The 72089-nt window shown below is 33.0% G+C and overlaps 3 protein-coding genes across 3 annotated transcripts; all 3 read right to left on the reverse strand.

Moving 5' to 3' along the window:
* Positions 1-19845: 19845 nt before the first annotated feature.
* Positions 19846-21479, reverse strand: LOC147404565 (protein FAR1-RELATED SEQUENCE 5-like). The gene is made up of 2 exons (XM_086437860.1): positions 20538-21479; positions 19846-19929 (listed from the first exon to the last, which is right to left on the reverse strand). The coding sequence occupies exons 1-2, from the start codon at positions 21477-21479 to the stop codon at positions 19846-19848; spliced, it is 1026 nt and encodes a 341-aa protein (XP_086293986.1).
* A 3807-nt stretch (positions 21480-25286) lies between these two features.
* HSD5 (hydroxysteroid dehydrogenase 5) lies at positions 25287-32585 on the reverse strand. The gene is made up of 6 exons (XM_086440582.1): positions 32300-32585; positions 28942-29134; positions 28509-28594; positions 27767-27898; positions 27145-27312; positions 25287-25796 (listed from the first exon to the last, which is right to left on the reverse strand). The coding sequence occupies exons 1-6, from the start codon at positions 32480-32482 to the stop codon at positions 25482-25484; spliced, it is 1077 nt and encodes a 358-aa protein (XP_086296708.1). The 5' UTR covers positions 32483-32585; the 3' UTR covers positions 25287-25481.
* A 1103-nt stretch (positions 32586-33688) lies between these two features.
* Positions 33689-47371, reverse strand: LOC147404567 (uncharacterized). Its single transcript, XM_086440583.1, has 3 exons — positions 46970-47371; positions 35914-36071; positions 33689-34552 (listed from the first exon to the last, which is right to left on the reverse strand). The coding sequence occupies exons 1-3, from the start codon at positions 47214-47216 to the stop codon at positions 33872-33874; spliced, it is 1086 nt and encodes a 361-aa protein (XP_086296709.1). The 5' UTR covers positions 47217-47371; the 3' UTR covers positions 33689-33871.
* Between the last annotated feature and the right edge of the window lie 24718 nt (positions 47372-72089).

Here is a 72089-nt window from a genome sequence, read left to right on the forward strand (position 1 = left end):
ATCGAATTACATTAGATTTACTAAACGAATCTTATGGCAAACATAACTACATGGATTCTCGAATTTTGCATGATGGAACCCCATGATTTAGTAAGGTTTACGTGGCACCAAAAATTAATGGATTAATTCAATCACATTTTGAGGAGTATGAAATCAATTTTCAATGTCATGTACACAAAATTAGTGAATTGGCTCATTGTCAACATTTTAAAGAAATTCGATTTTGAATTGTTACGTATATTAAATTAGTGAGTTAACCCATACATTTCTAATCAAAGAAATTCTTTTTTTTTTTTTTTGGAATTGCCACTTGTATTACAATCAGTGAGTCGACTCGTTGATTTTTATTTAGAAAATCAATTTAAAATTTTTCGTGTACAAAAAATCAGTGAGTTGACTCACATGCCTATTTCATAGAAAACTTCGATTTTAAATTTCTAATGTACCCAAAATCAGTGAGTTGACTCACAATTTTGATCAAGAAAATTTTTATTTTTCAAAATCGTCACGTGTTCCAAAATCATTGATTTAACTCACATATATCCATTTTATAGAAAATAAATCGATTCAAATTTCTTATGTACCTAAAATCAGTGAGTAAACTCAATAATTTTGAATAAGAAAATTTTGACTTTCCAAAATCGTCACAAGCACCAAAATCATTGATTTAACTCACATATCCATTTTTTTTAAAATCGATTTAAATTTCTAATATACCCAAAATTAGTGAGTCGACTCACAATTTTGATTTTCTAAAATCGTCACGTGCGTCAAAATCATTGATTTAACTTACATATCCATTTTATAGAAAATAAAAATCGATTCAAATTTTTAATGTACCCAAAATCAATGAGTAGACTCAATAATTTTACTCAAGAAAATTTTGATTTTTCGAAATCGCCATGTGCGTCAAAATCATTGAATTAACTCACATATCCATTTTATAAAAAATAAATCAATTCAAATTTTTAATGTACCAAAAATCAATGAGTCGACTCAATAATTTTGATCAAGAAAATTTTGATTTTTCAAAATCGCCACGTGCGCCAAAATTATTGAATTAACTCACATATTCATTTTATAAAAAAAAATCAATTCAAATTTCTAATGTACCCAAAATTAGTGAGTCGACTCACAATTTTAATCAAGGAAATTTTGATTTTTCAAAATCGTCACGTGCGCCAAAATCATTGATTTAACTCACATATCCATTTTATAGAAAATAAAAATCGATTCAAATTTCTAATGTACCCAAAATCAGTGTGTAGACTCAATAATTTTGATCAAGAAAATTTTGATTTTTTAAAATCGTCACGTGCGCCAAAATCATTGAGTTAGCCCATACATTTCGCAAAATCAATGAATTGATCCATTAATATTATAAAATGAGGAAATTAATCTAATAATATTAATAATCAATTGGTTGATCCATCAATATTTCAGAAACTTTAAAAAATTGCCATTAGTGCCACGTACACTTCAAAAATCAACAAATCCATTCGGGTACATAAAAAATTATGAAATCAAGAATAAATAAATAAAATAAAATAAAAAGAAAAATTACCTTTGTCGAATGATTTTAGATGCTTAGATTCCTTCAATAAAAACTCGAAATAGCTTATGAGTTGTGCCGTGATCTTACGAGTTTGATGTGTGAATCTTTCTCTAAAATCGATTTTTTTTTTTTTATTGTTTGAATGGTTGAAAAAAAGGATGTAATGAAGAGGAAGAAAAATAGAGAGAGTGAAAGAAAGAAGATGATTGGGGGGGTATCTTCTATTCTTGATTTTTTTTTTATTTGAAGTAAGAAAAAATGTTAACAGAAGAAGATGATTGTTGCAGTTTTTTTTTTCTCTTTTAAAATGGGGAAGAAGAAGGAATGGGGTTGTCGTCCAACGTGGGAGAGAGGAGTTGAGGACGTTAATGGAGAAGAAGGTGTGATTTTTTTTAAGAAGGAAGAAGAAGGTTGTAAGTTTAATGGTGAAAAAAAATTACTGTCTTTTTTTAAATGTAGCCTCAAAAATATTTTTTCTCCTCTTTAATGATTTTTTTTATCCTCTTTTATAGTGATTCTACCATCAAACATGAGAGAGGGAGAGATAGTGACGGACATGGGTAGTTATGAGAAGTTGGAGAAAGGGAGATGGAGGACATGAGAAGAGAGAGTTGGAGAAGAAAATGTGTGTTCACGTTTTTTTCTTTCTCTCTTTTTTTATTTTTTATTTTTTTATTTTTAAAGAATGGGGGGTGGTGATCCCACGCTACTCGTCTAAATGATTTCTCATAGACCATTAAATTGATTGGTCGATCGGAACTCGATTTTAATTCAATCAGATTTTGATTTCAATTTGATCGAGTGAATTTTATTTTTTAGTTGATTGATTTAATTTTGAATTTGGTTAATCAATTTTAATTAGTCGATTGGATTTTAATTTCAATGTTAATCGATGGATTGGATTTTGATTTAAAAGTTTGATGGATTTTAATTTTCACTTTGCTTAATCGATTGGATTTTAATTTGACTTTTGTTTGATTATGATTTGATTTTGAATTTCAATTTGATTTGGTTGATTCAATTTTAATTTGATTTTAATTTTATTTTGATTGGTTGATCGATTTGATTGATTCTAATGATTTTCAACTTGATTTTCAATTTAATTTTGAATTGAATTTAGATTGATTTTTGTCGATATTTTAATTTGATATTTAAATTTGATGTTTAAATTTTGATTTTGATTTTGTATTTTAATTGATTTCTTGATTAAATTTTAGTTTAATTTTTATTTTGTATTTTAATTAAATTTTAATTTGATCTTGGTTAAATTTTAATTTAATTTTCAATTTGAATTTTATTTTGATTTTTAGTTAAAATTTGATTTGAATTTTAAATTGGTTCTTATGGTTTAATTTTAGATTAATTTTCGATTTGAATTTTATTTTCCTAGAAATTAAGGTCTCTATGTTACAGTTGGATATTGAGGGGCATTTTGATCATTTTTATGATTTTTTGATGATTTTTCTTGAATTTTTCTTTTTTCATTAATTTGGGTCCCGTTAGACCCGCAATCACATTCTGAGTACAATGGAGGTACTTTCGAGATTTTTCGGATGTCCAAAATTTATGAAGGGTATTTTTATCATTTTGGTAATTTTTTACAGATTTTCTTTGACTTTTTCTGTTTTTATCGATTTGGGTCCCATTAGACTCGAAATCAATGGAGGTATTTCCAAGATTTTTTGGGGGTCCGAAATTTATGAGGGGCATTTTCGTTATTTTGATGATTTTTTTACAGATTTTTACGAATTTATCTATTTTCATCAATTTGAGTCCCGTTAGACTCGAAATTACATTCTGAGTGCAATGGAGGTACTTCTGAGATTTTTCGAGGGTCCAAAATTTATGAGGGGTATTTTCATAATTTTGATGATTTTTTACAGAATTTTACGAATTTCAACGTGAGGTTTATTTCAGTCCCTGTGTGGTTATTTCTAAGTTTCAAAATTGTAGTTTCTTAGCGTAGCATGGTCTCTAAGTTATCGCTCTGTGTAGCGAACCTATGCGTACGTGCTTGCTAAGTCGGGCGTAAGATGTAGCGATCCTAAGCGTGCGTAACTTTATATATTGAATCATGACGAGTAGGGAGAATGAAAAGACTAGAAACAAAAGGAATAAAGTAGTACTCATGAGCCTTCGAGTTCTTTTATGCTCATCATTAGGAATCCACAACAACCAGGTGAAGAAGTGTCGAATTAGGCAGATGCAAAAATAGGGTGTCTATAGCAATGTGTGCACTTCCACATCAGCAATGTGAGAATTGATGTCAATTTCAATGTTACTCTAGGACGACTCATAAAAATATGAGAAGTTACTCATTTCTTTCACTTAGTTCCTTCAAGTACTTTTAGCTCTAGCACCAAGTTAGAAGTGTTTCGCAAGCTTTTGGATATGAATTGGAAGCTTGTTTGTACAAAGTAAAGTATCTTCTCCGACTTTAGCTTCATTGTGAAGCTAGTCTTGCTAAAGTAAAAGCTTGAAGTTATTCCAAATAGGCCCTATACTAGCAAAGTACATTTTCTCTCAATTAATGAAATTATGTCACACCAAATAAGAGTATTGACACACATTGAATACTAGTCCATTAAAATGCTAATTACAATGTCCAGCATTTGACGTTTCGTCTATGAATGAAACCAAGTTGTCTCGGATAAGTTTTTCGATACGTTCGAGTTATCTCATTCAACAATGAGACAAATGAACCATGATTTTAAATCTCATCTGATACGTTTGACTTGTATATGTCTCGTTGGTAAACGATACCAAGACATATTAGATGAATCGTCTCGGTCTTGGACGAGATTTAAAATCATGGTCTTCGCACCGATTCCCCCATCTTCATTTAAGCAATATTATTACCTTATTTAATATTAAGTAGAAGAGTAATTGAATGAGAAGTCAATACCCTAATTGGTCAGTCGCAATTGAATATTTATCCACTAAGGGATTATTCTATTGGTCCAACTAAGTTTTATTAAGAAAATAAACCAAATATAGAATTGAATGAGAAGGTAAGTCAAATCCCAATGAAATGTTAGGAAAAATTAATTAATAAATAAATAACTTATCAATTTGGAGAAATAGATTGAGATTAAGGTTTCATGTTGAACGTGGTGTCCTTAAGACAGATTTTGTCCATGTTCCGGTGTCAATAGTTCATAGATGTCTGTCTCTCAGGATACAATAATCTTTAACAGAGAGGGTAGCACTCCAATCTATGTTTATGGTGAACTCAAAATCTGTAAAGATGCAAATAGTGATTAAACAATAATCGATTGAATGAATTTTTAATTGAAAAATCTCACAATAATTTACTTGAGGAGGAATTAAAAAAGATTGATTAATTGTGAACCTTTTGGATCATCTCTAATTTATAAATAATGAAGGGTTTCTAAAAATTTCAAGAGTTGTGAAAAAATGTGGTGCCGAAAGCCTAAAAAGGTGTTTCAATGGAAACTAAACCAGTGCCTTTGGCGTTGGTTTGAAAAATGCAACTCTCATATTGAATAAACATATTGGTTAGAGTTTAAGATACTTAAAAGTTATAACTACTTAGGGTATTATCCCATGAGTGGTTAGTCACCTATTAAGTGTAGACACCCCATTATTGTATCTGCCTAATTCGACAATTTCTCACCCGATTTTGGTGGATTCCTAATGATGAATATAAAAGAACTCGAAGGCTTGTGAGTACTGCTTGATTCGTTCCGTTTCTAGTCTTTTCATTCCCCTACTCGTCACTACTCGACCTAGAAATTTACGCACGCTTAGGATCGCTACACCTTACACCTGACTTAGCAAGCACGTACGCATAGGTTCATTACACAATTCGATAAAGAAAAATTGTCAAAATGGGGAAGGAAAAGAAAACTATTTTAAAGGAATGCCACATAAGGGGCATTTGGGTTCTCGAACCTCAAATCTCCTTTCTTTCTTAGCCTATTCCTAAGCCCACCTATGGAAGTCCTCCTAAGTACCGCATGAAAAGGTCGAGGAAAATAGCAAGCGTGATCAGACAGTAACTCCAAAAAAAAAAAAAAAAAAAGATAGCCTACTAGGTTGAAAACCCGAAAGGGCGGTTTAGGCAAAATTTAAGGTAAGCTTGCAAGGTTGAAAATTTGAAAGGACGACCTTGGCAACAATCAGAGCAAAGGAAAAGAAAATTATAAGCTCGCTAGATCGAAAACCCGAAAAGGCGGTCTAGGCAAAAGTTAGAGCATGCTCGCTAGATTGAAAACCTGAACAGGCAATCTATGCAAAAGATAGAGCAATCAAAAGAAAATCTCTGTCGAATCGAAAATCTGAAAAGACGAGTCGAGTCAGAGCATCAGAAATCTGAAATGACTAAGCTTCAATACCCAGTTTAAGACAGGCAAAGACTTAGAAGACACATGTATCTCGTCTACCACTGATCTGGAAAAGTACTTTCCTAAGTGAACCAAAGGGGAAATAACGTGATCTCCAAGATGAATCTCAAAAGTGAATATTTGTTCCCAACAGATGAGCCTGACTCATGATCTTCAATAAAGTTCAAATTAAAAGTGAATCCTTAAAAGTTCATATTAAGGGGTACTTCTTCTTTTGTTCGGAAGCATATTTATTTTTTCTCCTACATTAGGGGCATGTCTCTTCAAAATATGTTCAATTATCCCTAGTGTAATGTCCTATCAAACTAGGGGCATTTTTGTTCTTAAGCCTGATCAATTTCAGCCCTAAAGGATAAGGAAAATCTGAAATTAAAGTTTACCCTTTTGATAGCATTTTTTGAAAACCCCTGAGTTTCAAATGTTGACTTGACCATCTAAAAGAAAAAAAAAATGATTCCTGTGGAGTGAGATTTTTACTCCAGTATTTTACTCAGACCTACTCAGATTTTGCTTAGACCTGCCGAGATTCTTTCTCGGATTTTGCTCAGACACCGCCGAGGGTTTTCTCGGATTTTACTCAAATTTTGCTCAGACCCGCCGAGATTCGTCTCGGATTTGCTCAGATACCGCCGAGGGTCATCTCGGAATTTACTTAGACTTACTCAGATTTTGCTCAGACCTGCCGAGATTCTTTCTCGGATTTGCTCAGATACCGCCGAGGGTCATCTCGGATTTTACTCAGATCTACTTAGATTTTACTCAGACCTGCTCAGTTTATTCTTAGATTTTACTCAGTTTTATCTGATTTTCTGCAAAGACATGTTGCACGGATTTTATGTTGACCTTACACAGTTTGCTATCCGCTCAGCATGAATGTGCAGAATGGAGATGCGCATTTTCAAAATCATCACTACACAATGGCACACACGTGCACCCACATTTCATTTACATTAGTCAAGGAGAACTTTTTTTCAAAATTCAAGGATCTGACATTTTTCCAAGGAGAGGTTATTCTCAAGGATCTGGACACTTTGTAATTGCCGAATTAGGCTGCAAAATGGACTGTCACTAGCTTTGGCATTCGGATGTCGCATTATCTACCACAATAGATTGGGCATCTAGTTTGCTTCCACCCTCTGCCAAAGAGGGGCATCTGTAGACACCCCATTATTGCATCTGTCTAACTCGACAATTTGTCACCCGATTTTAGTGGATTCTTAATAATGAATATAAAAGAACTTGAAGACTTGTGAGTACTGCTTGATTCGTTCCGTTTCTAGTCTTTTCATTCCCCTACTCGTCACTACTCGACCTAGAAATTTACGCATGCTTAGGATCGCTACACCTTACACCTGACTTAGCAAGCACGTACGCATAGGTTCATTACACAATTCGATAACTTAGAGACCTCGTTACGCTAGAAAAATATAACTTTAGAACTTAGAAATACACACACAGGGACTGAAAGAAATCTCACGCTGAAATTCCTAAAAATCTGTAAAAATCACAAAAATGATGAAAATACCCTTCATAAATTTTTGATGTCCGAAAAGTCTCAAAAGTACCCCCATTGCACTCAGAACGTGATTTCGAGTCTAACGGGACCCAAATCGATGAAAACAGAGAAATTTAAGAAAAATCATCAAAAATCGTAAAAATGACCAAAACGCCCCTTAACATCTAATTCTAACATAGAGACCTTGATCCCTAAGAAAATAAAACTCAAATAAAAAAATTAAACCAAAATAAAATTTAAATTGAAAATTAAACTAAAATCCAAAATTTAAAATTAATTTAAAATCGTAAAATCAAATTAAATTTCAATACAAAATAAAAATTACATTTTCAAGACACCGATTAAAATACAAAATCAAAATCAAAATCAAATTGAAAATCAAGTTAAAAATCACTCAACCAATTAAAATGCAAAATTGAATTAAAATTTTAAATCAATCAACCGAATCGACCAACCAAAAATGTAATTAACAAATTAAAATCCGTTCGATCACATTTAAATCGAAATCCAATCTACCGACCAATTAAAAATTGAAATCAATTTAAATTTCAAATTAAAATGCAAATTAATTAACCCATTCAAAATTTAAATTAAAAATTAAATTCAAATTAAACAATTAAAACTCAAATTAAAATCGAATCACCCAACCAATTAAAATGTAAAAATAAAATTGAACGATTAATCAATCAAAAATCGAAATCAAATCAACCAACAACCAAATTTAATATTAAAATTCAAATTAAATTCTAATCGAAATTCAAAATTTAAAATAAAATACAAATTCAAATGTAATTTAAAACATCAAATTAAATTTCAAATCAAAACATCGACTATGATAAAAAAAAAATTCGAAATCAACCAATCAGAAGGAAAATTAAATCGACCAATTACGATTCATAGGCGAAGAGTTACCATAGTACGAGTAGCGTAGGATCCCCCTCTTTCATTCTTTTAAAAAATAAAAGAAAAAAAATAAAAATTTCAAAAATAAAAAGAAAGAAGAAGAAACCACGTTTCTTCTTCTTCCCCACGTGCTCGCATGGTTTTCTTCTCCAACTCCTCCTTCTCTATTTTCTCCAACAACCCACGTTTTGGACCACCCACACAGCAGTCACGTTCTTCACCTCCTCTTCACTCTCTCCCTTGATCTCTCCCATCAACCCACGTCCTCCACCATTCTTCTTCTTCACAACAAAAACCAGCAACATTCTCTCACGTTTTTTGTTGTATAACCACCCATACAACTACCCACATCTCCACCCTCTCTCCCCTCTTTCTCTCACGTTTTATGGGAGAGAATGACTATAAAAAAACAGCAAGAGGAACCAAGAAGGGGGAGTTTTTGGCTGCCATTTTTCAAAAAAAGAAGAGAAAAAAAAAACGTTTTTCTTTTGGCTGCCATTAAAAACCAGCAACTTCAGCTCACTCATCTCTTTGATCTCTCCATCTTCTTCTCTCTCATGTTTTGAACAGCCCTTCTCCCCCACGTTGGAGCAAAACCAGTAGCTATTGCAACCCTCCATTCATATCTGAAATCGTCCAAAAACAGAGTCCAATCAATACCCTTTTCTCCCCCACGTTTTGGAGTAAAAACAACCGCCAATGCGGCCTCTCTCCGTCTCTATAAACTTCCAAAAACAGTAGCTATCAGGCCCTCCTTCCATCTTCACCTTGCTGCCCTCTTTTAGTTCTCCATTAAAAATCTGCAACTATCTCTTAGCCTGCAACCTTCTTCCCCAAAAAACCTGCAACATACCTTCACCTACTTCCTCATTTTTTATAGCAGCCATAAACCAGCCTGTAACACTCCTCATCCTCACAGTTTTACAACCTAACTCAGCCCTCACTTAATTTAATTTTTGCAACCAACTCAGCCCTCTATTCATCCTTATTATTAGCAACCCATGGAGCATCTCTATCCTCACAGTTAGTATCCCCAAAAGCCATTGGTTCAATCTTTTTTTTTTTTACCTTATAACTCTCTCAATTTCGGCCTTTAAGCAAGCTCATAGCCATTAAGCAAGCCTAGACCAACTCGATTTTGGGAACATGCTTCTTAAAAGCACGCAAGATCACAACAATTACTCACACACATTATTTTGAGTTCTTTTTTAAGGAATTTACACATCCAAAATTATTCGACAAAGGTAAATTTTTATTTTATTTTATTTTTATTTTTATTTTTCTTTGTTTTGTTTTTTTATTGTTTCTTGATTTCGTATGCATCTAAATTAATTCATGGATTTTTGGGGTATACGTGGCACTAATAACAATGTTCGAGTTTCTGAAATATTAGTGTATCAATTCATTCATACTTTTTTTGATTAATTGATCGATTGAATCAATTCACATATACCAAGTTGATGGTCCGGCTCATTGGATGTTAATATTTATCAGGTTGATACGTCACTTTTTGATGTTGTTGGGTCAACTCATTAATGTTGATTTTAATCGACTCGATAAAAATTAATGGTGTACACTAAACATAAAAAATCGATTTTCACAATAAAAATTTCGAGTCAACTCACTGATTTTAGGGATATTGGAAGTTTGAATTGATTTTTTTTAGCATGTGGGTTAACTTACCGATTTAATATATGTGGTACTTCAAAAATCGAGTTTCTTTGATAAAAAAATTGTGAGTCGACTTGTCGATTTTAATACACGTGACATTTCAAAATTCGAATTTTTAAAAATTAGGCACGTGGGTTAAATCACCGATTTAATACATGTGGCAATTCCAAAAAAATATTATGATTCTTATGATATAAAAATTACGAGTCGACTCGCTGATTTTGGGGTCATTGAGAATGCGAATCGAATTTTAAAAAAATTAGGCACGTGGGTTAAATCACCGATTTAATACACGTGGCGATTCCAAAAAATTAGGATTCTTTGTTTAACAAATTGCGAGTCGACTCGCTAATGTTTGGGACATTGAAAATTTGAATCGATTTTATTTTAAAATTAGGCACGTGGTTAACTCACCAATTTAATATATGTGGCAACTCAAAATTTGTGAAGTTAACCCACTGAATTTAATACACGTAATGGTTCAAAAATCGAATTTATTTGATAAATGTCGTCAATGAGCCAATTCATTAATTTCATGTACATGACATTGATAATCGATTTTCTATTATTCAAAGTATGATCGAATTGATCCATTAATTTTTGGTGCCATGTATGCCTCATTAAATCATGTAATTATTTTAACCGTAAGATTTATTTAGTAAATCTGATGCAATTTGATGATGATTGGACCTTAGTTTGACCTTTAGTCTTTGAATGTTGACCGTAGGATATTTTTGAATCGCAGTAGAGACTGATCATCTTGATCAGGCAGGTTCGGTGCCTAACACCTTCCGAAATTCGTAACCTGACCCTTTACCCATCTCTCTGATCCACGGACCGACCCATATCCATTTGGAGTTAATTTCGGTTTCTAGACCTAAACTAGGTGGCGACTCCCTATTCTTTTACGATCCCCGAGATATGTAGATCGGACCCCTAATCCGCTATTCAGCGGACGACCGCGGAGGTCGAGGTGATTTCATTAAGTTACTCCCAACCAATGAAAAAAATAAACAAAAGATTTTCAAATCCACCTTTATAAAATTCAACAATCTCCCACATGAATGTAGAAAACCAAACAAAGATCAATAAAATTAAATATATATTTATATTGAGAGTGCAAGATGAAAATTTTTCTTATTGGAATATGTGTCTTTTGGACTTGAATCTCCTTAGTGAAGACCAATCCAATTTACTTGACTATTCAGTGAACATGATATCTTTAACTAACTAACCGTTCTTGAAAATCAAGACAATAAGTTTCACACAAAGTCTTTTTATTACAATGGGTTCTTACGGTTGTGTTTATTACGATTCTAAATAACTCTTGGATTCATAAGTGCTTTAAAGAATTTAGCCTTTAAGATATAATTCTCATAGAAATGATCACACTTTTACACTTATATAGGTGACATCTATTAAAAATATCCTAAAATAACCAATATTAACCTTACATAATTGTAGATAATACTTTTACATCATAGAATTGGGGTATAAAGATTTTTCTTTATTTAATGTTCTTTTAGAATTACTCATAACTTACTTGTCATATTGAACCTAGATATTAGGATTTCTAGTCAACTAGATTAGGTTTTCATTAAGGTAATCTATTTAATATAGGCTTTAAACCAATTCTCCTCGATGTATTATAAACTTGCTCTCTAGATAATCCTTTAGTAAAAAGATATGCTAAGTTATCTTGAGGTCTTACAAAATCAATGGAAATGATTTTATTGGAGAGCATTTGTTTCATTGCATTATGTCTTCAGCGTATATGTTGAGACTTTCCATTGTATACATTATTCTGTGCTTTAATTATCGTTGCTTAGCAATCACAATGTACACATATTACATGCATTGCACTTGGTCAAAAATGGATATCCTCCAAACAATGCCTCAGTTATTTGGCTTATTTACTAGTCTTATCTAGTGCGATGAACTCTAATTTCATAGTAGATAAAGTAATACAAGTCTATTTGGAAGATTTTCAAGAGACGGCTGCACCCTCAAGAGTAAATACATACCTATTAGTGAATTTAGACACTTTTGAGTCTGATATCCAGTTAGCATCACTGTGACCTTCAATTATAGCGAGATACCTTGAATAATGCAAATTATAATGAAGAATATATTTTAAATATCTTAGTACTTTAACTAAAACTTTCCAATGATCATGTCCTAGGTTATTTGTGTATTTGCTTAATCTATTAACATAATAAACTATATCAGGGCGAGTATAATTCATAATATACATTAAATTATCAATCATATGAGAATATTCTAATTTAGATATACGATTACCAATATTGTTTTTAAAGATTACAATTGGCATTAAAAGGAGTTCTAACAGGTTCACAATCAAATTGATTAAACTTCTTTAAGTATTTTTTTCAATATAATGAGATTTTGATAAAATAAGACCATCAATAGTTCTTGATATTTTAATTCTTAAAATAAGATTTGCAAAGTCTAAATCTTTTATATCAAAATTCTCTAATAAAACTCTTTTAGTATATTTAATAATATTAAGATTAATACCCATAATTAACATGTCATCTACATATAAACAAACAATAACATATAAATTATTTATACTTTTCACATATATACATTTATCACACTCATTTATTTTAACCATTAGTCAACATTACATTGTCGAATTTTTCATGTCATTGTTTAGGAGTCCATTTTAAAAATACAAAAATTAACTAGCTTATGTTCTTGATCTTTATCCACAAATCCTTCAGGTTGACCCATATATATTTATCTATTTAAGAAAATAGTTTTAACATCTATTTGATGAATTTCTAATTTATATAAAGCCACTATTTCTATTAACATTCTAATTGATATTATTGTAATTACTGGTGAATAAGTGTGAAAGAAATCTAATTTTTCCTTTTGTCTAAATCTTTTAACTACTAGTCTAGTCTTATATTTATTAATAAACTCATCTAATTTTAATTTCTTTTTAAATATTTATTTACATCTTCTTGTTTTACTATAAAGAAGTAAATCCACTAATTCCAAGAATTATTTTACATTATAGATCCAATTTCACTATTAATGATTTATTTCCAATAAGAAATTTCTATATTAGACATAGCTTCTTTAAATGTTTAGAGTTGATTATCAGTTAAATAAGTTAAAAAATCTTGTCCAAATGAAGTTGTTATTTTAGCCCTTTTACTTCTTGTAGGTTCTAAGTCATTTTCTAAGTTATTTTGATTGTTACTTAAATCTATTTCTAATATTCTTTTAGGAGCATGACAAAAATTATTTTTTTTAAAGGAAAAACATCTTCAAAAAATTCAACATCTCTAGATTCAAGAATAGTATTTTCATCAACACTTAACACATTAGATTTGAAAATAAGAAACCTGTAACCACTACTAGTGTTAGCATAACCTATAAACACACAATCAATATTTTTAGGTCAAAGTTTAGTTCTTTTATATAATGGGACTAAGATTTTTACTAAGCACTCCCATACTTTCAAGTATTGAAAAAAATGGAATTTTACCTTTTTCAAAGTTTATAAGGTGTCTTATTAAATTTCTCACAAGGAATTTTATTTAAAAGATAATTTATTGACAAAACTGTTTCACCCTAAAAATTATGATGAAGACCTGAACTATTTAACATTACATTAATCATGTCTTCTAGAATTCTATTCTTTCTTGTTATTTTTTTTAGGGGGAGTAAAAGATGTAGATATTTGATGAATTATTCCATAATTTTCAAAAGATTCATTTACAGAATTAGAGTCATATTATCCACCCCTATCTGATCTAAGAATTTTAATTTTCCTAGAAAATTGATTTTCTACTTCATTTTTATAAATTCAAAATTAATGTAGTACTTCATCTTTATTACTTTGTGGCGCCCTACCAAACTCTAACACCAAGCCCCATGTCAGATCTCGACGCACAAGGTAGCACCTCAAAATTTTGGCATAGTCTCCTTTATTTATGTTAGCATTCCAAAGAATTCAACCTGCACCTAATAAACGACATACAATCCTACATATATATATATACAAAATATAATACTAGCGAAAACCTATACACATCTAATAACGTATGATAGATCAGAGTGTGGAAGAAGAAATTTACATACAGGCTTATACAGAAATTCCTCACTCTAACAAAATTCCTAACACTCAATACAGAATCAAAAATACCTCTAGACGAACTGACACCACTAGGGTATATAGCCTTAGTACTTACCAACTAACGGACTCTGGTCGTCTATCTGACCCACCAGATGGTCCCCACTCACTGGTTCTACGCCCGCCTCGCCAACTGCAAGCTCTGATGCTAAAAAAAATAGGAAGGAACAGGTGAGTAACAATGGTTACCCAGTAAGGAAACAAATAATTTCTGCTAATAACCCCTCCTGACATGAATGAATGAACATACAGAATCATTTTAAAATATACAAAATTTTACAGAAGAAACTACGATTAACTGATACATATAGCAAGGGATGATCAACTAAACATTTTAAAACTAACATTACATCAACCAACAGTACTCACTATAGTATTTTCTTTATATACAAATCTAATCAACCAAATACAAACATTAAACATGCATTTTATTTTATATATCAAAGTAAGACAACAGACACATAATACACTATGGTGAAATATTGGAATTAGAGAGTTGGGATTCACGACTGGATCACTCCCAATCGGGACATGATGTTACAATTCTTCTTTGGCTTTTAGTTCCTGATTTTGTGGTCGGTCACTGCACTTATCACGCTTGGTTAACCATTTATCCGGCTCAGGCTGGCCATTTGACCTGACCATAAGCAATGGGTCTCTTTTCGATGTGTCAGAACGTTCGAATACTATAGATTGTTAGTGATCACTGACTAATCATCTTCGTCTATGCCTATCAGGCGTGTATATGATTCCCAAATATACAAACCATTCGTATACGACCACCTTTAAATTACAAGTTCACTAGTAAAGATAAAGAGGAATAACCCAGATTTTAGTTGTGACTCCACTCTCATACGCATCTCATACCACGTATGAGCTTGGTGGTCCCTACCGTATATCCCAGGATAGTACACCATTCCAGATGATATGACGCACTATTCCTTTAAGCATTCATAGACTTTTTAACAACTTACAAAATAGCTACATATATATTATTTTCATTTGAAAACAAAAGAGAAATTAACAATACAAGGTTGAGAATAGATATCCAGTTTCCTATCATGCAATTTGACTACCCGGCCTAAAATAAATAACTGAACGGAAAAGTAAACAACGCCTCGCGCTAACATAAAGTAAATAAACATGCAACCAGTAACATTATCCCTGGATATCCGTTCACCAACCTACACACAACACAACAATGTAAAATGCAGACATCACCCCTCGGGTGTGACTATGATATTTTACCGTTTCATACCATTTTTTTCTTTTTTCGATTTTTACCTTTTTCAATCTTTCAAACAAAATATCAACTTTCTGATATTCATCAACTTAATTAGAGTTCATTGAATATTAAATCATTTTTTCTAATTATGAAATTTATTTTCATCAATAATATTAAAAAAGTACAATACTTAGATCAAAACGGGGTCCGAACAGTACATAAGACCCAACTGACAGAAATAGCTCGTTGAAATATCCTACCCATGAATAATTTGTTGAAAAATACAATTAATTAAACATATCAAATATGCAAGTTTTGACGAAAATTTGAAATAACCGATTGAATTCTATATTTTTGGAAATTCATAACAAATTTTTAATAAAAACCTAAATACAATTTTCACAATCTACGATTACTAATAGAAATTGAGAGTTCCTTACTATATCTGTGTGAAATAATCGAAGCGCGTGCGCAAAAATCGAGATGAACGGCACAAAAATCGAGACTGACTGAACTTCGAGGTAATTGATTTTTGAATCTAACCCGGTGATTTTGAAGATCTCAAGGCCGTCGTCCTTTCTCCCTTCTACGAGGGAAGACTGTTTGATCCCGAAACGGATGATATCTGAGGTCGAAGTTTCGAAACTCCCGTATATAAATACGATTGATTTTTGACGATACGAGATGAAAGAAGAGATGAAACGAAGAGATGAAACGAAGAGATCTTGGGTGGGTTTTGTAGGTGTCGAGGCTGCAGACCTTTCTCCCTTCTGTGTCGGAAGTCGACGGCGAGCGGTTTACAACGAATCCGAGGTTGAAAATCGATTTTTTTTTTTAAATGGGTTGGCTGATTTTTGGTCATTTAAAACGAAAGTGAATAGTGAAAAAAATTAAAAAATTTTATTTATATATATCTTGGGACGAAATCAGTATTTTACCTATTGTTTTGATCGACGATAACTTGACCGTCCGGACTCCAAAACTGACAAATGGATACTTCATTTTATCTAATTTTTCGTTCTAGATCTAATGATATGGTCAATTTCTATAAATTTTGTCTCTAACAAAAATTTACATTTTTACCATGAGGTGACCCCTAAAATTGACGTCATTTTCGTTTTTAACGATAATTCGACTTTCTGTGCTCTAAAAATGATAAATAAATAGTCCATATTCAATAATTTTCTATTACGAACCCAATAGTATAATCAAATCTTAATAATTCTTACTCTAGCAAAAAGTCATTATTTTAGTCTGGTCCGACTTGGTAATCGAGGATTTTGTAACTTTTATGTTCGGACTCGCATTTGAGTGTACTTACAGGCTAAAATATGCTTTTTGATCATTTTGAACTCAATGGTGAGGTCAGATTCCATTAAAAATGATCAGAAACATCCTAAAGTTTTACCCATAAGTCCTACTTTCAAGATTTTCTCAAAATTCTAATATTTATTTTTCTTCGAGATACAAATCGAGAACTCGGGGTTTTACATACTTAGTAAATAAATATAATAAAATGTAGTATTATCATCAATAAAATTAACAAAATCTAATGCTTTGCAAGTTTCACATTTATATTTTCTATCTATTTCAAACTTAAGTAAAGGTCCTAAATTAATCATTCTTTATAAGGATCCAAAATTTACATGTCCTAATTTAATATGTCAAAAATTAAATAATTCATATATATAAGTAAAAGAAATAATTTTATTATTCATTTCAATAGATACATTCCGTTTGAATAATTAATCACTCAAATATCTCTTTCTCACAAACATCCCATTCTTGATTAAAGATAAATTTGTCTAACTCAAACACTAACTTAAAATCCTTTTTACTTAGTAATAACCCAGATACTAGATTATTTCAAATATCTAGTATATGTAAGACATCATTCAAAGTAAGAATCTTTCCTGAAGTGAACTTTATTACAATATTTCCATGTCCCACAACTAAAGAAATAAAAGAGTTTCTCAAGTAGAATTGTTCTTCATTCTCTATCTTATGATATATAGAAAATACATTTATGTCAAAGTAGATGTGTCTAGTAGCCCTAGTGTTCACCCACCAATCTTTGTTGTCATTCATAAAGTTTATTTTTAAAAATAATTACAACAAAATTCTTTGTTTTGACCACATTTGCTTGACCAGGCTTGTTAGGTTTGAAAGAATCATGTCCCCTTACATTTTCAACAATCATTTGCTTGATATATGGGTTTCCCACACACAAAGCATTTGTATACCATTTTCTTGAAATTTTTGTTTTTGGGACCATTGTTCTTCCACTTTTGATTTATATGAGAGTTGGGTTTGGGTTTATATGTATTTTTTTTCACAACATTTGCTTTGGATTTTATGGATTAAATCATAACATTCTTCTCTTTATTTATGTTATCTTCTTCAATTCTTAACCTCATAATTAAATCCTTTATAGACATCTCCTTACGTTTATGCTTAAGATAATTTTTGAAATCTTTCCAAGTTGGTGGAAGTTTTTCAATTATAGATGCAACTTGAAAAGATTCATTGATTGACATACCTTCGACATGAATTAAAATTTGAAGATTTTGGATTTGATTTTTGAATAATTTGGAATTCATCATTTTAAAATGTAGGAATCTACCAAAAACAAATTTCTTTCTTCTGACATCTTCTGTTTTGTATTTTTTTGTCTAGGGATTTCCAAAGCAGTTTCGCATTTAGAATCTGTGAGTACACTTTGTACAACACATTATCTAGCCCATTCAGAATAGTTTCTACATAAGAAGACTGAATTTTTTTAGGCTTCTGATGCAATAACTGTAGTATCATCTCCCACATTCTCATTAAGAATAGGAGGGTCTTTTTTAAAAAGATGGGTTGAATTCAAGGTAGTAAGATAGAACAATATTTTCTGTTACCATCTTTTAAAGTCACTACTATCAAAATTTTCTAATTTCTCTTAATGATTCATTTTCCAATGAAACTGATTTACACTTAATAAAATTAAGTCTTAAGATTGTTGGGTGAATCAATTTTATTAAGAAAATAACCCAAATATAGAATTGAATGAGAATGTAAATCAAATCCAAATTAAATATTAGAAAAGAAGAATTAAGAAAAAAAGAAAGTTTACAGAACTTATCGATTCGGAGAAATAGATTGAGATCAAGGCTTCACGTTGAACGCAATGTCCTTAAGACAGATTTTGCCTCTACTCTGATGACAACAGTTCGTAGACGTCTGTCTCCCAAGATACAGTGATCTATAACAGAGAAGGTTGCACTCTAATTTCTGTTTATGGTGAAATTGAAAATATTTGGTACTCTTTTATATATATATATTGCGACACACGAAATCAGTCGTTCGATTCGCGCTAGATCTACGGTCCAGATTGGGTGTAGCAACCATTTGAATGTAAAATAACGAATTTTCGTTATTTGCAAACACCTCCCCGTAAACAAAAAGAAAAAAACAGATCTGATTTCTTCATTTCTTCTTCACTCTCATCTTCGTCTTCTTCCAAACTCTCTGCCCTGCGTTCGAAGACACAGATCTGAGATCTGAACCCAAATATCCGAGGTTGCACATGGATTAAAATCAAAATATCCAAGTATCCACGACATCGATATGACAGACATTTTGAAGGATTTGGGGGTGACTTAGGGCTTTCAACCTCTATTCTTTTATCCTCTATTCTTAGATTTTTCTACAATCGGATAACCGAGGTTGTAGAGATTTACCCAAATATCCGAGGTTGCACAGATTTCATATCACATAACTACTCCATCAAATCTAAATTCAATTAGAACTAAAACAACCAAGCACAAAAAAGTTAATAATTTATTTTTTCAATTCCCTCCACGCAGACTTGAATGTCATGGGTTTGACTTTCAAGTTACTATCTCAACATTATAACACTTTGTTCAAACAATTTCAATAGTTGTTTACAATTAGGATTATGCTCGTAAACAATCCAAAACCTAAAAATAAAAATCTAACAGATTTGAAAGTCATCGAAATAGAACTCTTTCTTTTTAATACTTAGTCTCCCCATGTCATTTTCATTTTGAAAATAATCCAACTACTTTCTTTAATTTTCTCATTCATTTGATATTTGTTTGGAGCATATCATCCACTGGGGTATGCAATTCATGGGCAAGTCATGTAATCTGTATTCTAGTACACAATTTATGCATAATCTGATAAGTAAAATCAAGGAAATCAGTTAATGTTAGAGACTGAATATTCACTCACTCTATTTTCTGTGTTCAGTTATGAGAAATGTTGCCTCCACGCTCCATAAATGGTACAAGCCAAAAGGCTTGCACCCAAGATAAGCTCTATTAACTAGACATTAAGTTCTTTCTCTTCAAACAACTTACCTTGATCGATGATTTAGGGTAATTTGAACATGGGATGAGATAATCCCTAATGCTCATCTGTATTAGCAGTTCTTTAAGAAAGCCATGTCAGCATCTTAGTACTCATAGCAACAGTTACCCGTATACCAGGTTCTAGTATTTGGTCAATTATAACATTCTGCAAATTTAGTAATCAAATCAATCAATAAACAACCAAAAAACACTAACCATACTTTCAGGAATTACCAAAAAGAGCAACTTAAGAAAATCAGTAAGTGAGAATATATTCAAACATAACATACCCTCATTCCAAAGAAAAGGCCTCGTGATCGCTCTCCATGTCTTTGCCCAACTCTTGTATATCATCAATTTCTGAGGAAAAATTCATAAATAAATAAATAAGATATTACTTAAAATTTATTCAATTAAATGCATTAAATTAAGTCATTAGTTTATAAAGATACTTATAATTACCTTGAGTACAATCTTTTTTCTTTCTATTTGGATTCACAAGACATATTCGTTTATCGTGTCCAAGTTTATGACAGAATGTATATTTTCTTTTCTTCTTTTGTTGGCTCAACTCAATACTGCTTTTCAACCTACCCGTAGTATCAACTTTTTCTTTTTCCTTGTCACCTTCTTTCTACCCTTTGTTTGTGCGATATTCGAGTCTAAAAGTAACTGAGATAGGTTACATTTTCCTTTTTCATGTGCCTCTTCATTCGGTTGAGCAACAATTTCTTCCATTTTAATTGCATAAATTTATTTCGACAAATCATTTACGACATTCGTGAAAAATGCGTATGCTTTCATTGAAGATGATGCATAACTGGCTAATGTAGTAGCCTGTTTACACATATTGCCATATCTCAATGCTTCGGAAGGTTCATTCCCATCGATTGTTACTTGTACATCCATCACCCTAAATTTATTGGCCCCTTGTCTCCATCTCTCAATAATAAAGTGTGATGGTATAACATGAATGTCAAGATGTGTGAACACCTTTAAAAAATACCGACAAACAATTCCAAGAAACTCAATTTTTTTACACCCGCATGTACCCTCGTAGGTATCCACATTTATTTTCAAAATAAAGTCATCAGGCTCGCAAAACTTTGTTTTCACAAAAAACGTCTGAATTCCTTCTTCCATCTCCCTTCTTTCAACTTTATATCGGAAAACTTGGACCCATTCTTCCTCTAATTTTTCAAATATACTTATCGCATAAACTGTTGATGCATGTTTCAAAAGCAAGTCGTTGTCATTGACACATCGAAACTTGTGCTCTGTCTCATAATCTTTATCACTCTCTTTTTTCAAAATATTCTTCAAAGCTTCTTCATACTTCACAACAAATTCTCTGAGATTTGTTGTCGAATTAACAAATCCATCAAAAAATGCATTGATGCTTTTGCTACGCCCAGTGGTATTCATACCAGCAAAAAAAGTTGTTCGATTATACGTAGGCACCCAAGATTCCTGTATTTCAAACAGGTGTTGCAACCATTCATTTTCTTCTAATCCATTTTCCTGAATCACGTTATGCCACTGTTTTTCGAACTCTTCCCCAGAATATGTCGACCAAATACATTTTTCTATCTTACTTCTGAAAGTAGAATTTTCAAAGTATTTATGAGACAATTTCTTCGCAAATTTCTTCCGAATGTGCCAAATACATAGACGATGACGACTGTTGGGAAAAACTTTGGCAATTGCATTCCTCATTGCCAAGTCCTAGTCTGTGATTATTGAAATTGGATGTTTTCCCCTCATACCTTTAAGCCACATCTCGAACAACCATACAAAAGTAGTCTCTGTCTCATCTCCTAGAAGAGCGCATCCAAATTGGATAGATTGAAAATGATGATTGACTCCAGTAAACGAGGCGAACGGCATCTTGTACTTATTTGTCCTATAAGTTGTGTCAAATGTAACCACATCACCAAAATATTCATATGACAATCTTGACCTCACATCCACCAAAAAAAAATTAATTGCTCTCCCATCTTCATCACATTGTATCCCATAGAAAAATTGTGGATTTTCATTTTATTTTTCAATAAAGTACTCAAGTACACATTGTGCATCGCCTCTTTCCAAATCCTGTCGCCTAACATTTCGAAGGTGATTGTAACAGTCTCTATCATCAAAACCGATCATATCTCCACGAAGAATTGATGGAACTTTATTAATTTGAATGTTTTGATTACGAAATGTTTTTGTTAGATCCTTAGCTACGCTCGGCATATTTCGATTCAATTTCATTTTCATTCTCCTCGATGGTGTGAGAACCTTGTGATTATGATCATCGTTGAAAACCGACACTCTCCATTTTACTGCACGTTGGTTGAATACAATGCGCATGTTTGCTTCACATCCATATTTAAAAGTAGAACAACTTCATACAATTCTCTTTTTCCCCTTTTCATTCTCATCTGTTATCGCATCTTCTTTTATCCTCGGTATATGTTTGCCTTCATGTATGCAAACATATCTTATCCCAGTCACCGCATTTGAACCTCTTATCGTCCTTGAACTACTTCGTACACGAATGCAAAACCCTTCCTGACGTCCGTATTCTTCATAGTATTTTTTTGCTTCCTCAGTTGAATCAAAAACCATCCCAACATATGGTGCATTTAACTTTCGAACATCTTTGTTAGGATTGAGGCAATCAACACGTTCCCCAATATCTACTTCCATAATCGAAAATGATCCCACATTTTCATTCACATGTACACTCCCACACTTGTCAACGTCAATCGTATCCATGAAGAATTATCTAAAACAAATTAACAAAGTCCCAGTTGAGGTTAACTAAAATATATTGAAATTTATATTTATTCAACATCTAAATAATAATACAAAAGGACTTGCCAACTCATATTTCTTACATTCAAATCAATGATACTCGAAGCTATCTAAAAGAATAAATGGAAAGCCATTTCTAAAATCCTCAAAAGGATTAGTGGCATGTGTGTCAAATAGCTAGTTAACTTACCCCGAAAAGCCTTAGAAAATATGACCAAATCTCTAAGGCCACTTGTAATGAATGAGTAAGTGATCTACATTTACTTATTACATCCCCAATTTCATAAATAATTTATCACACCCTAGTTAAATATTAAAACACACAATCCAAACATTACAAAAACTTGGTTCAACTAATTATTTCAACATTACAAAGCGTCATAACACATTGAAACAACTTTAGCAGTTGTTTACAATTAGGATTAGGCTTATATAAAATCTTAAATCTAATAAATAGAAATCTTTATAAATAAATAAAAAAGACAAAATAATGAGAGAGTGTGTTTCTATTGGCACCCCAACTTTTACCTATTCTCAACATTACAAAGTAGTATAACACATTGAAACAACTTCAACAGTTATTTACAATTAGGATTCGGCCCATATAAAATCTTAAATCTAACAAATAGAAATCTAAAACAAAACAAAAAATTTGAGAGTGTGTTTCTATTGGCACTTCAATTTTCACTTATTCTCAATGATGACTTATTTTTTTAAGGGGTGAATCTCCATTTCGTACCCTGAATATGACAAAATTTCCGATTCGGTACAGTGTTCATTTTAACTCTCAAAACATGTTTTTACAGTTAATTCGTCACTTTTATAATGTACGAATTCATGAATTCTGTCAGTTTTATAGTCTATGAATTCATTGATAAAATACCAGCAATTTTGCCTTACCAGCGATTTCACTGATAATTTTTTAATGAATTGGTTGATAATAAACATGATGAATTTATTGGAAAAACATGTTTTGGGATTTAAAATGAACAATGTACCAAAATCAAAACCCATTTGCAGGATCATACCATGTACAATGTAACAAAACCAAAACCAATTAGGCAGAAAACCCATATGTGTCGTAGGAACGCATATTTAAAATGAACAATGTACCAAAACCAAAACCCATTAGGTAGAAAACCCATGCTACCTAACAACACACTAAAAATCGAAGAGGAAGAAGACAAAGATGGAGATGAAGATCGATTGCAAGAAACTCAACAAAAAATTAAATAAAAAAAAAATTATTAAACAAATAAAAGTGCAAAAAAATTAAAAAACAAGAGTTTGTGATTTGTTACCTTAGGATTTCTGTCGAGCTCTTTGTTTCTGTGAGTCGTCGTCTGTGCAACAAGTTAGAGAGAGAGAGAGATGAGGAAGACGGTGATGAATGATTGTCGCAGATATGAGTTTGAAGAGGAAGAAGAAAACGAAGATGGAGAAGAGGAAGAAGAAGACGAAGATGGAGAACTCTCTGTCGAAGATCGATCTGACGAAGAGGAAGAGAGTGAAGAAGAAAACAAAGGTTCAGATCTTAGATCTGTGTCTTTGAACGCAGGGCAGAGAGTTTGGAAGAAGACAAAGATGAGAGTGAAGAAGAAATGAAGAAATCAGATCTGTTTTTTCTTTTTGTTTACGGGGAGGCATTTGCAAATAACGAAAATTCGTTATTTTACATTCGAATGGTTGCTACACCCGATCTGGACCGTAGATCTAGCGCGAATCGAACGGCTGATTTCGTGTGTCGCGATGGGGGTCGTAGTAACCCCTATATATATATATATATCGAAAATAAGTAAGGATGCAAATAGTGATTAAACTGTAATCGATTGAATGAGTTTCTACTTGAAAAATCTCACAATAATTTACTTAAGGAGGAATTGAAAAAGATTGATTAATTGTGACTCTTTTGGATCATCTCTAATTTATAAACAATAAAAGGTTTCCAAAAATTTCAAGAGTCATGAAAAAATGGGGTACCAAAAACTTAGAAATGTGTTTCAATGGAGACCGACTCAGTGCCTTTCGCATTGGTTTGAAAAATGCAACTCTCATGTTGAAGAAACACGTTGGCTATAGTGTGAAATACTTAAAAGTTATAACTACTTAGAATATTATCTCATGATTAGTTAGTCACCTATTAAGTTACTCTCAACTAATGGAAAAAAATAAACAAAAGGTTTTCAAATTCACCTTTATTAAATCCAACATATTCAACCCAATAGTAATGCATAATATTCTAAAAGATGGTTGACTGAATTATTGCAATTTTATTATTTCTTATCAACTAAATATGTTTTGAGTGAATTATTACAATTTTATGAATTTCTTTTCTCAATTACTAGAAATCCCATTCCCATTCCTACATGAGTGGAAAGTAGAATGAAAGAAGCCCATATCAACAAGATGTTCCATTCCTATTTCTATAAGAGAGGAAAGTCAATCCATCGATATGATCTACGCATATCGATTGTACATTCCATGAGATAATCAAAAAATTTAAATATTTTTTATTTTTTATTCATATGAACTTTTGATTGATGAGGAATGGATTTTATATATTATCAAAATGGTTAACTCATCATTAAAACCTTTATGCTCTGTCTTTCATGAGTTGCTAGCAATTTGTTGATAGCAAATATGCGTACTTTTGCTCGTAACAAGTCCCATCTTTCGACATAGATTGATAATGTAATCCCAATCAACCTAAACTTACAATCATTCGATTAAACACCATTCCAAATATGTGTTGGAGCCCTGGAAACATATCTGTTCACATTGTCCTCCAAGCTTTATTATCAACTTAACGTCAACTTATAGAAATTAGTCTCACTTAACCTTAATTACCATGTATTTCATACAAATTCATCGAAACACACCAACACTAAACAAGATGAAGTTGTGTTGAGAAGGAATTCACTCAAACCTGTGTTGCTGGTGGTGAGGGAGTGGAGTGAAGGTAAGCTGTGGTGGTGATGGTAGCCCGGTAAGAAGTTTTCTAGGCGAGGAGGCCTCGTGAAGTGGCCTTCCAGTCCCAACAAAGGAGTTCTTCCTTCCATCGTGTGTTGAAAAGAGCAAACGGAAGGTCCAACTTAAGACGTCGGGTGCAAAAACCCTATAAACCATAAATATATCATACCAATTGGGGAACTTCACATATGCATCACCCCTGCAAGCGCCCGATACAATCAATCTCGCATACTCCTCCACAGGCCCACTACTGAGTGAAAACTAAAAAAATATAAGCAACATATCATTAGAATAACTAAACACATTCATCAAATCATTAAGTAAGATATTATCCATTATTACATTAAAGACTTAAACCCTTTAACAAAATAATCAGTATTTTAGGTCTGCTTTCTTTTAGTGCAAACACTTTAAAGATCTTTAGAACATGTTTTTTGAAAGACTTTGGTATTAGGTGAGAGTTGGCTTCAGAACATTCAAGAAAACCTGGTCAAAGATTTTGAAAATGGATGGCCACGAAACTCCCAAAAAATTTTAAAATACAGTCTGACAATGAAAAAAATGTCTTCTTAATTATTTTTCTCCTTTTAGAGTCCTTAAAATTTGTGCTTTACATCCCCTTGGTACCTGATCATGTATTTTGGTGCCAGGTGGATGAGCAAGAAGGAAAAAGGGCTACATTGACCGAAGGACCATGAAGAACCTGGACCAAGTTCCTCATTTGGGCCCCATGGACTGCCATGTTGATCCAAATGGCATCTCAAGTTTAAAAAATCTTTTTTTTTTCATGATCAAAGATCGGCCACTGAACTCTCAAATTTAAAAATGTCTTGTATATAAGGGTAGGATCAAGAGAAAACTAAATGGCCAACATATTTTGTCCTATATTGATCAGAAGTTTCAGAATGGGCTGATTGTTTGTAAGAATGATCTCTATAGTGAGGAGATCATCCTCACAAAAAATCAGCCATTCCAAAACTTCTAACCCCATCAAAAGTTGTTTACAAAAAAATTGATGGTCCACGTTAGCCAAAACATGGCCATTTAGTTGTCTCTTGATTATGATCGTGATCCATATATATATGTGGAGAGAGAGAGAGAGAGAGAGAGAGAGAGAGATTATTTTATATTTTCTCTCTACATCCATGTGGCATCAATCATATTTTTTTTTTTTGTGGGGGGGGCTTGCCACATGGATGTGTCATCCAAGGTGATCCTTCAACCCATGAAATCGAGGCCTTGCATAATAATCTTTTCATTCGAGGGTAACCTGGAGTCAAACCCAGCCCTCAAAGTTGCACTGCAATATGTCAACCAACTGACCTATGGGTCTAAGCCCTCTCAATGCAACAAGCACTCATGAACTACCTCACATCTAATACTCGCTATGTTCACTCATAATCCTAGATGTCTAAACACAAAATCCAATGGTTGAGACAAGAGTTGTATCCCGAAAATACATCACATTTCTCTTAGATTGATCCTAACTGTTGGATTTCATGCTTATGAGTTCCCATTGCACGAGTCTACGGATCCCAACCCTATATATATTGTGCGCATGATAAATATAAGTAATGCAATTAGTATAAACCACCAAACTAGGACTTACATCTTTCTCTTCCCTCCATTGCATCTCTGCACCCTCATCTAGCTGGAGCTTGCCTCCTATAATCTGATCAGTCCCAATCCAACCATGTGTTGCAATAGTTATTCCAACTTCATCCCCAATTTCGAACCTCAACGTCTCGTAGAAGTTCATTACAGCCGCTTTTGCTGCCTAGAGACGCAAAATGAACACTAAATTAGTGCTTAATCATGCAAGATCAAGTACATTATTTTACACCAGATGAAATAAATTCCCATTTTATCCTCCTTTTTTTGTTTCCTTTTATAGGGTTTACATAAATTAATGTAGCTAAAAGAAAACTTGACATAGCAAATAAGTCCTAAAAAATTGAACATTCGCTAAGAGTGGAGTAGTCTCTGTGACAAAATTTGAAGAAAAGAAAATATCAAAAAGGGGGTTTAACTGAAAAAAATCGGCAATGAATACTTTCTCCACATAATCACTATTAAAAAAAACAAAAAACAGCATTTTTTTTCAACCTACCTCTCTGCCACAAGATTTCCCAAATTCTTTTAAAAAACTTTCACAGGTTAGCCAAACTAACCAAATTGACCCCATGAAATAATTGCCAAATCTTAACTTGGTTATTATTATTGCTACTCACAGCATATAGGCTCATTCTAGGCATCGGTAACCAACTCTCGACTGACGCATTGACAATGATCCGACCGTTGCTCTGTTTCAGGTAAGGAAGAGCAACATATGTTGGGTAAACATTTCCCCAAAAATTAATGTCCTGAAAAATGGAGACCAAATCAAAATTAGTAAATAGGAAATGAGGTTTAATGATTCTAGAATGTGATTAGAAAACCGTAATTGGGCATAAATAGAAAATAATGAAAACAAATTCTAACAAGAAGTAAACTCGTAACTTTAACTAGGCTTATATTATCTAGTCTTCTGATGAAGTAAACAAGTCTTAATGATGCATGGACAGTTATTTATCAAGCATATGTTTAAGTTCGGATTCAATTGAAAAATAAAATGGAGCACCTAACAACAAATCTTTACTGGTCAAGATCTACGACATCAACCAAAATGACGGAGGCATTGTGCCATTCAAACAACATTGAGATCAATGATGCCTTTAGAGGAGGAAATAAGGTCTAATGATTCTAGAAAGTGATTAACATATCCTAATTGGGTATAAATAGAAAATAATGATAAGAAATCCTAATCTAATAATAATGTTAATGAGAATATGATATGATGACTCGATAGTATACACCTTATTACAATGCATCCTATCTAATACTCTATGAATAAACATGATGTAATCGAGAACAAATAAAGATATGTATTAATAATCAGAAATGAAACTTTGGTAGCATCATATGAACCCTTACCATCATGAGGGGAAACACAGAGGTGTCAATGGCTTCCTCGAAATAGAAGGTGTGCCCCAAGCTGGCAGTGTTTACTAGATGATCCACTGAAATCGATATTGGAGAAAAAACAACATTATCAATACTGACTTTAATAGAGTATATTAAGATATATGTAACGTTAGTATTATCAATGTCCTTTTTTTGTCAAAATGAATGAAATTACGTACGATCCCATAATCCCTACAATCATTTCAATTAGTTTTCTAAGTTACAAAACTATCCTTTTTATTATGGTATCTTCAAGATCACCTTACATAATATTTTAAATTACCCTTACAATTTATTAAATATAAAATTAGATTACATATTGAATTTTTTTTAAGATTCTATATTTTAACCATGTGATGTATATACATTAAAAGAAAATTTATACGAAGATGGTGAGACTTACAACGACCATAGGCGTTTATGGTTTCATTGACGAATCTTCTACAATCATCTTCCTTGACAACATCTGCAGCAATGACCGTTACACATTTTGCACCCATTCGTACTGCATTTTCACTGATCCCACGTAGTCTATTTTCTCTCCTAGCCACTAATGCTAAATTTGCCCCCCTCCTTGCATATCCATAGGCTATTTGCTGTGCTTATAATCCACACATTAAGCATCAAATATTCATCACCACTGTACATACATACATATGTATGCACATTACGTGAAAAGGGGGGTAAATCCGATGCCAAGGTCAGTCCAATTTGGTCAAATTTGGTTAAATTAGACAAACCTTGGCGTCAAATTTACCCATTTTTCATGTAGTGGCATATGTGTACATGCAATTCTAGATACATGTACATGTAAGTATTTCTAAACATGAATGCAAATGTTTGCATGTCCATGCAAATGGAAAATCATAAAAGCATGCATGTGCATCACATGAGAAGAGGCTACTTATCCACCCCACACAATTCAGAAAAAGGGGTGGTGATTTAGATTTACCCCTTCACATTTTGGTAAATAGTTGGGATACCCCGTCTTTCCAAACTGATGACATGCCCCCTTGAACTTGGTCTTCTCTTTCAAACTAATGCAAAATAGCAAAAATACCCTCGTCTTTAACCTGTAACAAAAAATTGTTTTCTTCCCAAAACTAGTCATCTTCACGTGAAAATTTATACCCTGTTCTTCAACCTTAAGATTCTATATTTTTCAACCTTCAAATCTGATCAAGAACAAGATAGGATTTTTGAAGCATGATGATGGAATTTTGGATTGAAAAATCAAGAGTTATCCAAAACGTATTAAGGTGAGGATGAAAACTATGGATTGAAGTTGAGGTTCAATCGATAAAAAATAATATATCAAAGAGGTTGAAAATCTTGTAGATGACAAGTTTTATGAAGAGAATCTAGGGTTTTGGGTTGTAGGTTGAAGATGAGGGCATTTAGGTCACTCCTTCGTCAGTCTATAAGAGAAGACAAGGTCAAGAAGCATGTCATCGGTTGAAAATACAGGGCATCTCAAATATTCACCAAAACGTGGAGGGACATATCCAAATAATTAAAAAAAAATCATCTACCTTCTTTAAAAGAAAAATGGAGGATTATTTTTGGAAACCAACTAGTTGCACACCACCCGCAACCAATCGCACTCCATCTCTTAGAAATTTTCCTTTGCACTTCTTTGGCTTTTGTTTTTTGTTCTTCTTCTTCAACCGTGCTCATATAAATTATTGTAGGTTCAATAATTTTTGTAAAAATTACTTGATCGTATAACAAGCGTGATTACAATTTACACGAGTAGAAAAGAAGTCACGAGAAAGTAAATATACCTAAATCTTAATGTTACTGATAATGAAGTGCAATTAATAGGTTAAAATAGATGTTATAAAAAAAGGTTATCTTTTAGGGTTAGTGTGCACATCAAATAAAAAAATTAATTAATTTATATTATGTCAATGTCCCCTTTCACTTCTTTTTCCCATTTTATTGGGTGTTTTACATATACACATCCACGCTTTGGAGAATATGTTAGTTAACCTCCAATGTTTTCAAACTGATGGCATACCCCTTGAACTTAGCCTTCAGTCATAGACTAATGGAAAATGACTTTATGTACTATCTTCAACTTGTAGACAAGGCATTTTCATCCCTAGATTTTCATCATCAAAAATTGATCATCTTCAACCTTAAGATTCTATCTACTTCAGCCTTCAAGCCTCAAGGCAAACTATGAAATTTTGGATAGAAAATTCTAGTTTTTCGTTTTTTATTTGTTTTTATTTTTTTAACAAATGTTAAGGCGAGGTTGAAAACAATGGAATTTTGGATAAAAGAATTCAAGGCATTTTTACAAAGGCTTAAGGAGGGTTAATCTTGACTTCTATAAGAGTTATAGAGCTTGAAGATGACGGGTTTGAGAAACAAACAAAGAGTTGTTTGGCTAAAAATTCACTTATTGAAAGTTATCAAAAGAGATACCCATGTGCTTCGAAACTAGTGACGTGTCTCCATTGACCTTAATCTTCTAATCGACTAGTGGAAAAAGACCTCAATACCCTATTCCTTAACTTCTAACAAAAATCCTTGATTTTTCTTCCGCAGTCCAGTCATCTTCAAGCACTTCAATATTTAATATTTTAAATATATTTGATCTACTAAACCTAATTTTCAATTCATGGTTTTGTTCACACTAACCATTTATAGAATACCCTAGATTTTCTTTTACCCAAAACCGTAGATTATTCTACCCAAAATTCCATCCTTTACCTATTTTCCAAAAAGTATAAAATATTTTCTTCCCAAAACCAATCATCTTCAATCTATTCGACCTTGTTACATTACCTAATTAACCCATTGTATAAAACCCTTGATTTTTCTATCCAAATTTCCTCGTTTTATATTTTCATAAAAAGAGCTGTAGGTGACTGGTTTTGAAAGAAAAATCAAGGCTTTTGGGTAAGAGTTGAAGATGAAGGCATTTGGATCTTTTTTCCATTAATCCATTGAGAAGATTTGGGGGGAGGGGGAGGGAGGGGAAGCATGTTTAAGAGATCCAAATTTTAGTTGTAAAATTGATTTTCTTTCCAAAGTTTTAAGTTAGGTGTTTTTTAAGGGTTAGCCATATTATCCTATCTAATACCAATAATATCACAAAAAAGAAGACTATTGAAAATGATGTATTAGTAAAAATTCAATACAAAATCTTAACTATGACATTTACCTTTGGTGGGACCAAACTACAAAAATCAGAGTGATTGGTGATTTTTGGCTGTTTGATCTTGGTCTTTCCATCAAAAGTCTTGAAACCTTAAGATTATAAAGAACAGTTCTGGTTCACAATTAAAAAGTTGCAACCTAACAGTTAAGAATCACCAATCAGCCTCATTTTTTTCTTTTTTTTTCTGGGTATCGGAACTTTTGGATCCAGTGAAGGTATCCTTTAAAACAATTTATGATCTAGAGGAAAATCCATTGATAAGATGGACTGTGATTGAACATGAACTAATAAGAGATTTAGCTCTCAATTGTGGAAGTATCTCCAATTTGATCAGAACCCTGCATGGTTTCCACTTGTGTTCAGATAACTCACCTACCACCTTATTTATTTATTTATTTATTTTTAAATAAAAATAAGAAGAAAGAACATCTATTGCCCCAGCAACTTTTGCTAACGCCACCCCAATTCATAAGTAAATCATAATTAGCACACATCTTGGGGTGGCGTTAGAAAAAAAAAAAAAAAAAAAAACAAGTGAGTGTAGATTTGTAGAGTGAGTTAAATCTATTTGATTGAAAGAAGAATTTACCTCACCAATACCAGAAGAAGCTCCAGTGATTAAAACGACCTTATCTTCCATGTTTTGTGTGTAGAAAGAGTTGAAGATCCACTCACATGCATGTATAAATTTTAAGGTTGGCCATGCAAAGGCTATCATCACCAGACTTGCTGGTGGTACCACTATATTTAGTAGAGAATTTAATACATCCATAGCCACACTACAACTCTCTCTCTCTCTCTCTCTCTCTCTCTCTCTCTCTCTCTCTATGAGAGCTACTGATAGAGAGAAGAAGAAGAAGAAGAAGAAGAAGATCAAGTGGAGGGTTATTAGTTGGAAGAGATAAGAATTGATGAAGAGCCGACGAGGGAGTCTCTGTGTGTGTGCGTGTGACGTGTCGTTTAGTGCTCAACGTTTAACACCGAAGTAAATCATGCATTGGAGTTGTTGACAGGTGCCTAGAAGCTATTAATGTTAAAACACAAATGGAGAAATCTGTTTCTTTCTCACACAAAAAATAAAAAATTCTTGTCGTATTTGTAATTTTTCTCTTCATACAATCGTTTGGACCACAGCTGACCAAGACTTTCTGGCCCATCTTCTATAGATGTATATATCTAGTAGTGATGATCAGTTTGAATGGTGATTTCTAACCGTTAGATAGAGTACCTAAACTAATAGTTAATTAGAAATCGAAAAATTCTAGATGCCTCAAGCTTAAAACCTAACCCTTAAGCAAGCTATAGGCTGGATGTCCCATATGAATTGACAGATTCCTAAGAAAGGGTAGTAAATCCCTAAAGTGTTAGATTATCCTGACTAACTTGGTAAGATCTCAATTCTTACTGAGGGCCGCTGGGCCCACATAGATTTTCCACATTGGCAACTCACAGCACTCCAGATTTCACAAAAAAAAACTCAGATTCAAAAAATCAAAAATTTAAGCTAGACTCATGATGTTGACAATGAACGGCAATCAAACACCCAAATTTAAAATTAAAATTTAATGCACATACTAAGGCGTCAAGGAAGAGGAACTTAGGATGAGGGTGGTAAAATCCAAAGGAATTTGAATGCAAATCAATCCAACAAGCAGAGGCCTCGAGGAACGGAAGAATTAATTGGAGAACACATCAAGTTATTATGTTATTGGGGAGGGGACTCATAAGAGTTCAGAATGTTACAACCAAGACTCCTGATGGACCTGTAACCACAATTTTTTTTTTTATGTTTCCCTAGATCAAGTTGAGATTTTTTTTTTTTTTTTTTTTTTAAAAAATGCATCTTTTTTCACTATTGAAAAATACAAACAAAATTCCTGAATAAATAATCTTGAACAACTTCTTACTACATCTATCAGTATAAATTTGATTTTTCCAGCAGTAACATAAGTACCATTTATCACTGAAGCTTCCACTCTAACAAGAAAAAACTCCATAACTAATTTCATAAATTCACTTCACTAATTAAAATATGACATTACGTTCAACAAGCATAAACACAGAATTTTTTCAAGAAAAAAAAATAAAAGGATGATCTACCGAAACCTCGAGTCCCAACAAACTTAACTGTACATTTGGGTTTTACTTAAATACACTTTCATCAGCTATCTTGTTTGGGTTTCCTGCTAAGTTCTGAGTACTGACCACCCATTAGTTGCAAAATCTCCTCCCACAAACCTTCTGACGAAGAATCAGCCAAAGTCCCACTAATCAAATTTGCACTACAAGCCGCAACATACCAGTAATCTGACTCAATCTCCTCCCTCAACTGATCCAACTGCCACCCTGCATACCCAACAAAGAATCTAAAATCCTGCGGCCTAAGAACTCCTTTCTTTACTAACCCCGAAGCTTCTTCCAAACTGTTTCTAGCACCAAAACACAATCCGGGAATCACTTGTTCAAACCCGGGAAGTTGTAAATTACCTCCCATCTTTAACAAGAACATACTAGCTTCAAGAGGACCACCAAAATGAAGAGAACAGTCTGCAAAGGTGGTAGCTAGATCCATGTTTGTGGGCTTCATGTGTTTAATCTTTTTGTGAAGTGGGCGGTTGATGACAACTCCAAAAGGGCCCTCTCGTGGATCTTTACTTCCGGATCTAAGGAGAAGGACAACAGTCCTTTCAAAGGTTCGAACTCCATCAAGCTTCTCGGTGGCGACCAAGACACAGCCGGTCTCAGGTACAGATATAGGGTGTGCCCACTTCACACCAAGAGGTTTAGAGGACTCACGGATAGTCCCGTCCGGGACAGAAGCATCAGTGTCTACAAGTAGTACCTGGATAAGAACGTCAAGTGTTTATTTTCGTTAATTTTAGATGCAAGAATTCCTAGCAACATCATTACCATCAGGAAAGTTAGTGTCAGATTCCTTGTGCAACACATCCACGGTTGAGCCAGGATAACAGAGCAATACAATGTAGGTTACCTACACAATTTCAAAATGTAGGTCGCAAAGAACCACGGTACGAGACCCCACAAGAGCGTGTCATAAAGTGACTCCCAAGTTGTTGGATGTTTTTTTTTTTAAATGTCATAATGCACTGTTTCCAATTTTTCAAAAATAATCAGCATGACCATATTTTGTTCAGTGTCAACATGCAAGATGAATCACAAAATAGGGAAGGTCAAGAGTGAACCCAGATATAGGGGTATACAAAGATGAGGGTATTTGAAGGTTGAAGTGATGAGTAGGATAAAAAAGATGTTGAAGATGGTACATTTTGGGAAGAAAAGAAGTGGATTTTTTATTTACAGGTTGAAGATGAGAGTTTTTGGTCAATTTTCATCAGTCTATTAATAATATAGACTACAGTCGAAGGGGCATGCTATCAATTTGAAATTTAGGGGGATATCTCAAATATTACTAATATGTGGAGGGGGTGTAAAAAATTAGAGTAAAATTATGAAGTTCACTTGGTTCACGTTGTTTCACGAACCAAGAGCAAACTGTACCGCAAACTGGTTCCAATTCCTTACAAGCGAATTCAGTAACCCTGGAACAGACTTCTCAAATTATATGCACTTCACCCTTTCCAACAATTGAACAAAACCAATCAGCATTTCAAAAATGTTTGATTAACTAACAGAAAATCTGTGGAACTACAAGGAATGCTTTATCGCAAAACTATACATTTACTATTATAATGAGAGAAGGTGGTGTAGAAGTGGTTCAAGATCAAAATTTGGATTCCAAAAATGCCCCCCACCTTAACATTTTAACTTAATATAATAGGGGTCATTTTGGTCAAAAACCAATAAAATTGCAATCGCACGCCCTAAAATTGCGTGTAGTTTTCAAAATTACAAGACATCCTTTTATTTTCAAATTTACAAAAATATCCTCTTTTTTACTATGTAATCTTCAAAACCACCCTTTATTTAATATTTTAAATTACAAATAAGCCCTTTAGATACACGTGTGTTTGCACATGCCACCCTTCTAGTGAAATTGTAACATGTGAAAAGAGAGAAGGGTTGGGGGTGAATTTCCATATACCCCAGGTCAATAAGTGGAGTGAAGAAGTTTTCTTTCTTTTTTCCTATTTTCTTAACTACATGATGATACACTACTATTTTATGCTGGAGAAATAAGAAAAGCGGAATTTTATCTGAATAGGAAGAAACATCATGATCTACCTGCTCCCGAGCAACGAGATTTGCTCTGACAGTTCTCCAGTCTGAAACTATACCATGGAACTTATTAGTGGTAGAATCATCAGATTTGTTGCTTTCAGGAGTAGAATCGCTTCCTTTTGAACCATCACCTCCTTCAGGAATAGATTGATCACTATTTCCTGTAATAAAAGTAATGCTCATTATATGCAACTTAAATTAATATAAATGTGTTTCAGATACGGTAGTCTCTTGTAGAGCTCTCTCCACATTTGATACAAACGAGTGTTATAGGAGACATGGTCATCCTTGCTAAACCTGTTTACCAGTTGAGCTGGAATCCAATCAATCTTTTTTTTGGCTTAGACAAAGAGTTAGTATCAGCAGAGGTGAAGGTGGGTTCAATGGGATTTGAATCTAGGTCATGGGATCAACACTTCTCGAGCCTTTTTCAATCAATCTAGTTTAAGTATATACATGTTTCCTAATATCCAATAGAAAGCTTTGAATGGAGTATCGAGATTAACAGATATCACTATATTGAAGACATAGCTACCTAGCAACCCCACTCCCTCTTTGAAATGGATTCTACCAAACCCAAGATGAGTCTAGGGCTGACTTTTGTGAGGATGATATTTTCACAATGAGATCGTCTTCACAAAAAATTAAGCTCAATTGGAAACTTCTAACCCTATGAACTAGAAGTAAAATAAAAAGTGAAAGAATGCTTTAACTTTAACATAATTTTGATAGAGTTGGAAGTTTAGAATGGGTTGATTTTTCGGTACTATGTACTCATTATGGAGATCATACACAACAAAGTTTAGGCCTAGACAATCCATGTGAGCCTACTTGAAAATGAATTGAACACTAATCTCTGGTGAAGATCTCCTCAGCATGGAGATTATGCTATAAAAAATGACCATTCTGAAACTTGTGATCCAGCCAACTGTTAGCTAAAAAATTTGATCAAATTGAAGGTCCTTGCTGTTTCAATTTATAAAAGGTCAACCTATTAAGAAGGGGGCGCACAATGAATATAAAAGGGTCATTTACTAAACATGGGTATGATAATGTCACACCTGGAAGCAGGCGAATCCCACACTTAAAAAGTTCTATAATCAGCTGAAATTTTTGTTAGGATCAGCTCCATGATTAAAGGATGCTCACCAAAAATCAGCCCATGTGGGTCCCACTTGCCCATGTGGAAAACCACTAAGAATATTGGTAGGGATAGGTTAACATGTATTTTTGTGCTAGACTAAATGACACTGATCAAGGGGCCAACCAGGAAATGACTCCAGGCTTGTTATAAGAATCATTAGTTCTTAAATTTAACATAGAGATTTATGAAGGTGCCAACTACTTAAGTTGATAATGCCTAAGAAAGGTAATACCACAGAACTATGATTGAAAAAAAGACAGTATATTAGGGGGATTCTAGGAAGAACCCCAACACAAGATAAAATAAATCAACGTGATTTGGTTTGGGCGTGTTAGAATGAAGACCAATTGTAACACCATTAAGGAGTGCATTGGTGAAAGTAGAGGCTTCTAAAGGATTATGGGAAGGCCAAATATGAAATGGAGCAATAGCATAAGAAATGAAGATACATGCATTGACAAAACATAACTTACTGAATGTCAAAATCTATTCATGTTGCCAGCTCCAAATAATAAAGGTAAGGTATAGATGATGATGAAGACGACATGTACTTACCAACGTGAAATACTTGCCTAATAAGTTTCTTATTTTTCTTATTCATTTTGAGATATGTTTCTATCTTTTAGGTATTCTGATATTTTTTTGTTAAAAATGGTTGAAATTTCCATGCACATCTGTGATTTTTCTATACACGGGTGTAATTTTATAAAACGAAAAGGGCCTTCTTCTGTATTTTCCTATGACAAGTACCTGAAATTGATTTCGACTTAAGTATGTTGAAATATTGAAACCATGGTTTGGGGTGCCAGCTTGGTAAGTTGGTTAAAGTCTGCAAGTGTTGATACCATGACCTAGGTTCAAAACCCACATCCACCTAGCTTGTTTCGCTTGCCTAGCAAAAGAAAAATTGAACCATGGTTTGCCTGAGCATTGGCATCTAAATAATTTGGTTGTCATGATTTTGTAGAACTTGCCCCGTAACACATTTTCAAGTCTTGACTTTTCTTATGCCTCTTTAGTTTTACTAAACATCTGTGATGCACGCAATAAATTTACTCTTTCAGAAATGCTAAATGGTAACTTGAAAGAAATACATTAGTTTCATCTACCTCGTTGTTAATCAAAGTATACATATAAATTCTAAAATGCCCCAATTATACCCAATTTGAAGTCTACATATTACAAGGATGTTTTCAGAAAAATATGGATATCAACCCTTTAATTAAGGACATATATGAAGAAAATAGTAAAAAATGACAAGAGTTAAATATGTTTTTTGTAAAAATAACAGTTCTAGGCTCTAGTGGTGAGCCACATTCCATTAGTAGAGATATGAATAGCAAGACTAATTCTAATAAGAGCTAATTAAACTCCATAGAGAGCATGCTGTAGAGTGTATATTTTGCTCCACTCCTGGGCGTGCCATACCCTAGTTAAGCCTCATGATCCCCTTACATTCATAGTTCTCCCTTTCTCCAACAGATCGGTCTTTTGGAGTAGTTGGTTGGTTAACATATGCCCATAGAAGTGTTTTTGTGATACATTAATGAGTATGACAATTTACTTGTATATAGCACAAAGTTATTAGATTAAAATTGATGTATCCTAGATCCCAACCATATAACAGGCCAAATTTCATTACTACAACAAGGCCTAAAATGAGGCCTTACCAGGCCTTAAATGGACACAATACAGCAGGGCTGTTTTACTGTTAAACAGATCTTAAAATCAGGCCTTGCTGTATAGACCTCAATACAGCATGGGTTGAACTACTGTTCAACAGGGCATAAAATAGACAGTACTGGGCCTTAAATAGATCGGGTCCATTTAAAAAATAAGTCATTATGTTGCACGTGCTCATTAATGGCAGCTTTAGTGGTAAGGCTGTCAATGGATAGTCAAAAATTCGAATCTGAACTGAAAAATTGGATATTCTAAATAAATAAAAAATTGAATTCAAATAATTTTTAAGACTCGAAAAGTTTTGGGATATGGATTCAGATATTGACATATCCGATTCGATTTATATAGATATAATGATCATTATTATTATATATCAATTAAATATGATAAAAAATAGTTTTTTTTTTAAGAAATCTCTTGAATTCTCTCTCCAACTATTTGTTTCTCCTCTCTCCTTAGGGTTACAACAAACAAGCCAGGAGATCCAACGATCTTCTCTGGCGAATAGGTGACATCCAAGTAAGTAACCCTCTCTCTTCTTAGATAATTCTTTGTCGGAAGCAACCTCTTCCCATTCAACTACTAGCATGGCCACTAACCCCCAGAAGGTCTAACCGACCATTAGGGCTGAACTTGAAGCATGGGACACCTCTCCAAGTAACATCTCTCATCTTCAACCTCAAGCGAAAACAAACCCTATATTTTTCTCTCAAAATCCATCAATCTCAACCTTCCTTTAACCCTCTGAAAAAACCCCTTTTTCTACCCAAAAATTACATTAATTTCTATTTCCCAAAAATCCAATATTTCCTTCGACGTTTGTAAGTTGAAGAAAAGGATAGTTGGTTGATGTCATATGATGACTGGATTTGAAGATGAAAAATGGGAGGGTTGAAGATGACTGGTTTTGAGGGGAGAAGATCAAGGTCTTTGACTATAGGTTGAAGACGAGGGCATTCAATTCATTTTCAATTAGTTTATCATAGAATACTTAGTTCAAAGGAGGCATTGATCTGAATTTCAGATGTCATTTGAATCTGATATTCTTATTGGACGAATTGGATATTATCTGATAGGATAATTGGATTCCAATTCGAATATTGCTGTAGAATGTCCATGGGATTCGGATTCAAATATAATTGAAAAAAAAAAAAACACAGATTCGGATTTGAATATACATGTATTTGAACTGATTACTATCTGTTGACAGCCCTATTCAGTAGCCACTTTCTTTTCTTTTTTGACAAGTCCAGTGGCCACTTTTTCAGAGGCTACTTTTCAAGATTTTTACAGGCCACTTTCAAAGGCCTATTGTATAGGAGTTTCAAAACATTGTAATGAAGGAATCTTAGGGTTTTTTTTTTTTTTTTTTTTTTGCTTTCTACTTTGGTTAAAAGGAGACTTTTTTAGTGTTTTATTGCTGCTCTTATGCAACTTTGTATAAGAGCTGAAATAAGTCCAGAATTCTCTTCAACTGAAATTTATGGAAGAAACAGGTGAATTTTCTCCTATTTCTTCTGCTGCCTAGTTTTTCAAATTAATTTCCTGCAGTCTACATTATTGGAATTAGAACCAGGTTAAATACCTTGGATGGTATGCGACCAAGGAGGAATCCTACAACAAACCAACAGCTTGGTTAAGTGGAACACATGTTTGAGGATATTACCAGAAGACTAGATCTACTTATGTGTGAACATGTAGTATAACCAGGCTTTGAAGGTGATGAATATGAGGATGAGACAAATGACTGCAGACATATCATATTGCTGATGAAGAGCTCCAACTAAATTTGGGTTTAAAATTCATCAAATCAGCGGTCAACACCGCGAAAGAGATTATGGAATCAATGTGGAGATGCCAGAATTTCACAGTGGAATGAACCCAGAAGAATTTATTAAGTGGCTGGGAAAGGTAGAAAACATTTTTGACTTCAAAGAAATACCTAATCATCACAGGATGAGATTTGTAACTGCTAAGTTTTTCGGTTATGCATTACCATGGTGGGAAGATGGTCAATCAGATCATCTTCGACAAGAAAAAGAAAGGATCTCATCATAGTAGAAGATGAAATTTCATCTTCATCACAAGTTTTAAAAAAAAACTACTCCAAATATCTTCATCAACGAGGTCAGAATTTATGACAATGTAATAAGAGTATCATAGAATATACATAGGAGTTCTATCTCCTCACGACACAGACTAACATTAATGACAAATGGATCGGAAGAGAAATGGATCAACCATTACATCAATGATGTACATCAACAAATTCAAGATGAAATTGCTATGCATGATATTTTGAAGGTAGACTATGCCTATCTTTATGCCTTAAAGGTGGAGAAAATGTTAATAGAAATTCCAGCCCAAGGATGTTGAGGCAAAGAGATTCTTGTTCCTCCCCTAGAACTTCAGCCCCCATGGTGAAGTTAGTCAAAGACAAGATACCAATCAGCCAAAACAAGAACTGTTAATTACGGAGTTTCCTTGACATCAATTTCGTGACCAATGTGTTTGAAGGCCTCCTATCTATAATAATAAGAAAAAAAAAAAAATTTTAAAAGGCCTCCTTGTGCATCTACAACAACATCAGATTATTTCACAAACACCGCCTTCAACAAAGTATCCAACAGGTATATCTGAGGTTGTGCCTCCCTAAGAAACCCCAAGACCTTCTTGGACTCAATTTAGGTGACCTAGCAACCCACCTTCAGGATAGAAAAGCCCTAACGCTAGTGCTCTCAAGTTCATAATTTTTTTTCCCTTCAGTTACCTTCTCAGTTAGCTTCGGCTAGTTGAAGATCCTTCCTCGGCTAATCGAAGATCCCTCGGTTAGAATTCTAGAGCCACTGTAAACTGGTCTAAAATTCCTCGATTAGCTTTGACTAACCAAAGAGGATCCTCGATTAACCGAAGGATTTCCTCAGCTAACCAAAGAGCAATCGGTCAGATTTTCAGAGGCAGTATAAAATTGATCTTTGGAGCTTCGGTCAACTTCAGCTAACTGAAGCAAGTTTTTCAAAACTAGCTGTTAGACCCCTCAGTGACCGAGAAGGATCTTCGGCCAATTGAACGTAGCCATTATTTTCAAAATCTTTTAAATATAAGCCCAGCTCCTTGGGGTTTTTTGCTTGATCTATTGGAGAGATTTAGCCATTATTTTCACACGCACCCTTCACTCTTCTTCTACATCCTTGGGAGTCAAGTAACATTGTTTCTCTTGATGAAGAACCCAAATTCCTAACCTAGATCAAGAGCTTCAAACTTTTCCACCCACATCCTAGGCACAATCCCATCAACGTACACTTGGAACATCAATTGGAGAAAGCTAAAGATGATTGGAGCTGGAGCATTCTTGAAGCATTGAAGAGATTCAAGCCTTTCAAGCTATATTGGTACATCTACATCAAAATGCAAGAGTCATCGCCCCTTGGTCACTTATCTATCCCTTACTTTTCTTTGGTTTCTATTAGGAAAAACAAAGCTCTTGAGTGGTAGAGCACCAATCAAAGAGTAAGTAGTGGGTTTGTTGGGTTTTCCTTGGTAAAAACCTAGTAGTCTTGGGAATATCTCCCTTGTTCAGGTTCTAGTTTTACCTTGTCCAAAACCACAGTGAGAGCTCTTGTGATAGGTTTAGTGGTTTGTCCTTGAAAAATCAGCTGTAAAAGGTTTGGGATGAACCACAAACCTTTAGATAGTGAAAATCCAAGATCCTACGTGAGGGAACCTTGGGTGTGGGTGTAGGAATTTGGTCAAACTACTATAAATCTCGTGTGCTTTAAGTGTTTGATGCTATTTCTGACTGAAATTGCTTGCTTGATTTAAAATCCTAATATCAATCAAAAAAAAATAATAATAAAAAATAATCCTAGCACGTGCTAATGTTACCCTAAATGTGATTATATATATATATATATATATATATATATATTTCCCTTCTTTTAATTTTAATGTGACCCTATGTTGAAATTTGCTTAGGAAGCTAAATCTAGGAATTACTTACATAGCCATACCTAAGACTTAGAATTTATGCCTCTTGCAAAACGTTTTAAAAAGTCATATTCACCTCTACAACTAAATTAATATTTAAAGGTGTAATTTCAAGAAGCACAGACCCCCAATTCCCTCAACAATGGAAAGGAGGATGTCAAAAGGTGGTTGTCGCCCATATAGACCACTGCAAACAACATGAACTGAATTAGTTGTTTGAAGTGTCATCATTCAAACACCACCATTTTGAATGTCTTAAATGTCAAACCAAACTAAAGGTCAACTTGCTAAAGAATAGGAAATTTACGAAGAGGAAGGTATTGAAAATTGTAGAAGTGAATGACGATGTTGAAAGTTTGTGATTCAAAGAGCCATACTCACTTCACCAAAAGTTATTGATGATGATTGATGGCTTTGCTTCATTATATCCGGAAGACCTGAACTATGTTACCTAGTTCATTGGTTCGAATTCAAGTTTGTGGCTCGCCACTCTAGAACGAATCCGATTCGTGGGAGTAGAGAGAGAGAATTCGTTTCTTGGTTCGCTAGTTTGGTTCGCATGTGCATATATATAATTCAAGTATGCATGTTACAAGTACAACTATAATATTAAAGAACTCTAAGAGCTAAATAGAAATAAATACATATAATGATTCCAATTTTAACTAGGTATACATGAAGAAGTAGACATAATAGAAGATTAGCTTCTCTTTTATACACATACACAAAGAAGAAGGAAGATGAAAAGGCATACTCAAAATTTCTCAACAAAAAAAAAGGTTATATCTTCACTATTTGGATCACCAAACCCAATGAAAAAAGTGAATTGGAATGGTTGAATTCGCAAATTGGTTAGTACTTGGTTCGTTGTATTCCATGAACCCAGCACAAACCGTACACAAAATGATTGCAATTTGGTATGTTAAGAACGAATCTAGTAACATAGCCTTGAACTAAGTGAACATCTGGTGAACAATTATGCACCATTACCATCAATAATGGAAGAAGTGAGAATATAGTATCATGAGAGATGGAAGACAAGCTGAAGCATTAAAAATAGGTAAGAGTCGGAAAGGATGATCGAGGACGTGTCATAACCCAGATAGAGGCTTCTAACTTAGCTAACACCAACTCAAGCGGAAGCAGCTCTATATTTATTTTATTATGATAAAAAAAAAACTCCCTTAAAAAAGTTGTATAAAGGAAAGCAGCTTCCACTGAAGGTGAATCAACTTATTCGCCTCTTAGGTTACTAGCGCATTTCAAAAAGAAGACACAGGGAAGGAAGTCAACAAGGGAATCAAACCCAGGACTCGATTACTGACCCTGGTTTGATATCGCAGCACTTCCTCTCCCTATCGGCTTTAGTAGCAGCCCTTCGGACTAGCTAAGGTGCCAGTTAGTGCTTCGCTTTGAAATCGCCTTCCTTCTTCCTTAGTCTGATGCTAAGACTGCTATCCGAAACAATCTGTTCCAGGGCTCGTGTTATCATTCCGAGTTAAAGAAGCTAGCACCGAGGCGATAAGCATGCGGAGGTGTGCGCTAAAGAATGGACTTTAGTTGACTTAGTCTTTTTCAATATGGTTTGGAGGTGACTCACTTTAATGGTTGCAAGCAGCCTATTCAACCCGAGGACCGTGTCCATTGCTTGGTGTTCTTTCCACGTAAACTTCTACTTCTTGAACTGACCTTTCATGAGGGAACGATATTGATCCTCATTCATCTATATGTAGCTGCCTTTGAGGGGGTTTCTATAGCGGTCTGCTGCGATGGAGTCTTTTCATTTGGAGCGGACCTTTCCCTTCCAGGGAAGGCGTGAATCCTCGATCCTAGCTAGTTTGATCTCTCTTTTTAAGGTTTCCAATTGGATGGTTATAAGTCTACCATACAATATCAAACAGAATGCATGGTCATCCGAACATTGAGAAGCAAGGTTTAGTATCTTAATTCGGTGTCAATAGTTAATTGACCGAAGGACGTACCTAGGGTACGGTGCCCGAACACAATTTCTATCTTTCTACCAGGGCCCTCTCTTTTGGAATTTCATCCACAGAACCAAGAACTGATGGAATTGTTGATGCCACCGCCCAAGCACCAAATGGGGAAAGAAGAGTGGAATTAATGATTTGAAAAAGAGGGGTGGGTCTAGCCAAGGATTGAGTCCTTTTCTTTTGGATCTGCTACTCGACCCGTATTCTGTTACAGGTTCGCCTAGCGCTTCCATCGATAGCTTATACCTGCGGACTTTGAAGCCAATTGCCATCCTCCTTTTAAAGCATCCCGTTCTTCGATTTCTGATTCATATGCATCTCAAAGCCGACTAAACAAGGATTAACATTGTAATCGAAATAGAGTCATCTGTAACTTTAGGCTAATGAAATTGATACATGAATAAAGTGAGATCTTGGAACAAGGGCAGTGAGCACTAGGTTTGATCCTTCACACCAAAAGGACCTAGTCCATATAAAACTAAAAACAAATGCAGAGGCTTGGGCAAGCACTCGGGTCAGTGGATCAGTTTAAGAAAGCAAATCACTCATATTGGACTAGATACGACAGCATACCTATTGTAATGCGTTCCAACAGTTTATCCTATTTATGATTACGAAAAGGCTTTTGTTGCATACACTAGCTTTTTCAATCATGAAGGAGGTTTTGTCCTCTTTTTTTAACTACTCAAGTTATGAACTGGTTTAACTTGATTTGTTGGAACCACTTAGTTAGATCCATGTAATTATGAAGCTCGGACAGTGGGAAGGAATGAAAAACCTAACAAAAAGGTAATGGGAGTTCAACTCTCTTATGTAGGACAATCTAGAATTGTTCAATTCTAGGGTTGTTCGACTTTGGGAAGGGTGATAGAAAGGGTAATTAGGTGGTGAAATACTAAATTTTGCAATTAGGGTTTGGGGAAGGTTAGGGTATTTGGTTGGGGTTAGGTGTAGATTTGGGAAAGAAAATAATGGTATAGGTGTACATGGTTTAGGAAGGATTTGATGGGTTTCTTGAAGGATTCCAGAAAAAACATTTCTTGAAAATAAAAATAAAAACATGAAAAAACTAGGAAAGATGTAAAAATTTAAGGAAAAAAAAGATAAAAACAGAAGAAAATAGATAATACCTATGTCTCACACCACGATCCAAATCTAGACAAAACTCAATACGAGAGCTGTAAAATTTTCTTTATTCCATTCATTATTAAAAAATTAATTACAATAATCATATATATAGGCTAGACTCAAAATCCTAATCCGAAAATGAATCAAATCCTATCCTAATAATAACTCAAATCCTAATCGAATTAAAATAACATAAAAATTGATGGTTTTTAACCTCGAGAGTCAATCCCGTGTAGAACTAACATCTCATTGGTATTTTGGCCATAACTTTCTAAAAACTCACCGGAATTACAAAATCTTGGGCTCATTGGATATGTAACTGAATAGCATTTTAAATGGCACAAAAAATCCACTCAATACAACAAGTTTTAACCCTAAAAATAAGACCTAAATAAAAATGACATGTATAGTAAATAAACTCGAATTAAACTCCTAGAATAACCCAAAGACAACTCAAAACTAAAAAACAATCCCGAATAATAAAAAATTAAATCTAAACCCAAATAAGTAGAAACATAAATAATTACAATCTCGTTGGAACCCATGATTGTTGACTTGATTTGCATCTTGGCAAGATATGTGAAGTGTTGTTCCCACATCCTAAGTTCAAACCCCCTTGAACCCAACTTCTTGTGTGAACCACTAACCCTATACCTATAAAAAAAAAATATTAAACTTAGACGCGGCACACCCTTCCATCCAAGAACCCAGGTCAACATTCCTCTCTAGTGGAACAAACAACAATTCCAGTTCTGTTCAGTAAGGTCAAGTATACTAATCTTAATACCAACTCTTACAGCCAATAAGAAATTTATTTATTATTTTTGCCTGTTATTTTCCTCTTACGCAAGCAGGTAAAAATGGGTTTTGAACACTTGTCTGTTGTACTACCACCCACAAACTGTACCAACTTAGAAAGCTGTTGCCTTAGCATAGAGACATTACCATTGCTTCACAAAATCTTAAAGATTGTAGATGACAACAAATGCAGAAGATCATACGTTGGAAAATTTCCCTCTCAAAATCATTTTTTTTTTTTAGAATGATCAATCAAATATGTTCTTCCAATCAAATTTAAGAGTATCTATATGCATAAAAAGATAATAATCTAAAGTGGAATTCTCACCAGAAGAGGACGAATTGTCGTGATTCTTCTTCCCCATAGCTCGTACGACCAAAGATCGACATGGAGAAGAAGGCTTCAATTTCGAAACCCTAATATCGAAAAAGTTCCCCAAATCATCAACTCGGAAAGATCCCATCTTAACGATATTGCAAGAGAAAGGTCTGTCAGCGAATGAATTTCGCTGCAAAAAAGGGAAGATTAGAGGGCATCGATTACTGTAATTTACATGGAGAGACCAAAGATCCATACTCCCCTCGAAAAGGGTATCGAAGGGATTCTCGATTAAAGGTCGAAATTCTGAAAAGTTTACTCGATTTTGTTTGATTTTTTTATCCCAAAACGTTAGAAACAATGAGAGGAAGATAAGAAAAATGAGCAAAACTGATAATAAAATAAAATAAAATAAAAATGTGACGATAGAGAGAGAATATGCTCAGATTAACCGCATTATAGAAATAGAGTGTTAATACTCTGCATTGGCGGTCGGAACCACTCCACTGAGAGGGGCTGATGTGGACCCTAGATAGGGATTGATGTGGACCACTTCACCACTATTAACAACTTTTAACGAATATTTTTGTAAAATTCGCATTATTTTGACCAAATTCTACGTGAGGTACGGTGGCCCAAGTCACACCTCGATCACCTAACATTCATAGTTTAGAATTGGGAAATTACTTAAAAGGACTCTCATAGAGGGATTTTTTTTATAAATAGTCCCTAAATTTTTAAGGGTAGCTTGGCAAGATATTTAGTAAATTTTTCTTTTCTAAATGGTCCCTCATTATTAGCGAATTCACCGCTTTTTTATTTACAATCAAGTTCACCAATTTTATTTATTGTCAAACTTTATGCTTTTTATTGATTGTCGAGTTCACAATTTTCATCGTCAAACTCACAACTATTTACTATCGAGTTCACCACTTTTATTTATTGTCGAAATCGACACTTTTAATTTATTGTGGAAATCAATGCTTTTTATTTACTGTCGAGTTCACAATTTTTTCTATCGAACTCATTACGATTTTAATGTATAGTTCACCACTTTTTAAATAAAAAGTGGTAAACTCAACACTAGTAAAATCCACTCATTTCCAATTTTCGAGTTTTTTCGACTAAAATACACAGAATGATCGGCTAAAAACTTGAGATAACGACTTGGTTGGATGATTTCAACCCAAAAAAATCATTCTTGATCGATTTTCATCTAAAAACTAAGAGAAAGGGTGAAGACCCCCTAGTTTTTAACGTACATCTTCAAAATATTTGAAAAAACCCCTTGAAAATGAATTCTTCTTCCTTCTTAAATCCTTTATGATAGAATGGAGTCTCCCAAACTCAATTAACATGTTAAAAATCCATTTTTTTTAATTGAAATGATGAGTTCGAATGATTAGGACATTCAATTGTGAGAATGTGGGAGATGAGGTCCATGGACTACTAAGAAAATAAAAGTTTACTAAATGGACTATTAAGAGATTGTCCAAAACTTAAGAACTATTTAGAAAGAATCCCTGCGCATGGGTCCTTTAAGTAATTTTTCCTTTAAAATTTGAGTCGTGCGGATTGACATTAAAATTTATGTCGTTTCATACATTGTTGGCATGGGGTGCCCACAGAACCATGGATGTTTTTCACTCTTATCTTAATGAAAAGCTTCTATTGTTCCATACACACATCCACGTTAGCAATGCGTGAAATGATGTAAATTTCAATGTCACTTTAGTATTTTCCTTAGAATTCAGATTAGGTTTTAGAGAAAAAAAAAAATCAAAAATTATTTAAAGGACCTTGGCAGAGGGATTTCTTTATAAATAGTCCCTAAGTGTTGTTCAGTGGCTTGATAGTCCATTCAATAAAACTTGCTTTTCTTTATGATCCCTCATTATTAACGAGCTCACCACTTTTTATTTATTGTTGAGCTCACCACTTTTTATTTATTGTCGAGCTCGCCACTTTTTATTGTTGAGTTCAACATTTTTTATTGTTGAATTTGATAATTTTACAAACATGTTGAACTCAACGCTGGTAAAACCACTCATCTTTGTTTTTCAAGTTTTTTTAACTAAAATACATGGAAATCAACTAAAAACTTGAGATAACGACTTGTCTAGAAGATTTCAAATCAAAAGAACCATCTTTGATCGAATTTCATCCAAAAACAAGATGAAAAAAAAAAAGTTGAAAAAGATCTAATTTTTTTTACATACGTCTTCAAAAAGCTTGAAAAAAATACCATTGAAAATGGCTTATTCTTCTTTCTTAAATCATTTCTGGTATAATGGAGTCCCCAAAACTTAATAGGGGTGTCGAAGATCCTTTTAGACAAAAATGGTGAGATAAAACGATTAGGGTATTCAATAGTGAGAAATGTGATGAATGGGGTTCAGGGGCTAATTAGAAAATACAATTTTACTAAATGGACTATTAAAAGAAGCCCTAAAACTTGGGGACTAATTAGAAAGAAATCCCTTCGCCAAGGTCTTTTAAGTAATTTTCCCAAAAAAAATCATTTTCTTCTCGAGAAGGATTGAAGATGGATGACCACTAAACTCACAAAATTAAAATATTGATCAACTATGAAAAAACATCAAAGACATGATAGAGGATTATCAACACCAAGTTTTTGAACTTCAAAAGTGCATTTGTATTACATTTAAACTTACTAATTGTCAAGTTCACTTTCGTCAAAACATAAAATTACTAATCCATTGATCTTATATCTATGTTAGTTAATTTTAAAGATGTAATTTCTCGATCAAGTACATTATAAGAAATGAAGAGGGAACCAATTTGTGGAATGAGCCATGGCTCCCAACAAGATTCTTCACAGGTGTGCTCCATAAGAAGGCTAAGGTTAGTTCGATCATCGGGGATGGGAGTGGAATCTCCCTAGGATAGCTTTGAATGCATCAAAGAGCTTGGATTCCATTGACATCAACTTAAATGAGGAGGACAAGGTTGCTTAGATGCCCGACCCTATAGAAGTGTTCTTTACAAAATCAACAATTTAAAGCTTCAACATCCATCCAATTGAAAAGGATTGAACCAAGATTGTGTAGTGAATCACCACATTCTAGAGCATAGTTATACCATATGGTTGGCTTTGGATGGTGGGTTTGAAAACCCGAGATAGACTGCTCAGGAAGGGAGTTGTGAATAATTCTTCACATATATTATGCAAGAACAACACTGAGAACGAGGACCATGTTTTTATGGAGTGTGGTTTTGCGAGAGAAGTCTAGAAAGGAATTGTGTCTAAAGGTCGATCAAGACAAAATATTCAAAGTTGGCAAAAGGGAGTTGCATAGATTATGTAATACCTTGAAAATTGATCAAATGCATAAATATAATATTATATGTATGTTTGATTAAATATAATTGATAACTTTATTCTATCATTTTCTACACTTATATTTTTTTCTCTTTAGGATTAAAAGATAATTTCACCTAAAGATAGTTTAGTTACTTTGAAAATATCACTATCAAAAAAATATTTATCCTTTTACATGAGTTTGATAAATTATTTAAACCTTAGAAATCATAACTTAGTAAATAAATAAATAAAAATTATATTAGGGACGTAATCATCATTTTTATTGAGTAATTTATATTTTTTGCCCCTCAAATGTCAAAACTTCACTTCGGCCAAAACGTAAAAGACATTTAGAATATAATTTTACAAAATATATTATATTTCCTAAATTTTGGGAGACAGAAATTTTATGGGTTATTTTGCCCTTTCACATATTTTTTGTCTTCTTTGTCTTTTTATGATTTACTTTGTGAGAATCTTATATTTTATCATGATATATTATATAATAAAATTTTAAAAATAATGTGGTGATATTGATGATCTTATTGGTTAAAAGTTGAGAAATTTTTGAAAATGGGTATTTTGATCTTTTTATATGAAGTCCGACAATAAGGGATTTTCCTAAAAATTTTAAAATACAAAGGGTGCCTTAACATATTATTTTTTAATTTAAATTATTGTTGAACTGTGGGAGATAAAATGGGGTGGTTAATTAATGTTTATCCAATAAATTTGATAATTTTAAATTTGTAAAACTTTCTTATGTCACATGTCACTTCCCTACTGTAGAATCTTATTTCTTTTAATCCAAAATGTGACATGTGTTTTAATCTTATTGCTTGATTACATTAAACTAGAAGATGTTTCCATGTGTTTTAAAAAAAAATAATCAATGTTATAATGAGACATGAAGTATTTTAACTTAAATGGGTGCAAACTATAAGATCAAGGCTACACCAATTTGTTGGGAACCTAAACTACTATTAGGGGGATAAGAAAAATAAATTTTTGAAGTTTAAAAACTCTAAAAGTCTTTCCAAATTCGTGCTCACCTCGCTCCACTTTAGAATATTTAGAAAAATATTATTGTTTATTAGAAAAATACCATCGAAGAAGTTCCTGAAAAGTATATCTACTAAAGTTGTAAAATTCTGAGTTTTTGATTTGTATCTCGAGGAAAATAAATAATAGAATTTTGAGAAGATCCTGAAAGTGAGACTTAAGGTAAAATTATAGGATCATTTTATAATCATTTTTAATAAAATCTAACATTACCATTAGATTTAAAATGATCAAAAAATATACTTTAGCTTGTAAGCACGCTCAAATGCGAATCCGAATAGAAAAGTTACAAAATCCTCGATTATCGAGTCGAACTAGGCTAAAATAATTACTTTTTACTAGAGCAAGAATTTTTAATATTCAATTATACCATTGGATTCGTAATAAAAAATTATAGAAAAATTGACTATTTACTTATCATTTTTGAAGTTCAAATAGTCAAATTATCGTCAAAAATGAAAATAACGTCAATTTTAGGGTCCTATTGAGCCAAAAAAGTAAAATTTTTTAAGAGACATAATTTGTAGAATTTGACCACACCATTAGGTTTGGAACGAAAAATTAGATAAAATAGAGTATTCAATCGTCACTTTTAGAGTTCGAACGGTTAAGTTATCATTGAACGAAATAATAGGTAAAATATCGATTTCGTCTCGCATTTATATAAATAATTTTTTTAAATAAAAAAATATTCATCGTCATTCTAAACAGCCCAAAACCAGTTGGACTTTAAAAGAAATTGATTTTTTTTCAATTTTCAAACTCCGATTCGTCGCTAACGGTCCGTCTTCGACCTCTGACACAGAAGGGAAAAACGTCTGCAACATCATTCTCTATCAAAGCCACCTAATTTATTTTCAATTTTTTTCTCTTTTTCACCCCGTATCATCAAAAAACAACTGTATATAATATGAGAATTTTGAAACTTCGACCCTAAATTTTGTCTATTTTGAGGTCAAACCGTCATCCGTTGTAGAAGAAAGAAAGGACGACCGAGATCTTTAAAATTACCGGGTTAAATTTAAAAAGCAACTACCTCGAAGTTAGATCTATCTTGATTTCCATGTTGATCATCTCGATTTCAGCGCACGTGCTTCAATTATGTCGCCTAGAAATTGATAAGGACTTTCCATTTCTATTGGTAACCATAGATTGTGAAAATTGCATTTAGGATTTTAACGAAAATTTGTAATGTGTTTCCAAAAAAAATAATTATTTTTATTATTTTAAATTCATGCTAGAACTTCTATATTTGATATGTTTAATTATATTTTATAATAAATTACACATGAGTAGGATATTTCACCGGGTTATTTCCGCCAATTGGGATATGTGGATTGCTCGGACCTTATTTTAATATAAGTTTTGTAATTTTTCAATGTTATTGATAAAAAAAATGAATTTCATAATTAGAAAAAAAATGATTTAATATTCAATGAACTCATATTGAGTTGATGAATATCAGAAAGTGAATATCTTGTTCGACAGATTGAAAACTGCGAAAATTAAAAATAAAAATAAAAATAAGGGAAAAGGGGATGAAACAGTAAAATATAATAATCACATCAGAGAGGTGATGTTTGCATTTTACATTGTAATGTTGTATGTAGGTTGGTGAAGGGATATCCAAAGTTAATTATTAGTTGCACGTTTATTTTAATTCTGTTGGCGCAGAGGCTTCAAGTTCTATTATTTATTTTAGGCCAGGTGGTCACAGTTACAAGGTAGGAAATTGGATATCTATTCTTAACCTTATATTGTTAATTTCTCTTTTATTTTTAAATGAAAATAATATATATATATATATATATATATATATATATATATATATATATATATATATATATATATATATATATATATATATATATATATATATATATATATATATATATATATATAATTTTGTGAGCTATTAAAAAGTCTCTGAATGCCTGAAGGGATAGTGCATCATATCATCTGGAATGGTGTACTATCTTGAGATGTACAGTAGGGACCACCAAGCTCATATGTGGTATGAGACACGTATAAGAGTAGAGTCTGTAGACACCCCATTTTTGCACTCGCCTGATTAATCAACTCGTCAATCTGATTGCGATGATTCCCAATGATGGATAATATTCTAATATTTTTATTTTGTTACTAGATATGTTTCGAAAATTCGGATGAGGTATCTCAAACTAACAAAATTGTAGAAACCACGCTACACTAGGAAAAAATACCAAAAAAAAAACATAAAAATCATCATTTTTCATATAAAAATAAGTTTTACGATAAAATCACTAAAAAATAACTAAATTATCAAAATACCCCTAACATCAAAGCATCCTTAAATCCCACATCACGCTTAGGAAACTCATTCGAACACATAAAATAACAAAATCAAATCAAATAAACCATTTCGTCAATTTTTATCAAATTCGATAAAATTACGAAAATATCCCTCATAAGGGTTAATAATCATTTCACGCTAAAAATTCATAAATGACACAAATTGATATTCCCATTGAATTCTTTATGGAAAATCGATTCCAAAACATCCCAAAACGTTGAAAAACGACCTCGAAATGCAAAAGTCATCTTCAGGGGCAAAACGGTAATTTTTTAATTTTAACAATTTAAAATTTTAAAATTAATAATTAAAATATTAATTAATGTAAAGTGAAATCCTAATTAAAATTAAAAAATTTTAAACCAATCAATCAAGCTCTCAGGCAAAATTGTTGATGGTCGCCCACTTATTGAAGTAGAGTCCCCTGATATTTATTAAGAGATCCCTTCATCTAAGGGCTTAAAGAATTAAAATATAATTAAAGGGGATTCTCCAAAAATCAAAAATATAATCTTTCATTGTACGTAAGATTAAAAAACTTAATTTAAAAGATCAAGTCAATCTCATAAGACTTAAGTCAAACCCTAATTTAAGAATCCTAATCAAATCCTAATTAACCTTATCCTAAGAGACCTAGTCAAATCTTAATTCTTCAAAAAAAAATCTATAAATAAGAGCCTCCACAACCTAATTTCACAGGTCAAAATAAATCCTAAAAAAAATAGGTAAAAAAATCCTCTTAACCTTCCCAAAATCCTAATTTTGAAATCTTAACCCCCTACCTATCATCCAAACCTTAGTTTCTGTTCAAAAACTCCTAGAAATCCTCCAAAAAACACTTAGAAATCCTTTTAAAATGCTTATAAATCCATATAAAAAAAATTAAAAAACACTCAGATCTAAGAAAATGATACTTCATTCAAAACGGATCCATTGACGAAACAAAACAAGGAATCTTATACGAAGAGTCTTCCGTCAGCTCTGAGGGAACAAATCGTTGCGATCATTTAGGTATATCTTTTATTTTTTATTTTGTTTTATTTATTTATTTTAGGTCTTTTAGTAATGTAATTTTTTTTGGAAAATAGTAGAAATCAGCGTTTGTCGGGCGAGGTTGGTTTTTAACACATTCCAATCCCGTAACATGATCTCCAGACCCTTTCTTTTCGTAGATTAGTACCTTTTTTCAATTTAATTAATATTCGGTTCATAGACCATAACAACTAGGTGGTTACTCCCAAACCTTAAAAATCAAAAGAGGATCCGCACACCCCACGGATGGAGGGCGCTTTCAGAGTCTCAACTGAAATTCAGATTTATTATTTTCTATCTTTACGGGTGAACTTGTAATGTAAAGGTGGTCGTATATGAATGATTTGTATATTTGAGAATCACATGCACACCTAATAGGCATAGACGAAGATGATTAATCAGTAATCACTGATAATCTATAGTAGTCGAACGTTTTGACACATCGAAAAAAGATTTATTACTTAAAGTCATGTCAAACAGCTAGCCTAAGTTGGATAAATAGTTTTGCAAGTATGGTAAATAATGACCTGATACAAAATCAAGAACTAATACTTTATTATGAAACATCATGTCCCAACTAGGAGCGATCTAGTCGTAAATCCCAACTCTCTAATTTTACTACTCTACCATTGTGTATTATGTATATGTTGTCTTATTTTGTTATATAAAATGAAATGCATGTTTAATATTTCTATTTGGTTAATTAGATTTGTATAAAAATAAAATGTTATAGTGGATACTGTTGATTGATGTAATGTGAGTTTAAAAATATTTAGTTGCTCATCTCTGGCTATATATATATGTTAATCGTAGTTTTTGTAAAACTTTTCATATTTTAAAATGATTCAATATGTTTATTCATTTCATGGTAGGAGAGGTTATTGATTGAAATTATTTGCTTCCCTACTGGGTAACCATTGTTACTCACCATTTTTTTCTCCATTTTTTTAGTTTCAAATCCGGAGCTTGACAAGATAGGTGTAGAAAATGAGTGAGGACTATCTGGTAGGTCAGATAGACGACTCGAGTCTGTTATTTGATGAGTATTGGGGCTATACCCCCTAGTAGTGTTAGTTTATTCAGGTAGTATTATGGGTCTTATTTTGAGCGTTATAACTTTTGTTAGAGTGATGAATGTTTGTATAATTCTGTATTTTATTTATCATTCCGTATTCTGATCTATCGTATGTTATTAGATGTATATAGGCTTCCGCTATTATTATATTTGATATGTATACACAAGATTATTATGAATGTTATTTATCAGGTGAAATAAGTTGAACACCTTGGAATGCTAACATAAACAGAGGAGGCTATGCCAAAATTTCGAGGTGCCACTTAGTGCCTTAAGATCTGACATGGAATTTGTGTTAGCATTTGGTAGAACGTCACAAAAGTCATTTGCTCTCGGGCGAAATACGAAAATTATTCATCTAATCAAGGTGTAAAACATATTTTATTTTTAAGCCAAAATATAAGGTAGGTGCACACCTATACTTTTTTTTTCAATCATTTTATGCATTTTTTCTTGATGTAAGAATAATTATGACTTTCTTTTTATATATTATTTATGGGATAATAATTCATTAATGATGAATGGTCCATGGTAATGAGGTTTGAAAAATGATATTTTTGTATTGGTAAAAAACTTTGACTGGGCAAGAAAGAGCCAGAATGCCCTAAGGTAAAAGGACTCAAATTTTCCATGGAAGTCCTTGTGTTATGTGTGTATATGACTTAGTACATGTATGTCCTGCGTTATGTAGGTGAAATATTTTCATGAATTATCATTGCATGTCATATTTTATTTATTTATTTAAAATTTTATATCAATTACACAATAGAAGATTTACAGTATTCTTCATTTACTCGATATAATTATTATCTTGATTAAATCATGGGTGAGTATAATAATACCCATGAATATTTTTCTCACGTTGTTTATTCAAATTTTTTTCCATATGCTCATTCCGAAGAGGTGCCTCAGTCAGATTACATAAAAAATGCATTTTTATATTTCACTTATTTCAATCTTGATTTGTCTCGAAATAAATTATGCAAAACAATGAACCTTGTGGGGATTTATTTATTTGTATTTTATTTTATTTTTAAAATCTTATGTAATAGATTATCCCCAGATGAATGTTTGGGTTGTTTTATTAAATTCTTTGAATAATGAATTAAAGTGATGATTGATTGCCCTTTTATTCTGAATATTGATTAGATTAGATCTTATTTATATTTTATCAAAGAAATTATTATTTTAGAATATTTCACCATAGTAGATTTATATTTTTTAAAATAAACAATACAAATCTAGATTTATGCTATATTTGCAAATACGTTCTATGTCGGCTTATTTTTTCTCTAAGAAATATTATTTTTTTGAAAATAGTCAAAACACGAAACTTTTAATTTTATGTATTAGTTTTCCAATCCCACCGTTTTTTCATGAAATTATTGAGCATGTAATCCATATTGATCATTTATTTAAAATGTGTTTATTTTGTCCACAATGGTACAACACACATTTTCTAACTTTTTCTGAATTTTTCTCTCATATTTTCTTTTGTAATGTGTGACAATAAATTTTTTTATGAAAAATACATTTAGTTAAAAATCTAACAGTTTAGTAAATGCACCATTTAGAGGTGTCTCAGTAATTAAATAAAATCATACATTTTGGATTATCAATGTTTACTAGTAGAACAAACTATTTTAGAGTTTTTTTTTTTTTTGTTAACCACGAAATAATTTTACCAAAAAATGACACATATATTTTATATCATAAAAGATTAATAATTTTTTAACCTTCAATATTCGGATTAACATCCTGATTCACGGGTTATGGATCAAGTTGTGGACTTGAATTTTGGGGCGTCATAGATTAAATTAAAATTTAAAGGTAATTCTCCTACTAATGTTGTAATGCATATGGCCTTTTGTGCAATTGTATATTATTTGTGAAGGGAGGGGTTTGACTGGGTGTTCTAAAACAATTCCAATGTCACAATTTGGTGCTTGCGAAAATTGTGCAAGACGTTCGGCTTAGATTTACTTATGTTCATCTTACTATGGAGAATAACATGTCCAATAGGAAATTTTTGTAATCTTGGGCTATCGACACATCTTTATCTATCCAACCCCAAGTTTGGTGTAAGTGGAATGGTAGATAGTCCCACCAAGGAATGTTTGCAAATAAACACATAGGAGCCTACCTGTTATGCACAATGGAGATCCAACCTTGAATGAATTGCTGAAGATCCAAAAGTCCAAACATATGTTGCGTCAACACTACTAGATTAGTCACAATTTTTCACTCCTTACCCCCCTAGGGTCCTCAATAGAAATCCAAAGAATATTGTAGAATTTAGAAAAGAGATAAAAATCGAAGAGAGCTAAAGAGATTTTTTGATCTCTCATATTCGAGTCTCTAACCCTTTTATAAGAATAGGGGATTCTATTGTTGCAGTCTCTTAATCAAATATAGTCCCAAATCTAATTAGGACTTTAACTCTCAGAGGGGTCCTAATATATGTGGCTATGTGTGTTAAGGAGACGAGCCCAAAAGAAGACAACCCGAGGAAGGACAAGAAGACTTGAATGATTCATTCCTTTGAGGTCCAAAAGATTCATCAATATTGTAAAGTTTTAGGATTCACATGGGGTTCGTTATTTGGCATAACTATATAAGTATTTATATTTTGTATCATTTAAATTATTTTCATTATGTATATAATATCTAACTTAGAACATTTAATTTTTACAGGAACATTCAATTCTACAATGCTTTAATCATTCTATGAAACTTAATGAATGAAACTTAAGAATGAATATAGTGTGGTTATAAGGATGGCGTAGAATTTAGGAATACACAATTTGATCTTGTATGGGATATAGAGCCATTAATAGGACACTTATCTCCTTATCGTTGAAAGATGGCATGTAGAGACAAACACATTCCATGTCCCATTTGGTGAGAGAGTGATTACTCTGGATGATGTGGACCACATCATAGGACTCCTTATTGTGGGTAAGATAGTTACAGGGGCTAGTGTAGGTTCTGGGGAGGCTATATATTTTGTGGTAATTGTTGAGGGATAAATTCTCCAACCTATAAGTAATGGCATGTGTCATTTAGGAACAGTGAAATTCACTGATGCTTTTCTTAGAATTGTAGTTGAACAGTCGCTCAGTTATTCAGTTAGAATATATGGCTCGGGAGAATGGATTTCATGAATAAAAATGGATCTAATCCTAGGGATTTCAGGATTTGGGTGACAGAACTAAATGGGACTCTTGGAAAGAGGATCCTGCAAGATTTTAATCCCAAAAAAGAAGGAGATTAGATTGATAATATGTAAAATAAAAATCTTTATCCTATAAATAAGGATGGATCCCCACATCATTTTGGAAAAGAAACCAAGGCAAATCAATCATCCATGTATAAACTTAAGCTTTTTAATGTGCGGATCTTGAACATTCAATTGGACCCGGATGCAACTTTGATTGAATATGTTTGTGGTTTGTTCTTGCAATAGATGAGGTTCTTGTGGCTACTCATAATATCTTAGCATTTGTACATTTTGACTGATTAAGGTATACTTGGTTTTATCAGATCTAAGCACTTAACTATAACTTACATGGTAAGAAGGGCTCTGTCATGCAAACCTTACAGGCATGGCCCATCGACTATGGAACTAAAAGTGAAATATAGTCTTAAAATATAGGAAATATATGAAAGATTCACTAAAAATAAGGTGTAACCCAAAACCACGATCAAACAAAATCATTTGAAGCATAATCAAGAAAGTGGGTAAGTTAAATGCCACTTTCAAATTGATCACATGAAAAAGCATATAGAATTAACAAGCTATTATACCTTTGATGTTCCTTGGAAATCTCAATGAATTCGGATGCAATATCACAAAATTCATAGGATACCAGTACATGTCTTATATCAACTGGTCTATGACGAGGCAAATCTTAAGGTAAAGATGATATGTTATGAGAACTCAAGGGTTTCTTGACTATTAATTCAAAAAAGTTTTCTTGGCTTAAAAGATGATATATTTGGAGAAATCAAGAGTTTCTTGGCTATCCAACAAAAATTCTTCTTTTCTTTTCTTCCTTTGAAAGATCAAAATCAACCAAAACACAAGAACCCCTCCTCAAAATCAAAATTAATAAACAAGAAAAATCAAATGGTGTTGCTGAACGCAAAAATCAAACCTGAAAAGAAATGATGAATGTTGTGTTGATAAGTTATAGTTTACCCCATAATTTGGAGGGGGGGGGAGGGAGCAACCCTTTCAGTAAATCATATTCTTAATAAAATACCTCATAAGAAATTAGACTAAATTCCATATGAGTTATGGAAAGGTCGAAAACCATCTTATAAATATTTAAAATTGTGGGGGTGTTTAGCTTAACTAATGGTTCCTAACCCTAAAAAAGTTAAGATAGGACCAAAAATTTATTGGTTATGAACATAATAGTAGTGCATATCGATTCCTTGTGGACAAATATGAAATTTTTGATATTCATAAAAATACTATTATTGAATCAAGGAATGTTTCATTTTTTGAGAATATTTTTCCATGTAAAAATGTACAAGAAATAAGTTCTCGTAAAAAAACTTACGATACTATGATTACCAGTTCACAAGGTAATATATACCAAAAATCTATAGAAAATGAGGATGAACCTAGACGTAGTAAGAGAGCTAAAGTGACTAAGTCATTTGGTCTAGATTTTCTAATATTTTTGTTAGAAAATAAACCTCAAATTTTTAAGGAAGCCATGTCTATACCTGAAACACTTTATTGGACTGAGGCTATGAATAGCGAAATTGATTCAATTTTGCAAAATCACACTTGGGTATTGATGAATCTTCCACCAGGTAGCAAGCCTAAAGGTTGCGAATGAATTTTCAAAAAGAAGATGAAACCTGATGATTTCATAGACAAGTATAAGGCAATACTTGTTGTCAAAGGGTTCAAACAAAGAGAAGGTTTGGACTACTTTGACACATATTCACCAGTTATAAGAATAATTTTCATTCGAATGTTAATAGCTATTGCAGTGTTGCATAAGTTAGAAATACATCAAATGGATATTAAAATAACTTTTTTAAATGATGACTTAAACAAAGAAATTTATATAAAACAACCAGAAGGTTTTACTGTCAAAGGATAGGAAAGAAAAGTGTGCAGACTTCTTAAATCACTATATGGATTAAAACAAGCACATAAAGAATGGCATGAAAAATTTGACAGTGTAATATTGTCAAATGGTTTCAAAATAAATGAGTGTAACAAATGTGTATACGTTAAAAGTATTGAAAATGCTTATGTCATTATTTGCCTTTATGTTGATGATATGTTAATTTTAATAACTAACAAAAATATCATCAAATCAACAAAGAAAATGTTGACTAATAAATTTGAAATGAAAGACTTAGGTGTTGCAGATGTTAAACTAGGGATCAAAATTAGTAGAACGTTAGAAGGACTTGTCTTATCTCAATCACATTAAATTGAGAAAATGCTTAAGAAATTTAATCAATTTGATTATAGTCCTGTTAAAACACCAATAGAAGTTAATTTTCATTTTAAGAAAAATACTGGTGAGAGTATTTCTCAATTAGAGTATTCTCGTATAATTAGCAGTTTAATGTATCTCATGAACTGCATAAGGCCAAATATTGCATACTCAATTGGCAAAAGAAGTAGATGTACAAGTAATCCAAGATCAGATCAGTGGAAGGCATTAATTAGAGTTTTAAGATAGTTAAAATTTACTCTAAACTATGGGTTGCACTACACTAGGTATCCAGCGGTACTTGAAGGATATTGTGATACCAATTGGATATTAGATTCTAAAGAATGAAAATCCACAAGTGGATATATTTTCATACTTGAGGTGCAGCTGTTTTTTGAAAATATTCTAAGCAGATGTGTATAGCCCAATCCACTATGAAATCGAAATTTATAGCGTTAGATAAAGAAGGAGAAGAAGCTGAGTGACTTCGACATTTTTTAGAAGATATTCCATTATAGTTAAAACCCGTGCTCGCCATCTGTGTACATTGTGATAATCAAACATCGATAGTAAGGGCACAAAATAATATTTACAATGGTAAGTCTCGACATATTCATCGTAGACATAATACTGTTAAGCAGTTACTCTCAAATGAAATTATTTCCATTGATTATATAAAATCTAAAGAAAACCTCACGGATTCTCTTACCAAAGGTTTAACAAGAAAGCAAATATACTGCACATCGAGGGAAATGAGATTAAAGCCTACGCAAAAGGATTATAACAATGGTAACCCAACCTAGTTGACTATAAATCCCAAGATCTAGGTTTAATGGGCTAACTAGTTGTGTGTGACTTACCAGTAGCATTGAGAAGATAAACTCTCTTATCTACTCCTATGATGTAACGGTGCTACCTATAATGATTTTTTAGGATAAGTTTTTTTTTTTTAATAATGCCTATAACTTGATTCTCAAGTGGGGTACAGTAGGATACTCTTAATAGGAATCACCTATGTGAGTGTGAAGTTGGGTCGTTTCCATGAGAATTTATAAAGGCAAAAAATTCTCTATAACACTCATGAATTCAAGAATGTTCAGGCCCAAAATGAAAACAACCGTGAGAACCGACTATGTTAGGAAAGGAACTATGTGAATTCTATTGTCTTGATTTACACTTAAGGTTGAATAGTTCAAGACATCATGTTCACTATTTAGTTAGTAAATCTTATAGTTTTTACTAAGGAAGGTTCAAAGCCACATGCTACTTATCTCGATGCAATATCTTTCTTATTTGTACTTCTTTGTTTTGTTTTATCATCATTTTAGTCATCGTCATTTTCATTCATGTGGGAGATTGTTGGAAAAAATGTATAGTTTTTTTTAAATTTTTTATGATCGAGATGGTCTATTTGAGCTACAATTTAAGTGGATCCCACAATTTATTAGAGGCGAGACCACTTGGAAACTTATTCTTCTCCTTGAGGAGAATAATTTCATGTATTTAGTTGTCAAAAATCCATTTTGGGTGAATGACAAATCGACTTCTAACAACCCCTTAATTCCTATCAGAGAACCCCTCTTAATTTTGAAAGGGCACACCATTTAATTCATGAAGGACACACATTTTGATTTTGAAGGGGTATACCCCTTAATTCAGAGAGGAAACACCTTTTGATTTCCATGGGTGTTTGTTCGTTCTATAAGGTGAAAACGCATTCGATCCGCGGGGTGCGCGGATCCACTTTTGATTTTTGAGGTTTGGGAGTCGTCACCTAATTATTACGGTCTAGGAATTGAACATCAACTCTAAACATGTAAGGAAAACAACTAATCTACTAAAAAATATTGAGTCTGGGGATCATATTACGGGGTTGGAAGGTATTAGGCACCAATCCCGCCCGGCAAACGCCGATTTCTACTAAATCCCAAATAAAATTACATTTCTAGAAAGACCTAAATAATAATAAATAAAATAAAATATTTACTTTTACGAACGCAACGGTTTTGTTCCCTCAGATCTGATAGAACAGCTTCTTGTACAACATTCCTCGCTTCGTTCTGTCATCGGATTCGCTTCAGATCTCTAAGACAAGGTACCTCATTCTAAATTTTTTTAATTTTATTTATGAATTTTTGGGTGTTTTTGAAGGATTTCTAGGTATTTTTTGAGTTAAAATTGGGGTATGGATATTAGGTAAGGAGTTAGGACTTTAAAATTAAAGTTTATGAGAAGCTAGGAAAGTTTTTTGTCCTACTTTAAAACTTTCCTACTTTTCTTAGGATTTATTTTTTTATACGAAAATAGGTTGTAGAGACCCCTATTTATAATTTTTTAAGGTGCTTTTTAGATAAAGTTAGAGTTAGATTAGAATTATTATTTTAGATAGAGTTAGTATTTAATTATAACTACATTAGATAGTTTTAGAGTTTAATTATAATTACATTAGATAGTTTTAGAGTTTAATTACTATTAGATAGTTTTAGATTTTGACTAGAATTCTATTAGATAGTTTTAAAGTTTAATTAGTATTCTGTTCGATAGTTTTATAGTTTAATTAGAATTCTATTGGATAGTTTTATAGTTTGACTAGAATTATATTAGATACTTTTAGAGTTTGACTAGAATTCTATTAAGGTTAGGGTTTGACTTTGGTGTTATTAGATTGATTAGGGTTTTGATTTGAGTCTTACTTGATTGACTTTAATTGAAGACTTTGACTTAAGTCTTACTTGATTGACTTTAATTTTAGGATTTTGACTTAAGTCTCACTTGATTGACTTAATTTTAGGATTTTGATTTAAGTCTTACTTGATTGACTTGATTTTAGGATTTTGACTTAAGTCTTACTTGATTTTAGGATTTTGACTTAAGTCTTACTTGATTTTAATTAGGATCTCAATTTACATTAATTAATGTTTTAATTATTAATTTCAGAATTTTTAATTATTAAAATTATAAAATTACTGTTTTACCCTCGAAGATGACTTTTTGTATTTTAAGTCATTTTTCAATGTTCCAAGATGTTTTGAAATCGATTTTTCATAAGGAATTCGATGGGATTATTGGTTTGTGTCAATTTTTTGGTGTGAAATAGTTGTGAACTTTACGAGGGGTATTTTCGTAATTTTATCGAATTTTGTGAAAATTGGTGAAATGATTTATTTGATTTCGATTTATTATTTTATGTGTTTGAAAGGGTTTTCATAAGCGTAATGTAGGCTTTAGGGATGTTTTGAGGTTAGAGGTATTTTGGTAATTTGATCATTTTTTAGTGATTTTTATCGTAAAACTTCTTTTTATCTGAAAAATGATGATTTCTATGTTTTTGAAATTATATTTTCCTAGTGTAGTGCGATTTCTACTATTTTATTAGTTCGAGATACCTCATCCGAATTTTTGAAATACAATTGGTAACAAATAGAGCATTGAAATAATCATCTATCATTGGGAACCGTTGCGATCAGATTGACGAGTTGATTAATCTAGCCAATGCAAAAATGGGGTGTCTACACAAGGACATTTATTTTGATTTTGGGTTGTCTCTTAAGAGATACACCTTTTCTTTTCTAAGAGACATTATGTCTCTCTTAGAACCATCTTTTCCCAAGAGACACCTTGTCTCTTAAAATTCTATAAATAAGTCATTTCGACTTTAATTTTTCTAATTCAAAATTTTCTCTTCTTCTCTGCTGCTTTAACGTATTTGCATTCTAATTTCTTATCTGCATTCTTTGAGAGTACAAACTTAGCGTTTGATTTGCTAGACGTATAGATTGTAGTGCTGCATCTGCACGTGTGATCGTTGTATCCTGGGAAATAATTGTTTATTGATCCATGGGCACCAATTTGCTAGAACAAAATTGTCTTAAAGACATTGTGTTCAACTCAAGTCTTGGTCAATCTTTATTTTGTTCGATTATTGGGTATCTATCGAATAACAGAAACTAGAATCAACATGTAAGAAAAAAAAAAGTAAAGATGACCTACTTGAGAAATTATGGCTTTTACACTTAAAAATCCACTAATAACTCTACGATTAAAAATTTATTTTTGCGCAAACAAGCTCGATAAACTAGATTAAAGCATCTAAACCAGAATTTCAACAAAATTAAACTGAAATTACAGTGAAAATTAATAGATGTACCTCTTAAAAGGCTAAAACAAGGTAGGAAGAAGATTTGATTTGTATAAACACTAAAGATTTTTGGATTTGAAGCAAATGCAATGATGTTATTCGAAATTGAAGCAATCATAGAAACCCTAACCCTAGAAATTCATAATTCTGCGATTTGAAATAATTTCGTGGGTTTCAATTCGAAAACTTTAGAATTTGATGAATTTTGACCTCACCTCCTCAAACAATTAGCTGGTTTCATAGTGTTGAAAAAACTCTAAAACATGATTAGAGATTTCTATAGCTCCCCACCAAATTTTGATGCCAAAAAAGGGAATGAGAGAGCTATTGTTTGCGTTTCAACATAACCACCTCTATTTCAAACTCTTTCGGGGACTTTTCACAAATCTACCCCAATATGACTCCTTTTTTGTAAAGCATAATCAATCAATCTCTTTATTTTGTGAGGGAGAAATGCTAGAGAAGGTGAAAAACTGAAAATGAATGGAGCGAAGAAGAACAATAGCCTTGAATAGCCCGTCTGATTCACCAAACGACATCTTTATCAATTTTTTTAAAAAATTACTATATTACCCTCAATCGTTTTATTAAAAACGACAGCTTGCAACTGTCCAATAAAAATGACTGCTATATTCAGTCATTTTTAACGTCATATTGATGTCACAAATCTGTGTTTTTGACAAAACAATTGGCTATATCGGCATCACCATTGTTGTGGATAATGAGGGTGTCACACGATTGTTGAAATTGTTGCTGCTCTTGGTGCTCATATTGTTACCGAGTCTGTCGTAGCTGGAGAGGTCTCTCCCTCTCATGTGTGTGTGTGGATTGGGGTTGGTTGCCAACTGAACGACGTATGTGTGCAGCATGTACGAGTGGGGTATTGAGAAACATTTTCCTAACTAGCTTAGTAAAGATATGAGCAATCCAACTCCACAACCCTCTTGGTTTCTTCGAATAACTCAAATCCCAAAAAAATAAATCAAAAACCAATTATTTTCTGGCTTCCCAATTTTCACATAAATCTCAAACATAAAATTTAAATTCAACTGTGAAAAATAATTATTTTTTGAGATTTTTTTCCACATTCCATAGAATTTTATCATCTACAACACTCAAGTATTGGATCTTGTTTTTGGATGCCACAAGTTGAGCCCAAGGATCCTTAGTGAGGGTGAAATCCCTTCTAACGTAAAAAGGCTAGTTGGACTCTAGTGTATTTGCTTTGATATGGGAAAGCTTAGCCTGCGTTTGGATAGAGCTTCTTGACGACTTTTGCTCCTGCGGGGAGCTAGCAAACGTTTGGATAGATTTTTGCTTTTGCGCGGAGAGGTTTTTGCTCTTGCGGGGAGACGTTTTTTGCTCTTTGTTGAGAAGCTCCAAGGACCTGCTCTTCCGCGGAGAGGTTTTTTGCTCTTGCGGGGAGTGATTGAGCTTTTGCTCTTGCGCAGAGAAGTGTATCCACACAGGCCCTTAGCAATCAAATTATGCTTAATGATGATGTAACTCTCTTTGTACTATTCTTGATAGGTTCGATATAGTGATTGTACTGTAGTTGGCAATTTGGTATGGTGACATGAGGGCTACATGGTATTCTCTTCATCTATTAAAGAGAGAAAAATAATAGATCATAAATTAAAAATGTAGTCCATTTAAAAAAAAATTCTCAATATGGTAAAGGGAAACTTTTTCCTAACTAGCTTAGTAAGATTTTAAGCTTTACTAAGGTTCTTTTGCTCAAATGAATTACCACATCGGCAATCCAATACAACAACTCTCTAACTTTCTTCACAAAACTAAAATCCAAAAAACAGTTATTTTTTTCTTTATGGACGACTTTCGAACATCCACAAAACTCTTAGACTTAAAATTCAAATTCAATAATGGAAAAACATTTTTTTCGATTTTTTTAATTCAAAGTTCATAAAATTTTGTCCTCTACTACCCTAAAACATCGGATCATGTTTTTGGATTCCACAAGGTGAGCCCTTGGAGGCCACAAAGGTGAAATCCTTACTAACTTAGTAAGGCTAGCCACACTCTATGGTAAATTTACAAATTAAAGGAAATTTTTGTATTGTTATTGTAATTTTCCTTTTTTTTTTTTTCAATTTGTGGATGCATACTTAGAACCAATGTCTGTTTTCAAAATTTCTTTATTAGTCCCACATATTAAATATTAGGGCATGGTTTTCACAAATTTAGTTGGATTCGTACAATAATTTAGTGAATAATGGAAAATTAATCATCATGAACTACTACCCCTTTGCAATTTATATAAGTACAATGTCTAAGTTTAGATTAGGGGCAAAATTTTATTTATTTATTTCTATTTGATTCATTCTTGCATGCTTGATCCTCCTACTAGTAAGTTAACAAGAAGAAGTAGCTTAGTATTGGCAAACTTAAGAACGTTTTTTACATCATTCAAACTTTATTTTATTTTATTTTTATATTAGAAAAATGAATTCATTTGATGAAGATGAAGAAGCAACTGCCTTCGTGACAGTCAAAACAATAGTCTATATGATGATGGCAACAAGTGAAGCAACACAATTTGTAGATAGGGAATCTGCTAGGAATAAAGATGTTGAACGATCCCTAATATTAATGATAATGTACGAGGAATCTAATCAGAATTGTCATGAGATGTTACAAATGAATAGGGATATTTTCAATAAGCTATGTACACATTTACAGACCACAAGTATACATGATAGTCAGTTGGTAGGGGTGAAAGAACAATTAACAATTTATATGAATAGTTGGTCATGATGTAAGAAATCGTCATGTGAAATTTGACTTCATACAATCAAGAGAAACAGTTCATCGTCATTTTCACAACATGCTACAAGTTGTAACTAGATTGTCTAAATTTCTCTTAAAACTGGCGGATGCAAAATTTTCACCCCACGTGAGCAATAACACTAAATCAGGTATCATTAGTTTAAGGTAAAATAATTTTAAATGACAATTATTTATTATAAATTATTAATGATCGAACTCCAAATAGCCATATATGAAAAACTATGACTAATACAATATTTTTCCTCGTAGAATGGTGCTGGAGCAATTGGCGGTACCTTTATCCATGCTAAGGTCCTACTAGAAGATCAAAGAAAATATTACAACTGAAAGGGTAAGATTAGACAAGATGTCATTGTTTCGTGCTCATTTGACATGCATATAACATATGTGCTTGTTGATTGGGAGGGCTTTATGTATGAATGTAGACATACCATTTGGCAATCACCTGATCAAACAATTCATCATACTGATTATTGAGGATTCTTAATGATGAGCACAAAATATGAGAAGAAGTCAAAAGTTTGTGAGAGACTCTCTCCCGATTTTCTCCAACTCCTTCTGAATCCTCAAAGCTTCCAATATTTTCTATGATTCCTTTTTTCCCTTACGTTGGTATGATCAACATAGAAATTACGCAAACTTGAGACCACCACCATACTTCGACGACTTTAGAAAACACGTTAATAAATTCGACTCTGAGACATAGAAATAATCAAAACCCCGTCGAATGAAGTCTTTTGCAAAATTTTGATAAATTTCATAAAGGGACCAAAATAACCTTGACCCTCAATTCATACTTAAAAACTTCGCTTCGCTAGACAAACATGACTTCTGGACTTAAAATGATAATCTTAGGGCTGAGTGAAATCTTTCAACAATATTCAAACAAATCGATAAAATATGAGGACCCTGATGCCCAAGAAAACAAAATTTTCACATGAAATGAAGATATTCAAGTCACAATCGAAAAATCGAAACCCTAATTTGAAAACAAGAACTTAAAAAATCGAAATTAGATATTGAATCCTTATTGATCAAATTTCTAATTTTTCCTTATTGATCATCCAGAGTTGTGTACTATCCTGGGATGTACGGTAGGGACCACCAAACTCATACGTGGTATGGGACGCGTATGAGAGTGGAGTCACAACTGGAATTCGGGTTTATTCCTCTCTATCTTTACCAGTGAACTTGTAATGTAAAGGTGGTCGTATACGAATGGTTTGTATATTTGGGAATCACATGTACGCCTGATAGGCATAGACGAAGATGATTGGTCAGTGATCACTAACAATCTATAGTAGTCGAACGTTCTGCCACATCGAAAAGAGACCCATTGCTTACGGTCACGTCAAACGGCCAGCCTGAGCCGGATAAATGGTCAACCAAACGTGGTATGTGCAGCGACCGACCACAAAATCAGGAACTAAAAACCAGAGAAGAATTGTATCATGTCCCGACTGGGAGTGATCCAGTCGTGAATCCCAACTCTCTAATTCCAATACTCCACCATTGTGTATTATGTATCTATTGCTTATTTTGATATATAAAATGAAATGCACATTTAATGTTTCCATTTTATCAAATTAGATTTGTATAAAAAGAGAATGTTATAGTGAGTAATGCTGATTGATGTAATGTGAGTTTTAAAACGTTTAGTTGCTCATCCCTGGCTATATGTACCAGTTAATCGTAATTTCTTCTGTAAAACTTTGATTATTTTAAAATGATTCAGCATGCTTATTCATTCATGTTAGGAGGGGTTATTGGCAGAAATTGTTTGTTTCCCTACTGGGTAACCATTGTTACTCACCCTTTCCTTCTCCATTTTTTAGTTTCAGATCTGAAGCTTGGCAAAACAAGTGTAGAAAACGAACGAGGATCATCTGGTTGGTCAGATAGACAACCAGAGTCAGTCACCTGGTAAGTATTAGGGTTATACCCCCTAGTGGGTCGATTTGTCAAGGAATATAATAGATTTTGTTATGAGCGTCAGGACTTTTGTTAGAGTGAGAAATATTTGTAAAAATTCTGTATTCAGGTTATTCTTCCACACTCTGATCTTTCGTACGTTATTAGACGTATATAAGCTTCCGCTGTTATTATATTTTGTATATGTATGCAGGATTGTATGTCGTTTATCAGGTGCAGGTTGAACGCGTGCTAACATAAACAGAGGAGACCATGCCGAAATTTCGATGAACCACCTAGTACCTCGAGATCTGATATGGGAATTTGTGTTAGCGTTCGACGGGGCGCCATAAACATCTGAGCATAGTTCAGAGAAAACCCTCGGTGGTAACTGAGCATAATTCCGTGAAAACCCTCGGCGGTAACTGAGCATAATTCCGAGAAAACCCTCGGCGGCATCTGAGCATAATTCCGAAAAAACCCTCGGCGGTAACTGAGCATAGTTCCGAGAAAATCCTCGGCGGCATCTGAGCATAATTTCGAGAAAACCCTCGACAGCATCTGAGCATTGTTCCGAGAAAACCCTCGGTGGTAACTGAGCATAATTTCGAGAAAACCCTCGGCAGCAACTGAGCATAGTTCCGAGAAAACCCTCGGCGGTAACTGAGCATAATTCCTAAAAAACCCTCGGCGACTTTTGAACATAATTCCGAGAAAACCCTCGGCGGCATCTGAGCATAGTTCCGAGAAAACCCTCAGTGGTAACTAAGCATAGTTTCGAGAAAATCCTCGGCGGCATCTAAGCATAATTCTGAGAAAACCCTCGGCGGCATCTGAGCATAGTTCCGAGAAAACCCTCGGTGGTAACTGAGCATAATTCCATGAAAACCCTCGGCGGTAACTGAGCATAATTCCTAGAAAACCCTCGGCGACATCTAAGCATAATTCCGAGAAAACCCTCGGTGGCAACTGAGCATAGTTCCGAGAAAACCCTTGGCGGCATCTGAGCATAATTCCGAGAAAACCCTCAGTGGCATCTGGGCATAATTCCGAGAAAGCCCTCGGCGGCATCTGAGCATAGTTCTGAGAAAACCCTCGGCAGCATCTGAGCATAATTTTGAGAAAACCCTCGACGATATCTAGATGAGTAAAATAGAGACTAATGGAATAAATCTGGGAAAGAACAATTGAAAATGAATTTGGAAAAGAGTGGTTGGATCTGGAAATGAATAGATCTGAGACAGAATGAATGCCCTATCTCCTATGTGAGATTCAAAATGCTTTTGTTTGAACCTCGATATTTTATCCAAAAGTTTTATGAATTTAAAACCCGAGTTTTTATTTCTTTTGAACCTCAAAAGTTTTTTGAAAAACTGTTATCAAGAGGGTAACCGTAAGTTTGGGGTTTTCATTATCTTTTAGGATTAACATTGCTCAAAAACAAAATGCCCCTAGTTTGACAATGAACATGGCATTGAAGATAATTGAACACATCATGCAAAAATTAAAAAAATGCCCCTAGTATAAGAGGGAAAAGTTATATTAAAGAAGAAAGAAAATGCCCTTTGTATGAAGGTTTGAAATATTTGATTACCACAAGTGCAATAAAGACTCAACTTTTAATTTTGATTAATTTTATTAAGATTTTGAGTCAGGCTCAAGGGAACAAAATTATTTCCTTTCGAGACTTATCATAGAATTCACCCTTATCTCCCTTGGTTCACTCGGGAAAGTAAGAATTTTCAGATCGATCGTAGACAAGATACTTGTGGCTATGCCTGGTTTAAGCTAAGTATTGAACTTGATTATTCGGACTTCTGATGTTTCAGCTCGGACCGCTCTCATCTTGGGATCTTCTTCTATTTTTTTTTTGTTGCACTAACTTTTGCCTAGATCGCCTTTTCAGGTTTTCAATCTATCGAGCTTGCTCTAACTTTTGCTTAGATCACCTTTTCAGGTTTTCGATATAGTGAGCTTT

This window comes from Akebia trifoliata, chromosome 4 (genome assembly GCF_017979445.1).
Source record: "Akebia trifoliata isolate Shusen 1 chromosome 4, ASM1797944v1, whole genome shotgun sequence".
Classification (NCBI taxonomy): domain Eukaryota; kingdom Viridiplantae; phylum Streptophyta; class Magnoliopsida; order Ranunculales; family Lardizabalaceae; genus Akebia; species Akebia trifoliata.

Excerpts from the sequence above, each read along its gene's own strand:
- LOC147404565 (XM_086437860.1), bottom strand. The coding sequence starts at position 21,479 with ATGAGGAATGCAATTGCCAAAGTTTTTCCCAACAGTCGTCATCGTCTA. Across the intron at positions 19,930-20,537 it reads ACGCATTTTTCACGAATGTC|AATGTTATAATTGACCAAAT; the intron begins GTAAATGATTTG and ends CTAAATTTGCAG.
- HSD5 (XM_086440582.1), bottom strand. The coding sequence starts at position 32,482 with ATGGATGTATTAAATTCTCTACTAAATATAGTGGTACCACCAGCAAGT. Across the intron at positions 29,135-32,299 it reads CTTCTTCTGGTATTGGTGAG|CAAATAGCCTATGGATATGC; the intron begins GTAAATTCTTCT and ends TTATAAGCACAG. Across the intron at positions 28,595-28,941 it reads CATAAACGCCTATGGTCGTT|TGGATCATCTAGTAAACACT; the intron begins GTAAGTCTCACC and ends TATCGATTTCAG.
- LOC147404567 (XM_086440583.1), bottom strand. The coding sequence starts at position 47,216 with ATGGATCTTTGGTCTCTCCATGTAAATTACAGTAATCGATGCCCTCTA. Across the intron at positions 36,072-46,969 it reads CGACAATTCGTCCTCTTCTG|GAAATAGTGATCAATCTATT; the intron begins GTGAGAATTCCA and ends CTTTTATTACAG. Across the intron at positions 34,553-35,913 it reads ATCTCGTTGCTCGGGAGCAG|GTACTACTTGTAGACACTGA; the intron begins GTAGATCATGAT and ends GTTCTTATCCAG.